The sequence below is a fragment of the Cygnus atratus genome, unplaced genomic scaffold (genome assembly GCF_013377495.2).
Source record: "Cygnus atratus isolate AKBS03 ecotype Queensland, Australia unplaced genomic scaffold, CAtr_DNAZoo_HiC_assembly HiC_scaffold_34, whole genome shotgun sequence".
In the NCBI taxonomy this organism is placed as follows: Eukaryota; Metazoa; Chordata; class Aves; order Anseriformes; family Anatidae; genus Cygnus; species Cygnus atratus.
In genome coordinates, this window is record NW_026109932.1 from 615094 (window position 1) to 686184 (window position 71091).

The 71091-nt window shown below is 51.9% G+C and overlaps 1 protein-coding gene and 1 pseudogene across 1 annotated transcript; one reads left to right on the top strand and one right to left on the bottom strand.

Moving 5' to 3' along the window:
• The first annotated feature begins 16047 nt into the window (after positions 1–16047).
• LOC126913709 (olfactory receptor 14C36-like) lies at positions 16048–36200 on the top strand (annotated as a pseudogene).
• A 434-nt stretch (positions 36201–36634) lies between these two features.
• On the bottom strand, positions 36635–58709 carry LOC118261210 (scavenger receptor cysteine-rich type 1 protein M130-like). Its single transcript, XM_050716759.1, is given in 13 exon segments — positions 36635–36702; positions 38309–38461; positions 39178–39297; positions 39948–40088; positions 40718–41074; positions 41692–42006; positions 42341–42655; positions 42738–42822; positions 42824–43065; positions 43174–43381; positions 43383–43489; positions 43842–44027; positions 58649–58709. Coding segments are annotated over 13 exon segments (2358 nt in total).
• Positions 58710–71091: the final 12382 nt, after the last annotated feature.

Sequence of the window (71091 nt, forward strand, 5' to 3'; positions counted from 1 at the left end):
CTCCTCTCCTCTCTCTTCTCTTCTCTTCTCTTCTCTTCTCTTCTCTTCTCTTCTCTTCTCTTCTCTTCTCTTCTCTTCTCTTCTCTTCTCTTCTCTTATCCTTTTCTCTTTTCTCTTTTCTCTTTTCTCTTTTCTCTTTTCTCTTTTCTCTTTTCTCTTTTCTCTTTTCTCTCTCACACTAAACACATGGGTATGTCTCATTTTTGTGTTGGAAGGCTACACTAATTTCTCATGAGTCTTGTCTTTTCATGACTAAGCAATCCCAGCTCTCTCAGCTGCCCTTCACAAGACATGTATTTGGTGTGAATGGAATGCTTTGGTAGGCAGGTAGTAGTCAGTGCTGGATGGTGACAAACATCAATTTGATCACCTTGGCTTAGCTCTCCTGGCTGGGTCCCATCACAATGTTCTACACACCTCCAACCTTCATGACGTGGGGGGCAGTATGAGAAACAGAAACCCTTAATGCTGTTCAGACACACTCCATGACTGTTTCTAAACCCTCTCAAAGCCAGTTACCCTCTGCACTAAAACACCTCTGCCCTGAAGAACCTCTGTGCAACAGCTGTCTTGAAGAGTGTTTATTTTATTTTCATCTTTCCTTTAACATGTGACCAAGTCTTGGAAGACAGAAGATGGTACAAAACTCTTTGGAAGACAAAATTGAGGCTGAGCTGAGAAATTGTCCTGGTTTCAGGTAGGATAATTTTCCTCCCAGTAGCTGGTAGGGTGCTATGTTTTGGATTAGGATGAGAATAGTGTTGATAACACACTGATGTTTTAATTGCTGCAGAGCAGTGCTTACACTAAGCCAAGGACTTTTCAGCTTCTCGCTCTGTCCTGCCAGCGGGCAGGCTGGGGGTGCAGCAGGAGCTGGGAGGGGACAGACCCAGGACAGCTGACCCAAACTGGCCAAAGGGGTATTCCATACCATCTGATGTCATGCTAAACAATATATAGGGGTGGCTAGCCGGGGTGGGGGGGCAGCTGCTCGGGGATAGGCTGGGCATCGGTCAGCGAGGTGGTGAACAGTTGCATTGTGCATCACTTGTTTTGTATATACTATTAGTATTATTATCATTATCATTATCGTTATCATTATCATTATCATTATTATCCTGCCTTAATAAACTGTCTTTAACTCACAGACTTCACTTTCCCGTTTGTCTCCCCCATCCCAGAGAGCGAGGGGGGAGGATGAGCAAATGGCTGTGTGGTATTCAGCTGCCGACCGTGTTAAACCACAACAGACGGACATTCTGCTAGTCACCAGGATTGGTTCAAGTTGACCAAGAGTGGCCTTGCAAGGACATCAGCCAGCTCCCTCTACTCTCATGGGTGAATCGGGTCCCATAAACTTGTGTCATTTGGTCAAATATGCCCTGACTTGATCCACTCCCACCAAGTGTACATCTTCCTTGCACCTGACTTTTCCCCGTCCTCTATGACCTGGGATTCCAAAAGGACAATCTTGACAGTAGGGACTGAGGTGAAGAAGGAATTCAGCACCTCAGCCTTTTCCCTGTTCTGTGTCAACAGTTCCAGGACCACATTCAGTAGTGGGTCCACATATTCCTGAGCCTTTCTTTAGCCACCTATATACTTCCTAGAAGCCCTTTTGTTGTGGTTTAAACCAGCCGGCAGCTAAGCACCACACAGCCGTTTGCTCCCCCTCCCTCCTCCCTCTCTGGGATGGGAGAGAGAAACTGGGAAAGTGAAGCCTGTGAGTTAAAGACAGTTTATTAAGACAGGATAATAATGATGATAATAATGATAATGATAATGATAATAATGATAATAATAATAATAATAATAATAATAGTACTACTAATAATGTGTATGGAACAAGTGATGCACAATGCAATTGCTCACCACTTGCTGACCGATGCCCAGCCTATCCCCAAGCAGCCGGCCCCCCCACCCCGGCTAGCCACCCCTATATATTTTTTATCACAATGTCAGAGGGTATGGAATACCCCTTTGGCCACTTTGGGTCAAGCTGTCCTGGGTCTGTCCCCTCCCAGCTCCTGCTGCACCCCCAGCCTGCCCGCTGGCAGGACAGAGCGAGAAGCTGAAAAGTCCTTGGCTTAGTGTAAGCACTGCTCTGCAACAATTAAAACATGTTATCAGCATTCTTCTCATCCTAATCCAAAACACAGTACCCTACAGCTACTAGGAGGAAAATTAACTCTATCCTAACTGAAACCAGGACACCTTCTTACCCTCTTAGACATCCTTGGCCAAATTCCTTTAGAGCTGGGCTTTAGATTTCCAACATTCAACCCTACAGACTCAGACAAGACCTCTGTATTCTTCTCAGGTTATTAGAGGCCTTCTGAGGTCTCTATGCTTCTTTCTGTGTTGGAGTTTGGCCCGAAGCTCCTGGTTCATCCATGCAGGCCTCTTGCGATTTTTACTTTATTTCGTCTTTCTTGGGATGGACTGCTCTTGATGTTGGATGAGGTGATCCTCGAATATTAACCACCTTTCTGGGACTGCTTTTCTCCCCAGAGCCTTATCCCACAGTGTTCTTCCAAGCAGATGTTGAAGAAGCCAAAGATGGCTCTCCTGAAGACCAGAGTTGTGAGCTTGCTATTTGTCAGCTATGCTGCCCTCCTGCAGGATCAACTCCACCATGGTCACTGCAGGGAACATTGTTGACTCATCCAGAGCTTACCATGAACCACGGCCGCCAGATCCCCTTCTGCAGGGTTATGCTCCATCCACTTGTCCCTCAATCTGCATGTACGTCCAGGAATATGCAGTCTGATGTGCAGAATCTGGCATTAGTTCTTGTTACATTTTAAATGGTAGGCAACTGACCAGCGTTCAAATCTATCAAGATGTCTCTGTAAGGCCCCTTTACCCTCAAGGGAATTGATGGAGCCTCCTAACTTAGTAGATGTAGAGCAGTCTGTTCATGTGCCTATGCTCTCAAATTCCTGTTTTTTCTCTCTTCCATCCTTTACTTATCCCTTGGTGTATCTGTCAAGGAACAGACCAACCATTTTCAGAGTGTGCCTCTCAGCAGTACCTTGAGATTCTTGGAGAGCAGCTTCACCACCAGCAACAGCCCTCAGGGGCTGCAGAGATAGACTGAAAGCAAACCCATTACTTGCCAGAGCTGCTTGTTCCAGCTCTGTTTCTCATTTTCGCTGCAGACAGCAGGCAGAGCTTGGCATGGTCCCACAGCTGAGGTGTGACAGTCCAAAGATGTACCGACACCCTCAGCCAGGAGCATAGAGCAGAACAAGCTGCAGCCTGTGATTTCTGACATCCATGGAGTCACTGCCAAGGCATGGTGGGACAGGACATGCAGCTTGGGATGCTTCAACGGGTGGGTACAGACTTCAGGACAGACAGGCTGGAATGATCCAGAGTTGGATTTCCTCACTGAAGCTGCTTGGATGTATGGAGCTCCTCTATGTGACCTCTGAAATATTCCGTGAGCCCTTGTGGGTGCCAATCAGAGGAGGGGCCACTAAGGGTGCTATCATGGTGGGAGAGAAAGAACCTGCAGCCATGTCAAGGAAGTGGACATAGTCGTTGTTAAGCACCCCAAAGAAATCTCTTGATGTAAGAGTCTGGGTCTCCCTTAGGGTCTTCTAATGTCCCTGCCATTTTCCAGAAGGGGAACAGAGCTATGTGCAAACAGTCCAGGTGGTTTCTGGAGTGTCTTGGGATAGCTTCTTGGTCCAGCTGCCAGATGGGCCAACAGAGGTAATACAAACCTGGATCTGATAGCTGCATGCCAGAAAGAGCTGGTCAGGGATGTGATGATCCATGTCAACCCTAGCTGTCACGACCCTGAAATTGTGGGGTCCCAGATCCCAAGGGGTGTGAGGAAGGAAACAAAAGACTTTTAGTGGGGATCCCAGGTGAGCAGCCCACAAGTGCAGAACAGTGGTTGGACACCTCACGAGTTCTGTTCAGGGCTGAGGAGGCAACTGAGGCCCTGGGGCTGGTGTCCTCTGGTGGTCCTCAGTGGAAGAGATGGCAGCCCTAGATAGCTGAGAGGACAAGGACCTCAGGTCTGTTGGTGAAGGTCCCAGCCACACCAGAGCCCTCAGCTATTCCCACCACAAGCTGTCCAATGCTTTTGCATGTCTGTGCTTGTTTCTCTGCAGATAACTCTATGTCACTTCAGAATAAGTGATAATACACCTTTTAGAAAGTACAGTCCCTAAATTACCCCTTCTCCATTAATTTTCTTCCAGTTCTGGGGAGGAGAGAGAGATGTTATAGGGGAGGTTTATATGGTTTAGCTAACTGCCAAGGGACAGCTCCCAGGTTAGTGACAAGGCACAAAGGAAGGCAATATTTTTAGGCAGTATACACTGACAAAATGCCAATGCCTATATTCCTAATCTCTAAAATCCTAAGTGACTGCTAACTTGGACAACCTCTGGCACCTCAAATGTCAAATGGTGCTTGCATTTGAACAACTCACTGCTCTTCTCTATCTCCTGTAATTACTGTGGGAGCTTAGCCTAGAGTATTTTGTACATATCTGAACAGAGGTGAGAGAAAACCCAAATTGTGTGGGTTTGTGGCTGATATGGAAGGTGCTGGGCCCCATTACAGCCCTAGGACATCAAACTCAGAATGAGATGCATCAATTGACTCGCTGCGATCACTTCCCTCAGCTTGGGAAAATGTGATCCCTGCCAGTCATAGTCTGGGTGTCCTGCCTTAAAAGTGGAAGAGGACAAGGTAATTCTTTGATGAAACTCCTCCCAATAGGAGAAATGACACTCCTGGAAGTAAGTGTCTCTCCCCAGCTGAGAGAGGGAACATCAGGGATTGCTTCAGTGAGTTTCTAAGTTGATTCCCCTGGAGGCCCAGGGACTTGTCAAGAGCTCCCTGTGCTGCTGAACTGGGCCGGGCTCCTGGGCCCAATGGGAGCTCCAGGCAAGCGGGCAGCACTGCAGAGAGACAGCTCTGCGCAGGAGCAGCTCCTCTGCACAGCGCAGCAGGGCTGGGGGCACTGCCTGCAGGGGACATGGGGAGAGGACAGAGATGTTAAAGGCTTTTTGAAATGAGAAGACAACTTAGCACTCCTTGTTTGAGAAATTTTCTGTGTACTTTATGCAAGTCCATGTAAGGGCAGAAACTTTATACAAGTCTCCATGTAAGTGTAAGGCAGATGCAGTACCTGCAGGGATCTTCTGAAGCTGGCATATCTGCCAGTTTACAGGATATGTCAGGAGTGCTCCTACTACTTTTCCAGTCTGGAGGAGAAGAACCTGCCCCAGGTCAGTGTTTTTCTGCTTCACCATCAGAGGCCAGGACATGAGGGTTCTTTTCCATAGGGCTGGCTGCAGGCTGTGCAGCCGGTGTGCATGCAGGGGTGCCCAGGGCTGTGGTGCAGAGCAGGGTCCCTGCTGTGCCCCAGGGCCTGTGTGCTGAGGCAGGGCCTCTGCCGCCTGCCAGGCTCAGCACTCAGCCTGCCTGGGGAGCTGCCCGGGGCTGCGGGGCGAAGCTTTGGGTGGAAGGAGTCCCCCTGGCAGGGCAGGGCAGGGTCCTGCTACTGCCCAAAGGCTGCCACATGGCTCAGGGCTTCTCAGAGCCTAAACTCGTAGCCTAAACAAGTTCTCAGAGGAAGTTGCTTGATAGGGGAAGAAATGGAAAGGTTTACCTGGAAAGGACAGAGCCTGAGAATTGAGATTTCTCCTCTTCCTTGCAAGGTTAGTGTTATAAATTAGTTTGGTAGAAATCATTCCCGACACATCGTGGGTAAGGTAGACCGAATTTTAATTTATTTGAGCAATTCAGCAAGCAGCGATAAATAAAACAGCGCTGGGCGGCCGGGGAGTCTCCTGCTCCGCCAACGGCGCGCACCCCTACGCCCACCAGAGTCTTGATTTATAGTCTTGTGGTTCCAGGTTTTTAGTGGCACATCCTGGTGTCTTCTTACACTGCAAGGCCTGTTGCTAGGGGGTCTTCGTCAGTCCTCTGGTGGTCGTGAGGATGAAGATCGTCGTCTTCCTCTGCGTTGGGGTCGTGACTTTGCTGCTGATATGTGTGTTCCCACGCGGGGGGGGAATGCCATTGTGCCCTTTTTTGGAGCTGGTTTCTACTGCAATTGTTAACTTAACAGGAAATTCCTATACTTGGTTTTTTTCCTTCAACAGGATATTGGGGGTATAAGCAGTTAATCGTTGAAAACCTTCCCATCAGCAATATTTAATGAACAAACAAGGCTTTACCCATTACAATCCCCCCTTTTTCTCTGTATCATTTTGTTCATTAAATCTATTTAGTTCTAATTGACTCAGGATTAATGTTTCCTCTAGTAGGGGTCTATCATTTATCGATTCGTACTTTGTCCTCATAAGCATCAGATGAGCAGCCTCCAATCTACCTTTAACAATAGCTATGACTTTGTTAAGGATACAAGGACCAAACGTTAGTCCTAGGGTTAATAAAATCAGCGGGCCAGCTATTGTTGACAACAGAGTGGTGAGCCACGGCGAGTGATTATACCAGGACTCGTACCAGCTTTGTTGGGCCTCCCACTCTCTTTTTTCTCTTTTCCAATCCTACTCGAAGTTTGGTCATGGTATCTCTCACAATTCCAGTATGGTCAGCATATACACAACATTCCTCCTTGAGTGCGGCGCACAACCCTCCTTGTTGTAAATACAATAAATCTAGTCCTCTGCGATTCTGTAATACTACTTCGGATAACGATCTTACAGATTTTTCTAAAGCACTGATAGATTTTTCAATTCTGGCTAAATCTTCATCCACAGCCGCTCTCAGAGAGGTGATCTCTTTTCCTTGTTTGATTAATGAGGCAACCCCTGTGCCTACCCCTGCACCCCCCCAGATTATTAGGGTAGCCACGGTCAATGTGGAAATTGGTTCCCGTTTTGTCAAATGGTGTTCTTGATTGATCTGATTGTCATACATAAAACTCTCTGGGTGGTAGAGTATCTTTGGAATAATTATTACTTGAACACAGAATTCTACAGACTCATCGAACAAGTCCAGGGATAGACAAGGGGTAACTCCCATCTTTGAGCATACCCACCTAGCATTCTCTGCAGGTAATAACCATTTCGCCGTTTTTTTTTTTTTATACTTCCGACATTAGTTTGATTTGCACACAAGTGCATTTTATCGGGCGGGACTTGTCCCACGCATCTCCCCTTCCCAGTTACTTGGGTCATCGTTATGCCCTGACTCTCTTTCCCCCACGTACATTGCAAGGGATTGGATCCATTTACCCGCCGGGCCTTCTCATTGACCCCTGCAGCTTCATAAAAGGGCGGCCTTACCCCATAACAGAGCCAGCACCGCTCAGTCAGATTAGGGCTGGTGGCGTTTAACAGCTGGTAGCTTACCTGCATTAATTTCCACAGGGAATTTTTCCCATTGTCGTTCTCGAGACTCTGGACAATAGGGTCATTATTAACAGTGACATTCCTGGTATTATTCTTGATACCCTCTCTATCCAAACTTGGGTTCAATACCGGGTTGGGTCCCATCGATTCAGGTTCCGGTGGTACAACCTCCTTTTTTATAAATATTAAACCTCCTCTATCGGCTCCAGGTTCCCAATATCTCACACCCCACGTTTTCCCTGTAAACCAGGCTGGGTCAGTTGGATTCGTTATATTAACATACAGCTGTTCACAATCTCCATAGGGCATCCGGATCCCTCCGCTCCAGTCTCGGCTCGGAGGCCTACATCCATAGGGTCCATATCCTACAGTTAGGAACTTATCCCTCCCCGCTCCAGGACTCCAATCTGAAGCAATTGTTTCACAACCCCAATAAGCACAATAGTAGGAGTTGGGATAATTGCAGTATCCCCTTCCTGGGTTCGAGCTAGGGCAGAAGTAGAAACCTATTTGGTTCAGACACGGACTTATGGGTGCCAGTTGACAAAGGGATGTGAGAAAACTGGGTGCACCCGCTGTAGTTACTTGTTTAATGATAGTTTGGTCCTCCCACCTAATTAAACTCCACCTAAAGGGCTGGTGCAAATATCCCCCGTCAGCTCCGGCTGGACAGGGGATATTTAGTAAGAGAGGTAGCACCAACATGCACCAGAAGGGCAACGTCCATTTATAATTCTGGGGAGGTTGTTTCGAGTCACGGTGGGTACCAGGGCAGTTCATTCGGCCAGATCCCATTATCCAAAATAGAGGTGGGTACCACATAATCCGCCCCACCGTTGTACCCCTCTGCCTCGCCCGCCTACTTGGTTGCCTCAAGCAGCGGGGTTTACTTTCTTCACGGCAGCAAGGGTAATCTTCAGGGGCCTAGGTACCGACTTTCCTGTTCCAGCCACTCCCAGTCTCAGTTACTCACTCCTCCTTAGGCGCATTACCCTACTGATGTATGGGGTTTGGCACATTAAGGAATTTCCCCTCCCCTACTTCCCAGTTCCCGTTTACAATGAACCTGTTTATTCCTTAGAGAGGGTTATGAGTCATACGATTGCGAATTCGCCCATCAGTCCCTTTTCGCAGGGTCAGCTTCAAACCTCCAGGTCGGCTGGTTACTCTCCACCGCTCCTGCGGTATTGGTCCTTTAACTCGGCTGGCGTGAGTCCATCCTTTCTCGGCTGTCCTGGATAGCTGTGTCTGTGGTAAGTAGAACAAGGTAGGGTCCTTCCCAACGAGGAGTTAAAGAGGCCTCTTTCCAGGATTTTATCAGAACCTGATCTCCTGGTTTGATCCTGTGTATGGCCATCTCTAGAGGGGGGCGTTGTACCACTAATCCCTTTTCACGCAGCTGCCTCCTCCTAATCATAAGTGATACTACATATGATTGTATTTGCGACTCTTCCAGCTGAGGGTGATCACTTGGGAGCTCTAAATCATATGGCATCCCGTATAACATCTCAAAAGGGGAGATTCCTACATCTGCTCGGGGCTGGGTTCTTAGGTTTAGTAAAGCCAATGGAAGGCATTTTACCCATGAGGTTTTTGTTTCTATCATCAACTTGGTTAATTGTTTTTTTATTTCCCCATTCATCCTTTCTACCTTTCCTGAACTTTGTGGATGCCACGGGGTGTGATATTCCCATTTGGTCCCCAGAGAGGAGAGAGTGTTTCTGGCTAATTTTGAGACAAAATGCGGCCCCCTGTCGGAGTCTATTGCCTCGATCGATCCATATCGAGGGATTATGTTCTCCAACAGTATCTTTGCCACCGTCTGAGCCGTAGCTCGGGCTACTGGAAAGGCTTCCACAAAATGAGTTAGGTGGTCAACCATTACCAGTAAGTATTTATATCGTCCCACCTTTGGCAGCTCTGTGAAATCTATTTGAATTCTAGCAAATGGTCTATGGGCTAATTCTCTTCCCCCTAAAGGCCTCCCTCTTAGTTGTTGCTTATTTACTCTTTGGCAGATCATACATTCATTAACTATTCTCTTAGCGATATTGTATATACCAATACACATATACTTCGTAGCAAATTGGTCCACCAGCGCTTGAGTTCCCCAGTGAGTTTTTTTCGTGGAAGTTCTGCATAACCCTCAGAGCCAAAGATTTCGGGAGAACCTCTCGGCCATCAGGGAGTTCCCATTTACCTTCAGTTATTTCCTTCACACCCATTTGAGTTAATTTGTCTTTCTCTTGCACAGTGAAGCTGAGGATGAAATGTTGCTCCCCATGGAGATGGCAGTAGCTATATCGGGGGTTGTTACATCTACAGTACACTGCCTCTGTTCCATAATCCTTCCAACAATCATAACAGCAGGGGAACTCGGTTAAATCCTTCCCACAAGATGGGCAATCTTTCCGATTCTCCTTGGTATATATCATCATCAGCGCTGCCCTTTTGGCTTCCTGATCAGCTAGGTTGTTTCCCCTAACTAGTGGGTTCAATCCCTTTTGGTGTCCTCTCAAATGTACTACTGCTATTCCTATTGGCCCTCTCAAAGCCTGCAAAATTTCAGTGATCAATTCCTGATGAATCAATCCCTTACCCTGAGAGTTTATTAGGCCCCTTTCTTCCCAAATTTTTCCAAAAGTATGCACTACCCTAAAAGCATACTTGGAATCAGTATATATGGTTCCAATTTTACCTTTTAACATTTGTAGGGCCCTTAATACTGCATATAGTTCGCATGCTTGGGCCGACCAACTGGGACTCAGAGGTCCTGACTCTATTACAAAGAAGTTTTCTCCATTGATAATTGCATATCCTGACCTCCTTTTTCCCTCGACCACCCTTGACGAACCATCCACAAACAGCTTCTCCCCTTCGGCCAGTTCCTCCTCCTCTAGGTCTGGCCTAATTTTTATCTGTTCTTCTATATTACGCAAGCAGTCGTGGGATATGTCTCCTTTTGGTTCCCCATATAAGAACTGCGCCGGGTTTTGTAGAGCTGTCGTTTCAAGCTCCAATTTAGGTGAGGAGATTAAGATGCCTTCATATTTCAGGAGCCGTGCATCAGTTATCCATTTGTCAGCCTTTTGCTGCAGGATCCCCCTTATATTGTGGGGTGACAATACTCTTAATTCGCCCCCAAAGGTGATTTTATGTGCTTCTTCCACCAAGAGCGCAGCCGCAACCACTGCCTGGAGACAGGTGGGCCATCCCCTACTCACGGGGTCTAAAAGTTTAGAAAGATATCCCACGGGTTTCTTTTTTCCCACCCAGTCTTGAGTTAAGACCCCGAACGCTGTCCCCTCCTCTGTGTTAATAAGTAGATAAAAGGGTCTCTTCACATCGGGTAAATTTAACACGGGAGCGTTCACTAAATCCATTTTTAAGTCTATCAGGCTTTGCTCATCGCTTTGGCTCCATTTCATTAATCCTTCCCCAACCAGTTTCTGATACAAAAACTTCACCTTACTACTATAATTTTCAATCCATTGCCGACAATATCCTAACAATCCCAGCAGCTGCCTAACTTGTCTTTTGCTTTTTGGCGCTTGTAGTGACAAAATCCCATTTACTCGTTCGGGGTCTAGTTTCTTAGTGCCTTTACTTAGCCAATGTCCTAAATATTTCACCTCTTCCTCCGTAAATTGTAATTTTGACTTTGATACTTTTAGTCCCTTTAAGCTCAAGAAATTTAGTAGCTTGATACTTTCTGTCCTGACTGCCTCCTGACTCTCTCCTGCTAACAGCAAATCATCCACATATTGGACTAAGGTTACTTCAGGATTCGGTTCATAGTTCTCTAATACTTGTTCTAATGCCTGACCAAATAGGTTCGGTGATTCCGTGAATCCTTGGGGAAGCACAGTCCATCTTAATTGTTGTTTCCGATGGGTTGCAGGGTCTTCCCACTCGAAAGCAAAATAATCCCTGCATTCCCTTTTTAAAGGACATGCCCAAAATGCATCGTTTAGGTCTATGACACTATACCATCTCTGCACTGGGGACAGCTGGCTTAGCAAGGTATGTGGGTTAGCTACTACAGGAAATCTGGTTATTGTTCTTTTATTGACTTCTCTCAAATCTTGGACTAGCCGATAAGAGCCATCCGGTTTCCTGATAGGTAATATAGGAGTGTTATGAGGTGACATGCAAGGCTCCAGTAATCCCTGTTGTAGTAACCTCTTGATTACTGGGTGCAGCCCCTCCCTGCCTTCTTGAGACACTGGGTATTGTTTTACCCTGATGGGAATCTCAGGATTCCTGATAGTGACTTCAAAGGGACTAATATTTAAGCGGCCTACTGATTCGGGAGAATACCACACCTCGGGATTTATTTTTGCCTCATCCTCTACCGTGAGGGTGTATAATTTAACTTCAATCCCTTTATTCTTCACCTCCAAATTAATTTTTAGCTTAATCATTAGGTCTCTTCCCAACAGGTTATATTCAGCTGCTGGTACTAATAAAAAGGATCCTGTGCAACTTTGGGCTGGGGTCTCTATTTCCACCCCTTTTATTACTGAGACCCTAAAGGGATCTCCTTTGGCTCCTATCACCTGTAATTTCTCCGAGGAAGGTTGACATCCCCGGGGTACCATTTGGACAGTCGATCTTTCTGCCCCTGAGTCCACAAGGACCTCCACTTCTTGATGCTGGGGACCTAACTTCGATTTTATCAAGGGCTCCGTTATACCAGAAGTCCCCAGCAGATGGAGCCCCTGACTCCCCTAATCTTCTTTAGACATTCGCTCATCTTGTAAGCGTTTTCTGCAGTCCTTTTTCATGTGTCCCTTCGTTTGGCAATAAAAACATTCTATCTGTCTTAGATCCCTCTGATCACTCTGGCTCCTCGGAGGTCTTTTTCGTGGTAGCGGAACACCCATTGGGCGAAGGGGGAGCCCTTTTTGTCCTTCCCGGACCGCTGCCACTAGAATCCTGGCCTGCCTTTTCTGAGTCTCTTCTTCTCTTTGCACATATACCTTCTGAGCTTCTCTCAGCAGTTCATCCATCCCTCTATCCTGCCAATCCTCTAACTTTTCTAATTTCTGCCTGATATCCCCCCATGATTTTGCCACAAATTGCGTTTTTAACAAGGCCTGTCCCACCGGTGTACCGGGGTCCAGTCCCGAATAAAGCTGGAGGTTCTTCCTTAATCTCTCCAGCCATTCTGTGGGAGTTTCATCCTTCTTCTGATGTTCACTAAAGGCCTTATTTATATTTTGTCCTCTAGGGACTGACTCCCTTATACCTTGTACAATAATAGTCCTTAAATCCTGCATATGACCCCTATCTTGTTCATTTTGGTTATTCCAGTTAGGCCTCTGTAGGGGCCATTTAAGATCTCCCGCAGGACCCTGCTGGTGTTGCTGGTCCCAAATTCGCATTCCAGCCCTCTGAATCATGTTCCTCTCTTCTGCAGTGAATAATATACCTAAAATGGCCTGGAGTTCTTCCCAGGTGTAAACATTAGGCCCCAAGAACTGGTCTACTCGCTCAGAGACTCCAAGAGGATCTTCTAAGAGATTTCCCATTTCCTTCTTGAATTCTCTGACGTCTCCCGTATTTAGGGGGATGGAGACATATCCCATGCTGGGTTGGGGCCCTCCCATTGCAACCTCTCTTAGGGGATATAGTCTACCCCCATCTTCTCGATTTCTAGTTTGGCTCCGAGTTACCCGTCTAGTCCTCCGAGGGGTGTCTGTGGTCAAATCGGGATCAGTATGGTAATTTGGAGCCGTGGGGGGGGTTGGAGGTGGAGAAGGAGATAGATAAGGGGGGGGGGGTGAAAGTGGGACTTCCTCCTCATTTCGTTCATTCCTTTTCCTCCACCCTTTTTCTCTTAATGGGTATAAGTTGGCTCGGGTCTCAGATCCTATCCATAAGGATGCATACTCACTCTCCTCTAGGCTGAAAGGCTCCTTCGAATTCACATAAATGTTTAGAGTCTGACAGATCCAATCCTCAAGGGATCCAAATACTGGCTAATATAAGGGGTCTCTCCTAATTTGCTTCCCACCCCAGACTTCCATACAATAATGTATCATCTTAACTTTATCCTTACCCCGCCTAGAGGGGTAACTGTTCCAATTTTTAATCATTAACCCTAACGGGCTTTCCGGTGGTATCGGGGGCAACCTAGCCTTGGGTTCCGACCCACCCATGGGACCAGAAGACTTGCTCTTCTTCTGTCCCATCTTCCAGAGTGCCTTCACACACACACACAGTCTTCACCTCCCGTTCGTGGCCCAGTCCTTCACGGGAGGTGGGAACCGCACTACCAGGGAGTCCGCACTCGCTTCGTCCTCGATTGGACGTCTCACACAGGCACACTCTGGGCTTCCCAACCCCAACCTAATGGATAACCGGCCTATACTTACTCACTCCTGAGTCTTCGTTCGGAGCTTCGTGCACAAAGATTAAGGGTTACCGGTTGTTTATTTACTTATCGCTGGAACTTTAGGTTCGTCGGTAGGGGTGCGTTGGCTTGGGGACCTCCAGACAGGGACCGCAAAATCAGCAGGGCGCGCCTCCCCTGGGAGGGATCCAGCCAAGCTACCACTATCCGAGTCACGGCACCAATTTGTTATAAATTAGTTTGGTAAAAATCATTCCCGACACATCGTGGGTAAGGTAGACCGAATTTTAATTTATTTGAGCAATTCAGCAAGCAGCGATAAATAAAACAGCGCTGGGCAGCCGGGGAGTCTCCTGCTCCGCCAACGGCGCGCACCCCTAAGCCCACCAGAGTCTTGATTTATAGTCTTGTGGTTCCGGGTTTTTAGTGGCACATCCTGGTGTCTTCTTACACTGCAAGGCCTGTTGCTAGGGGGTCTTCGTCAGTCCTCTGGTGGTCGTGAGGATGAAGATCGTCGTCTTCCTCTGCGTTGGGGTCGTGACTTTGCTGCTGATATGTGTGTTCCCACGCGGGGGGGGAATGCCATTGTGCCCTTTTTTGGAGCTGGTTTCTACTGCAATTGTTAACTTAACAGGAAATTCCTATACTTGTTTTTTTTCCTTCAACAGGATATTGGGGGTATAAGCAGTTAATCGTTGAAAACCTTCCCATCAGCAATATTTAATGAACAAACAAGGCTTTACCCATTACAGTTAGGAGTGAGATGGGAACTCACTGCGACTCTAAATCTGTTTCACTGAGAGGTGAATAAGTCTGGGTGCATCAGATCAGTTCTCCTTGATTTACAGATAAGCCACTTTACCTTTCCAGCCTCATTAGGTTTTGTCCAATATTCTGGTGAGCACTTTGTAACACGGAGGTGTCCCTGAGTTGTGGCACGGGACAAGAGGTGTCTGCAGGGCAGCACTGAGCACATGGTGGGTGGGAAGAGGTCTGTGAGCAATGGCAGGGAGGACATGTTTTGGACAGGGAAGCATCTCCCAGCAGGGACAGTACCAGGCAGCAGAGACCTGGGCAGGGAGGGAGAGGGAGCTGCTGCCTGAAACACCAAGGGAGGGGGGATTCAGGCACTCCCTGCCAGGCCTGCAGTGCAGGCACCTTCTCTGCAGCAACCCCCTGCTCTCCTCTGCCACCCAGAAAATCTTCTGCCCTCAAGGCCAGGGGGTTTCAGAACTAGTGGCATACCAACTGCAGGGAGGAGAAATGCCCCAGTGCCATCTGTCTGTCCCTGTCCTGCCTCCCTTGGCTGGAGCACTGGGGCATTTCACCATGTTTCCCCATCTGTCCTTGCCATCTTTGTCCTCATTAAACCCTGTGCAGTCTGGGCCCTGCAGTGTGTGGGGCTGGCAATGAGCTGGCCCTCCCTGCAGGACACCCCATCTTCAGGACATCTCTCTCTTTCCCTGGGTTGTCCTGCTGGGCTGCAGGCTGCCGTCCACAAGGGCACAGCTCTCCCAAGGCAGCTTTGCTATCTAGGAGCCCGATGCAGAAGACAGCTCACTGCTAAGGTGATGAAAATGCTGCTGGATGGTGTCTGTGGGCATCTGCAATGAGCCCTCTATGTCTTTGGCTGGGAGAGGAGAGCTGAGGTCCTCCTCAGGTACACCGATATGGGGCGGGGAGTTGTCGATTCGCACTTTCAGACTGGATTCCTCTTCTCTCAGCAGTGTCCAGGTTCTTCTCAGGAGAACATCTGGGTGTAATTATCCTCCCATCCTCAAAGAGCTGCCAGCACAGGGCACCTGAGCCTGGGGCCTGAGCCTGGCTGTCCACCCTCGGCACTAAGAGACAGTCCCTTTGCCTCTCAGGACCCACACGATTTCACTTTGATCACAGCAGACAGATTTATTTATTTATTTATTATTTATTTATTTATTTTTCCATAAAAGGACTCCTCATGTGTGGTGGGGGCCACTAGAATAAGTTCAACAAAACAAAATTCTCACAGCTCTGCTCTGCAGCCAGGTTAACCAGGAGCAACAATGTTGAAACAATCTTCATTATAACAAGTGGATTAACCGAGGATCCCCCTGTGTTGCTGTTTATCAGTTGCTGTAGGGCAGGACTTGCTCTTCTGGAATCAAGAGCAGAATCCTTGCTGTACTGTCAGTCTCAGCTTTATACAAACCAGAGCTCAAGGAAAAGGGAGCTGCACAAAGGTTTTCCTGAAAGGACACAGGTGTTGTGGTGGGTTTCTGTGAGAAATGGAGTAGGTTCGCTCAGAGAAATCTACCCTGTATTTCTCCACTTTGGACAGGCCTTTGTTCCCAGAAGAAGCAAATGTCCAACAGCACCTTCCCCACTGAGTTCCTCCTCCTGTCATTCGCAGACACTCGCGAGCTGCAGCTCCTGCACTTCGGGCTCTTCCTGGGCATCTACCTGGCTGCCCTCCTGGGCAACGGCCTCATCCTCACAGCCGTAGCCTGCGACCACCGCCTCCACACCCCCATGTACTTCTTCCTCCTCAACCTCGCCCTCCTCGACCTGGGCTCCATCTCAACCATTGTCCCCAAAGCCATGGCCATTGCTTTGTGGGACACAAGGACCATCTCCTACTCAGGATGTGCTGCCCAGGTCTTTTTTCTCTTCTTGCTTGGAGCAGAATATTCCCTTCTCACTGTCATGGCTTATGACCGCTATGTTGCTGTCTGCAAGCCCCTGCACTACGGGACCTTTCTGAGCAGTAGAGCTTGTATGAAAATAGCAGCAGCTGCCTGGGGCGGTAGTTTTTTTCTATTCCATGCTGCACACTGCCAATACATTTTCCATACCACTGTGCCAAGGCAATGCCCTGGACCAGTTCTTCTGTGAAATCCCCCAGATTCTCAGGCTCTCCTGCTCAGATGCCTACCTCAGGGAACTTTGGGTAATTGCAGTTAGTCTTTGTTTAGCTTTTGGGTGTTTTGTTTTCATTGTACTGTCCTATGTGCAGACCTTCAGGGCTGTGCTGAAGATGACCTCTGAGCAGGGCCGGCACAAAGCCTTTTCCACGTGCCTCCCTCACCTGGCCGTGGTCTCCCTGTTCATCATCACTGGTACAGTTGCCTACCTGAGGCCCCCCTCCATCTCCTCCTCATCCCTGGATCTGGTGGTGGCAGTTCTGTATTCAGTGGTGCCTCCAGCACTGAACCCCCTCATCTACAGCATGAGGAACCAGGAGCTGAAGGATTCCCTGAAGAAACTGATTCTGTTGGCAGTACTTCAGCAGGACTAAGCCACCCATATTTATTCACTTTGTTGTTGTTGTTGTTGGTTGGTTGGTTGTTTTCTCAGGCAACTCTTGTGCTTTGGACGTTTTTCTCTGACTACCCTGTTTGAACATGAATGTCTGGATTTGTCTCACTCCTCCAGAGGTACAAATCCAGTCCCTCTGTCCCAGAAGCCATCTTTAAATGTACTTATGTCAGAGCTGTACTCCTTTTTCACCTCTCTGTAGTAAAAGGGGATGTCTTCAGTGCTGTGTCTGAAGTTTGAGATCTTTTTCCTTCTTCTGGAGTCATGAATACTCTCAAGAAATTGCATCCTAAAAGGGCCTGCTGTTAAGCTTGTGTTCTCCATATGCAGATGAGATCATCGGGTGATTTGCTAGGGAATGTGGGCTGGACTCAGCCCTCACTTGTGGGTGCCCAGAGCCACTGGAGATGGGAATGGTCAGGGCATATCTGCTTGGGACTGTCCAGCATGTGACAGGGCTCGTGTCAGATGCTGATGTCCCACTGCCCCCTGCCCAGGAGAGCACAGGGATTATTCACAGACAGCCTGTTTCTAGGGGTGGGCAGCAAATGCAGCTTCAGAATGCCACATGGAGTCACCCAAAGGGCTAAGTGGAAAACTACCTGGGCTAATTAGGGCTCTGTAGTCCCATAAGAGGCAGCAAAGACACAGAGGCTGCAGGGAAGGGAGCCTGAGGAATGACTCATGTCCCCTTCAATGAAGAACCATAGCCGGGATCTAAGGACACACCTGAACACGGCCTGAGCCACTTGAAATTCCCTGTGATTGCCCTGAACTCCTACAACAGCCACAGGTCCCTGTGGAGGGGGGTACATATGTACAATGCCCCCATCTGTCTGGGTTTGCTTCCCACCCCAACCCCCAGCCACCACAACCCACTCACTCCGCACAACACCACCAGCAGCAGGGCCCTGTGGGGAGTTCAGGGAGGGGGCCACGAACAGCCAGCCAGGCCAGCACAGATTCACTTACATGGGGAACAGCTCTCTGGGGAGCACAGATGCCCCTGGAGAAGAGCAGGGCACTCTGGGTGTGGTGCAGGAATAGATGAGAAAGAAAGGCCTGCTTCTGGCTGCACCAGCTCAGGGCAGGCTGCTCTGTGTGAGGAGCCCAGGGCCTGGACCCTTGTGTTGTCCTGCAGAGTTCCTGGCACAAAGGGGCTGCAGGCGGTCAGGAATTGGGATATGCTGGGCAGGAGAACAGGGGCATGGGAGAAATTCTCAACTTGCATGGAGGATGACACGAACAAGAGAAACCTCTTCTTAAGAAGAAAGCAAGTCTGCCCTCACAACCTCCTTCACACAACCGTGCTGTTCCTCTGAGTGCTGGGTGGTGGTAAGTTTTCCAATGGGATCAAAGAAGATAAAACAAAGTGACAGCAAACAGGTTCAGCAGGTCCTCAGCACCCCAGCACAGATCCACAGTCCCATAACCTCCAGCAGCTGGCAGAGGGAAACAAAACCCATCTGAACTTTCCTTGCTTCTTAGACAATTTCCAGCAGCTCCAGCAAGAAGTCAGTGCTGATGAGAGGTCTGCGACTCAAAAGTGCTTTAGCCTGGCCCAGGAGAGCAGCTTCTGTGCAGCAGGAGGAGGTGACATGCTTTGACCCACTGAAAATGCTGCCACGAGGTGGTACCCAGGAGGAAATGGGCCAAGAAGGGCAGGAGCAGGAGGGAATGTGATCACACAGGCACATCCCCATCCTGCTGGTTGCTGTGCTGGGCATAGACTCAGCAAGAGAAGCAGGCTACTGGGCTCTGCCCCGACAGCTGCCCTCCCTCCCCACCATGGGGTGGGCATGGAGGTCACCTGGGAGCAGCCTCAGGGCCTAGGATCTGATCCAACACGGGGAGAACACGGCCTATGATGTGCTCACACTCCATGTTGCACCCTGCCCCCAGCGTGTTTGCACTCCCCAGTGCGAACACCCTCAGTGTGCACACTGACCCCATGAGGTGCACACACCGTAGGTATGAGTCCAGGCTCAACAAGAGGCTCTGCTCCATGGGCTCCAGGACTCAAACTAGCATGGTGTCCCACAGAAAAATTCTCAGTAAAGCTGTTGGTCATTACAGAATCACCCAATAGTGAGGACTGGAAGAGTCCAGTCCAAGCCCTTCCCCTTCAAGCATCGTTAGCTGGAGCAGGATTTCCAGGACTGCATCTACACCTTTTGAGTATCTCCAAGGAAAGAGACTCCGAAACCTCTGTGGGCAGCCAGTTTCAGTGGTCATCCACCCATAGTACCACAGAATCACAGAATGGCTGAGGTTGGAAGGGACCTCTGGAGATTATCTAGTCCAGCCCCCCTGCTGAGCACGATCACCTAGAGCACATTGTGCAGGATGGCATCCAGGTGGGTTTTGAATGTCTCCAGAGAAGGAGACTCCACAACCTCTCTGGGCAACCTGTCCCAGGGTTCTGTCACCCTCACAGTAAAGTGCCCCCCTCATAGTGAGTCAGAACCTCCTGTGCTTCAGTTTGTGCCCATCGCCTCCCATCCTCTCACTAGGCAAAACTGAAAAGAGACCAGATCCATCCTCTCAACACCCTCCCCTTAGATATTTATATACATTAATGAGGTCTCCCCTCAGTCTTCTCTTTTCCAGGATAAACAGGCCCAGTTCTCTTAGCCTGTCCTCATACAAAAGGTGCTCCAGTCCCCTCATCATCTTTGTAGCCCTCCTCTGACCTTGCTCCAGTAGTTCCATGTCCCTATTCTACTGGGGAGCCCAGAACTGGACACAATACACCACGTGTGGCCTCACCAGGGCCACACCTCCCTCGACCTGCTTGCAACACTCTTCCGAGTGCAGGCCAAGATACCGTTGGCCTTCTTGGCCACAAGAGCACACTGTTGACTCATGGTCAGCCTGCTGTCCACCAGGGCTCCCAGGTCCCTCTACAGAGCTGCACTCCAGCAGGTCAGCCCCCAGCCTGTACTGGTGCTTGGGGTTATTCCTCCCTAGGTGCAGGACCCTGCACTTGCCTGTGTTGAACCTCATGAGGTTCCTCTCAGCCCAACCCTCCAGCCTGTCCAGGTCCCTCTGAATGGCAGCACAGCCCTGTGGGGTATCAGCCACTCCTCCGAGCTTTGTGTCATCAACAAACTTGCTGAAAGGAAAGGAAAGAAGGAGAGAAGGTGAATCAAATGCCCTATTTTGAATAGCCAAGTGTGCACTAATCCCAGCTTATATGGGCTACAGCAATGTCTTCAGGAAGACTCTGCAACACCCAGACACACTCATTTTCCTTTTCCTCCACAGTATATTATTTGTGACTTCCTGATGCCAGCAGGAATGACCATGATCTCCTCTAACATCCCGCACCTTTCATTCAATTGTTCAGACTTCCCTTTCTAGCCAAAGGAGCGAAACCCGTTGTCTCAACTGAGATCCTTGGCCTAATCTGCTTCTGCACCACCTCCTGCTCCAGAAAGGTACCGTAGGTCTCAGGTCAGATTCCCCAGCCACACTGGAGGGCTTCAGCTGTCCCAGGAGGGCAGTGCCTCTCTCTGGGTGCACAACTGAATCAACTCATGCATGAAGATGCTAGGCAAATCTTTAAATGAATGGAAAAACACATCCCTGTGACTGAAGTGTAAGAAGTCTTCATTTTCAGAATTTTGAAGGTTGTCTACAAACTCTCAGGATTTCTTTTCATAGGTCTTGGAAACATGCCAGCAATGTGATGAACCTTACCTTCTATGCAAATATAAATTTATACACACATTTCCAAAAAAGGATGTCCTGATGGCACTTTCAGTGCAGAGCCCTGCTGGAGCAAGGCAGTGGGTGTCCCTGTCTCAGTCGAAGAATATGTAAGGCAAAGAGAGAAGAAGACTTGACGTGCAGCCAGAGGAGCACAACTGGAGCTGGGACATAGAAAGCCTCAGCTCTTCTGAGACAGTGGGGCCTATCTTGTTGGAGGCTGAAGGGAGCAGAGAAATCCACATGTCCTTCCAGACACGATTCTTCTTTCCAGCATGGGAGGTGCACAGGGGCTTCTTGTGGTAGCCAAGGGCAGCAAGTGTTCATGACTCCTCCCAGCACTGTTGGACTTCCACTGCAGGAGAAGCATTTCTTCTGCCTCTGCCCTAGCTGGAACGGCAGGAGAGGACAGCCCAGTGGACACAGCTGTTTGTGCTGGTGCTGCTAAGGACAAGAGATACGCATCCCAGTCTATCTTAGGAGCCCCACACTGAAATGTATGTGCAGGCGGTCCATGTCCAAGCATGATACGTGAACTCCTCATCCTGGTGGTGATGTTCAAGGAAGACGAGCACTCTTTTTTCACCACCCTGCAAGGCAGTGCACAGCAGCAGTCCCAGTCCATGTCTTTTCTACCTCCTGCAGCCACTGCCAATGGAGGACAGTAACCCTGAAGGCCTATGTCATACTCTTCTGATCCATGCAGAGGTTTCAGATACCCAGAAGTATCAGAAACAGACCCAGAAACCAATATCCAGGTTAACCCATCTATTTTTATTCATAGACTCTCATCCACATGGTATTTCTCCTCCAGATGCACTTCAGCCTTCCCACACCGTTTTGCCAAGGACCACCCATTGGGCTGCATCAGCTTAGTACTTTGGAAACTTGTTTGTACATGTTGCACCTGGGCCATGTCCATGGTGAGGATGGAGAGAAGTTCCTTTCTTCTTCTTGCCTGCCACATGGTTGTCCCATCCGAAGGAAATCTCAGCTGGTGAGCTACAGGCCTCAGAAACATTTTGTCTCTCCACAAACCTCCAGAGAATTATCCTCATCAACCAAAGAGTTCATGCAGCAAAGATCTGCATAGGTTGTGTTTGCTGGAACTTGGGAAGCAGACAGTCCCAAAATTGTGTTCTCTGGTGGGCTGAAGCAGCCCTGTGTTTTAATTTTCTGTGTTGAGCAATGATGCTGCCAGCTGGTACTGAGCAAACCAGGTTCTTTGTAAGGAAGTCTCTGAGACATGGGGTACAGAAAAGATTAAAAGCTTTATTCAATCACCTCTGGAATTTTTGTTTCAGTTAATTGCTTTGATTAAGGTACTCATTCATGATGCCAATTTATTCTTTGAATGTGAGAATATTATTTGATAGGTTACACCAAAGGTGTATGATAGTCTTCAATATACTACCAATATATAGAAATATATGAAAAATGAAATGTTATATTCTTTAGAGGCTTTGACACGATAGCATGCATTATATATAGAAGTACAAACTTATATGTTTCATAAATGTAAAGTTTTTTTCTTGTTTTTTTTTTTTTTTTTGATACTCCTCAACACACTAGTTTTGTCTACCTGGACGTCTGTAAGGCCTTTGATATGGTCCCCTGCAACATTCCTGCCACTGAACTGGAGGAATATGGGTTTGATGGATTGACTGTTAGATGGACAAAAGAATTGTCCAGATGGCCATGTCCAACGAACTGTAGCCAGTGGCTTACGGTCCAAGTGGAAATCAGTAAGGAGTGGGATCCCTCAGGGGTCTGTGCTGGGACCTACGCTATTAATATCTGCATTAATAAAATGGAGAGTAAGTGTAAGTACACCCTAAGCTAGTTTGCTGAAGACATCAAGCTGAGTGGTGCAGTTGGTATGCCAGTGGGAGGGGATGCCATCCAGAGGCACCTGGATAGACTTGTGAGGTGGGCCCATGTCAACCTCCTGAAGTTCAACAAGGAGAAGTGCAAGGTGCTGAACCTGGGTCAGGGAAATAGTAACTATCCTTATGGATTGGGGGATGAATGGATTGAGAGCAGCATTGCTGAGAAGGACATGGGAGTAGTGGTTTTTGAAGACTTGGATATGAGCTGGCAGGGTGCGCTTGCATCCCAGAAAGTCAAATGCATCCTGGGCTGCATGAAAAGAAGAGGGAACAGCAGGTCAAGGCAGGTGATCCCCCATCTACAGGAGAGATCCCCTCTCTCTTGTGAGACCGTACATGCAGTACTGCATCCAGTTCTGGGGCCCCCAGCACAAGAAAGGCATAGACCTGTTAGAGTGGCTACAGTGGAGGGCAATGATCAGAGGGAAGAAATAGCTCTCCTAAAAAGAAAGTCTGGAAGTGTTCCAGTGGTTCAGCCTGGAGAAGAGAAGGCTCCAGAGAGACTTTATTGATTCCTTTCAGTATTTCAAGGGAGCTTATGAGAAAGACAAACTCTTTTTTTTTTTTTTTTTTTTTTCCTTTTTTTATCAGGGCCTGTAGTAACAGGACAAGGGGTCATGATTTTGAACTGAAAGGGTGTAGATATAGGTTACATATGAGGAAGGAAGCTCTTAAGATGAGAGTAGTGCGGCACTGGAACAGGTTTTCCAGAGAAGTTGTGGATGCCCCATCACTAGAAGTGTTGAAATTCTGGATGTAAGGAACTTTCAGCACGTTCATTTAGTGAGTGATGCTGCTGGCCATGGCAGAGGGATTAGACTAGATTATCCAAGAGAACTTTTCCAGCATAAATCATTCCTAGATTATATCATTCTTTGATTCTAAGATTCTATGACTCTATCATGCTATGATCTAGTTGTTGCTTTAAGCCTCAGGGAGTTCATAGCTTTTACTTCCGTTATATATTCTAATGCTGTCTTTAGGCAACTCCTGAACTATGCTTTTACATAATCTGCCATGTCTACTGACTGAAAAAAATGTTGATCAGACCATCCCTTGTGGGAGGTGAGCCTCATTAGATGTAATCTAGAGCTAGCATACAATTGAGCAATGCATTTTATACATTATTAAGCTTTTTATACTTTGTTTTAGTTTGCTGGCAAGTAAGAATCATCCTTCTCTACCTGTGTGCAGCCTGGTCTCTAAGGAAAGCAGGAGGGAGTTGGGACAAAGGAGCTACAGGGTGCAACTGCAGACTTCAGTGGAGAAGTCTGATGTCAGGAGAAGTGATGCAAGTCCTAGGGGACCAATGAGAGAAATGGTGTGAGGTGGGGAGGTGAGGAGCAAGGTTGTCCTACAGGGTCAAACTTCTCCTACTTGTCCAGACCTCCTTAAGAGACTCTTAGGGCTTTCTGTGTCTTAATAGGCCCCAAGGTGTAGTTGCAGACAAGTTTATCATCTTCAGCTCCTGAGAGGAGACTGATGAGATCTCTCAGAAAGCCAAAGTTAGAAGCCAAAAACCCCACAGTCCTTCAGAGCACTGAATGGTCGTGCTGAGGGACATTTCTGACAAAGCCCCATGGACTCCTTAGAGCAGGTAACTGGAGGCCGTGATTACAGGTAGGCCAAGGCCCTGTGCAGGTGGCTCTGAGGTTGAAAAAAATCCTGTGTTTGTTTCATCAAGCAGAAAGGCCAAGCCCTTCTGCCAGCCCTGGGAAGAGAGCTCTTGTCCCTCACGTGGGGGCTCCAGGTACTTTCTTGGGCAGTGGGATGTGAGGTATGCAGTGCGAAGTGAAACACATTGGTGTGATACCTCCTGGCCTCTGCCAGGAGGTGCAAAGAGGAGATGAGGCCCCTGCTGTATCATCCTATTACAAAACAACATCTCCTCCTAGACACTGGTGGCAGAGACCTGCCATAGCCAAAGGGGACAAGACCTTGGCTTTCTTGGCTATGTTTCACCTTGCCAGTGCCCTTGTCCATCTCCACTACTGTCTGTCCTATGCTGTCCCACACCTGTCTCTGTTTCCTTGCAGGCTACAAACATCCATCTTGCTTTTCCACCTGGCACTCACACAGGAATTTCTGTGCCTTCGTTGATGTCTCTACCCTCTCCAGCTGTGCTTTGAAACACAAACCCATGGACTGATAACAGATTCCCTCCAGGTGACCTCTCACACTATAGCACATCCCTTCCAATCACTTATCTTCCCTCTCTTGCCAACCCTCCACCACCCAAGCTTCCTTTTGAGGCAGGTTTCCTCTCACATGCTGTTTCCCATGAGCAAGGAAAGTTCCAACATTTCAGAAACCATCCTTCACACAGGCATCCACACCCATCAGCCTTCCTGGGGCCTGTCAGCTGACCGGATAAAAGGAACTTCACCACGATCTTCCAGGCCATGTGTCCTTCCTGCTGGCCTTTCAGCTCCTCAGAAAGAAACAACCAAGCCACATGCCTGCTGTTCCCCAGTCATGTACTCAGGCATAAGAGACTTGACAACCCACAGCCAAGTCTGCTCCTGCATGGGCCTTTCAGGTGTTTGGGCAGAGGATATCACACAAGCACCATGCCAGACAGGTGCCTTCTGCTGGCCTGTGAGAGATGCTGGGAGATGTGAGCCTAAAGCCCATCTGGCAGCCAGGAGGCAAGGGTTGGCCTGGCAGCTACCTCAGAAAGATGGGACCTCCCAGTGCCTTGCCCAGCCATGCTCCTGCTGCTGGCCTATCAGCTCCAGAGGCAGAAGTGACCTCACAGTCCCCGCCAAAGCCAATTGCTTCCTACTGGATTGGGAGTTTCTAAGGCACAATTGACACCCTATAAGAACATCCAAACCTAGCACCCTCCTTAGGGCCCAACACCTAACAAGATAAAAGCAAGGTCGTTGCCATCCTCCAAGGCCATTTATCTCCTGATGGCCTTTCAGCTTCTCTGATGGACAGGAGACTCCTATGTACTAGCTCTGTTATTTACTAGAGAAGGAATGACCTTGAAATAAAGATTTACGCTAGTTGCATGTGAGTGGCTCCTCAGTTCCTTATGACAGCTGAAATGACACCCTCATAGACCAGCTATGGGCCTGAAGGCGGCCTATCAGGCCCTCAGGCAGAAGTGCCCCGACACCCACCTGCACAGCCTTGGGGCTCCTGTTGCCTCCTGAGGTCCTGAGGCACAGCTGACCTCAGCAGAGCATCCCCACCCATCTCCTCCTTGAGTCCTGTGACCTGACCAGATCCATGTCACCTCACCTGCCTCCTCCAAGACCAAGTGATTGCTACAGGACCTCTCAGGCCCTTCCCAGCCTCATGAGGCCAAACCACTTCAGTTTTGTGATGATAGAGCTGGAATGAGGGATTTGAGGATTAGGAGTTCAGGTTAGGGTTTAGGGATTAGTTCTTTCAGTCCAGGTTCAGGGATTGGGCAGAGGCTAATTGGGAGGCTTTGGTGTTCTGCTTTGAGTGCACAGTCAGTGTGTAAGGTATGGGCTAGATTTTTTGGTTAGGGTTTTATTATGTGCTTTTATTATGGAACGGGGGTTTGGTGTTAAAAGCTGGTAATTTAATGCTAGGGAATAAGGCCTAGGAAAGGCCTAGAAATCGCCTTGCCGAGGCGATCGGCTCCAGGGCAGATGCGTTCTGCAGCGGAGCGGGGGATCGGGACAGGCAGGGCTTTTTTTTCCGGCATCGAGGCCACTCGGGGGAGCCGCCAGGACCCGGCAGCCCTCGCGAGGGAGGCTGACAAGGTGTAGGCAGAGCCAGCAGTGCCCCCTCCCCTGCCGTTCAAAAGCAGCCCCTAGGGAGCACGGGCGACCAGGAGCACAGCGAACAGGGCGGGCAAACAGGGTGTGGCGCGTCAGAAGGGCGGGGCGCGGCAGTTTGCGCAGGCAGGGCGAGCAGGGACGGAAGAGAGGGCAGAACGTTCCCCCCCCCACCCATATGAACAACTCCTCTAACGGCTGTTGACTGCTAACTAGGCTGCAATGGTCTACACCAGGCAGAGTGCTCTCTCTAGAAAGTCTGTAACCACCCAGACTGACTGCCTGCTCAAAAATGCAGCAGTTCAGGTCTCTGGATGCAGGGAGTGTCTGAGCCTGTTGCTGCCATCTGAGGGAGGCAGAGGCTCCGTGTGTATGAGGTGCGAGCAGGTGGATGACCTGGTCCGCCTGGTGTCAGAGCTCAGGGAGGAGGTGGAGAGGTTGAGGGCTATCAGGGAGTGTGAGTGGGAGATAGACTGGTGGAGCAACTCCCTGCAGGGCTTGAAGGAGAGCTACTGGGGTGAGACAACCCAAATGGGGGTGGACCCCCTTCCCTGTCGGGCAGAGGGAGGGGACCTAGGAGTTAAGGAGGAATGGAGACAGGTCTCTGCTCGACCTCGCAAGGCGACGCCCCTCCCTACCGCCCCCACCTTCCCAGGTGTGCGTACACAGCAGGTTTCAGGCCCTAGAGCTTGAGAGACTGGTGGGTAAAGATGAGGTAGAAAGTCTACCCAGGAGGATACCTAGGGCGAGGAGGTCGACTCCACGCCTCAAGACTACCTCCACCAAGAAGGATAGAAGGGTAATCGTTGTAGGCGACTCCCTTCTCAGGGGGACAGAGGGCCCTATTTGTCGACCTGACCCTACCCATAGAGAAGTCTGCTGCCTCCATGGGGCCAGGGTCAGGGATGTTGCCAGAAAGCTTCCCAACCTGGTTCGCCCCTCTGACTACTATCCACTTTTGATAGTCCCGGCTGGCAGTGATAATATTGAAGAGAGAAGTCTGAAGGCTATCAAATGGGACTTTAGGGGACTGGGACGGTTAGTGGATGGAGCGGGAGTACAGGTGGTGTTTTCGTCCATCCCTGTAGTAGCAGGGAGATTAGCAGGTACCGAGAGGACACGGAAAGCCCACCTGATTAACACATGGCTCAGAGGCTGGTGCCAACACAGAAATTTTGTTTTTTTTGACCATGGGGCGTTTTACTCGGCACCCGGCCTGATGGCCGCAGACGGGTCCCTATCTCTAAGGGGAAAACGGATCCTAGCCCAGGAGCTGGCAGGGCTCATTGAGAGGGCTTTAAACTAGGTAAGAAGGGGGATGGGGCTGGAATAAGGCTTGTTGGAGCTGTGCCAGGGGGAACAATGGCAAGGCCGCAGGAGAAGGCAATGGCCCAACTGAAGTGCATCTACACTAATGCACACAACATGGGTAACAAACAAGAGGAACTGGAAGCCATCGTGCAGCAGTCAGGCTATGACTTGGTTGCCATCATGGAAACATAGTGGGACCACTCTCATGACTGGAGTGCTGCAATGTCTGGCTATAGGCTCTTCAGAAGGGACAGGCAGCACAGAAGGGGTGGTGGTGTGGCTCTCTATATTAGAGAGTGTTTTGATGTTGTGGAATTTGAGTCTGGGACTGATAAGGTTGAGTCTCTTTGGGTTAGGATCAGAGGGAAGGCCAACAAGGCAAGCATCCTGGTGGGGGGGTCTGTTATAGACCACCGAACCAGGATGAGGAGATAGATGAGGAGTTCTACAGGCAGCTGGCAGAAGTTGCAAAATCGTCAGCGCTTGTTCTCGTGGGGGACTTCAACTTCCCAGACATATCCTGGAAGCACAACACAGCCCAGAGAAAGCAGTCTAGGAGGTTTCTGGAGGGCATGGAAGATAGCTTCCTGACGCAGCTGATTAGAGAGCCTACCAGGGGAGTTGCCTCGCTAGACCTTCTGTTCACAAACAGTGATGCACTGGTGGGAGACGTGGTGGTCGGGAGCTGTCTTGGGCAGAGTGACCGTGAAATAGTAGAATTCCCTATTCTTGGCGAAGCCAGGAAGGGGACCAGTAAAACCGCTGTCTTGGACTTCCAGAGGGCTGACTTTGAGCTGTTCAGGACACTGGTTGGCAGAGTCCCTTGGGAGGCAGTTCTGAAGGGCAGAGGAGTCCAGGAAGACTGGGCACTCTTCAAGAAGGAAATCTTAATGGCTCAGGAGTGGTCTGTACCCACGTGCCCAAAGACGAGCCAGCACGGAAGAAGACCGGCCTGGCTGAACAGAGAGTTGTGGTTCGAGCTTAGGAGAAAAAGGCGGGTTTATAATCTTTGGAAAAGAGGGCGGGCTACTCATGAGGACTATAAGGATGTTGCGAGGCTGTGCAGGGATAAAATTAGAAAGGCCAAAGCTCGTCTGGAGCTCAATCTGGCTACTGCCGTTAAAGATAACAAAAAAATGTTTTTACAAATATATCAGCGCGAAACGGAGGACTAAGGAGAATCTCCATCCTTTACTGGATGCGGGGGAAAACTTAGTTACAAAAGATGAGGAAAAGGCTGAGGTGCTTAATGCCTTCTTTGCCTCAGTCTTTAGCGGCAAGACCAGTTGTTCTCTGGATACCCAGTACCCCGCGCTGGTGGAAGGGGATGGGGAGCAGGATGTGGCCCTCACTATCCACGAGGAAATGATTGGCAACCTGCTACAGCACTTGGATGTACGCAAGTCGATGGGGCCAGATGGGATCCACCTGAGGGTACTGAGCGAACTGGCGGAGGAGCTGGCCAAGCCGCTTTCCATCATTTATCAGCAGTCCTCTCTATCAGAGGAAGTCCTAGTCGACTGGTGGCTAGCAAATGTGACGCCCATCTACAAGAAGGGTTGGAGGGTAGACCCGGGGAACTATAGGCCTGTTAGTTTGACCTCAGTGCCAGGGAAGCTCATGGAGCAGATTATCTTGAATGTCAGTCACGCGGCACTTGAAGGGCAAGCAGGCGATCAGGCCCAGTCAGCATGGGTTTATGAGAGGTAGGTCCTGCTTGACGAACCTGATCTCCTTCTATGACAAAGTGACATGCTTAGTGGATGAGGGAAAGGCTTTGGATGTGATCTACCTTGACTTCAGTAAGGCTTTTGACACTGTTTCCCACAACATTCTCCTTGAGAAACTGGCTGCTCGTGGCTTGGACTGGCATATGCTTCATTGGGTTAAAAACTGGCTGGATGGCTGGGCCCAAAGAGTTGTGGTGAATGGAGTCAAATCCAGTTGGAGGCCAGTTACTAGTGGAGTCCCCCAGGGCTCAGTGCCTGGGCCGGTCCTCTTTAATATCTTTATCGATGACCTGGATGAGGGGATTGAGTGCACCCTCAGTAAGTTTGCAGATGACATCAAGTTAGGTGCGTGTGTCGATCTGCTCGAGGGAAGGAAGGCTCTGCAGGAGGATCTGGATAGCTGGACCGATGGGCTGAGGTCAACTGCATGAAGTTCAACAAGGCCAAGTGCCGGGTCCTGCACCTGGGGCGCAACAACCCCAAGCAGCGCTACAGGCTGGGAGATGAGTGGTTGGAAAGCTGCCTGGCAGAGAAGGACCTGGGAATGCTGGTTGATAGGCAGCTGAATATGAGCCAGCAGTGTGCTCAGGTGGCCAAGAAGGCCAACAGCATCCTGGCTTGTATAAGAAGCAGCATGGCCAGCAGGTCTAGGGAGGTGATTGTCCCCCTGTACTCGGCTCTGGTGAGGCCGCACCTCGAGTACTGTGTTCAGTTTTGGGCCCCTCGCTACAAGAAGGACATCGAGGTGCTCGAGAGAGTCCAGAGAAGGGCGACGAGGCTGGTGAGGGGTCTGGAGAACAAGTCTTACGAGGAGCGGCTGAGGGAGCTGGGTTGTTCAGCCTGGGGAAGAGGAGGCTCAGGGGAAACCTCATCGCTCTCTATAGGTACCTTAAAGGAGGCTGTAGAGAGGTGGGGGTTGGTCTATTCTCCCACGTGCCTGGTGGCAGGATGAGGGGGAATGGGCTAAAGTTGCACCAGGGGAGGTTTATGTTGGATATTAGGAAGAACTTCTTTACTGAAAGGGTTGTTAGGCATTGGAATGGACTGCCCAGGGAAGTGGTAGAGTCACCATCCCTGGAGGTCTTTAAAAGACGTTTAGATGCAGTCCTTAGTGATATGGTTTAGTGGAGGACTTGTTAGTGCTAGGACATAGGTTGGACTAGATGATCTTGGAGGTCTTTTCCAACCTAGACAATTCTGTGATTCTGTGATTCTGTAATGGCTACAGTTATATTATATTGGACATGCAATAATAAAATCTCTGTTTATGGCCCAGAGGAATTTGGCACTTCAAATGGCACTCAGATGTCACTCTGGCATCTCCAATGTCACCTGGTGTCCGCATCTGAACAGCTCCCTCCTGGCCTCTGTCTCCATTCAGTGTGCTGGGAGCTGAGACAAGGAGCTTACATGGGGCTGCCTGGTTTGTGCCCACCTGAACCAAGGCAAGAGGAATTCTAACTCCTGTGGGCTTCTGTGAGGCATGGGAGAGGCAGCTAAGCCCCCTTCTAGCCTCTGGACTGCAAATAAAGTATGAGATGTCTGGTTTGACTCAGCTGAGACCCTTCCCTCTGCAGGGGGAGGGAGATCCTTGGGTGGGTGTTCTGCCTGAAACCAGGACATGGAAAGGAGATTCTTAGACATCATACCTCTTCTGAAATGAGGAAGGACAGTGGTCCCTCTCCAGTGGAGGGAAGCAATATAAATGATTACATCAGTTTGATTCAAAGCCGATTTCCCTGGAAGGCCCAGGGACTCGTCAAGAGCTCCCTGTGCTGCTGAGCTGGGCCGGTCTCCTGGGCCCAGCGGAGCTCCTGGCAAGCGGGCAGCGCTGCAGAGAGACAGCTCTGCCCACGAGCAGCTCCTCTGCACAGCGCAGCAGGGCTGGGGGCACTGCCTGCAGGGGACAAGGGCAGCTGGGACAAAGGAGGGAGATGTTAAAGGCAGTGTGGAGGGGGGCTGCTGAGAGCTCACTGCGGGAGAAATCTTCCCAGCCCTGAACAGGGTAAGTCTCTGGCTGCAGGGCAATGCAGCTGTTGTTCCTGGTGCCATCTCCAGATTTGCTGGCATATCCTGCAGCCTGTGGTAGCTTTCAGGAGGACTCTGCTTTCTCTACTCTAGAGAAGGATGACAAGTTCCAGAGCAGGGATTACCTGCCAAAGCTGTCAGAGGGACAGGACATGAGGGTTCCTTCTAGAGGGGCCAGATGCAGGCTCTGCAGCCAGGGTGCAGGCAGGGGTGCGCAGGGCTGTGGTGTAGAGCAGGGTCCCTGCTGTGCCGCAGGGGCCGTGTGCCGGGGCAGGGCCTCTGCCGCCTGCCAGGCTCAGCACTCAGCCTGCCCGGGGAGCTTCCCAGGGCACTGCAGGTAGAAGCTCTGGGTGGAAGGAGCCCCCTGCCAGGGCAAGGCAGGGTCCTGTTGGTGCCCAGAGGCTGCTGCCTGGGGCAGGCTGCTCACAGCTCCACAGTACCCCCAGGGAATTTTGTAGGGAGATTCTTGACAGGGAAGACCAAGGCAGGAGCTAGCTGAAGGGAAGGCACTCTCTGGACTCTCAGCTTTCATTCCTGTCATGAGGGACAATCATGGGAATGATAATGATAATGGAGTTGTCAGGTTATTAGAAGGAACTGAAGCTCAAAGAGCATGCCTCTGGACTGTGGGCATCTGAGATCAGGACGCGGTGCACTTTACCACATACTGTAGTGCAGTACTGAATCCTGCTGAGCCCATAGAAGACCTGCCTGATCCCTTAGGCACCCCTAGACAGAAAGAAACAGAGCTCACAGGGAATACACAGTGTCTTGTGGAGAAGGTTTTTGTGAAACACATATGAGGTTTTGCTCAGAGAAGTCTTTCTAATTTGACACTGTCTTTTCCTCCATGTACAGCCTGAGGCAGCAAATGTTCAACAGCAGCTTCCCCAATGAGTTCCTCCTCCTGCCATTCGCAGACACACGCGAGATGCAGCTCCTGCACTTTGGGCTCTTCCTGGGCATCTACCTGGCTGCCCTCCTGGGCAACGGCCTCATCCTCACAGCCGTAGCCTGCGACCACCGCCTCCACACCACCATGTACTTCTTCCTCCTCAACCTTGCCCTCCTCGACCTGGGCACTATTACCACCACTCTCCACAAAGCCATGGCCAACTCCCTGTGGGACACCAGGGCCATTTCCTACTCAGGATGTGCTGCTCAGGTTTTTTTCTTTTTCTTTTTCCTTACAGCAGAATTTTACCTTCTCACCATCATGGCTTATGACCGCTACATTGCCATCTGCAAACCTCTGCACTACGGGACAATAATGGACAGCAGAACTTGTGTCAACATGGCAGCAGCTGCCTGGGGCAGTACTTTTCTCTATGCTGTGCTGCACACTGCCAATACCTTTTCCGTCCCCCTCTGCCAAGGCAATGCCCTGGACCAGTTCTTCTGTGAAATTCCCCAGATCCTCAAGCTCTCCTGCTCTGATGCCTACCTCCAGGAAATTGGGCTTCTTATTATTAGTGTCGCTGTAGCATCTGAGTGTTTTGTTTTCCTTGTGGTGTCCTACGTGCAGATCTTCAGGGCCGTGCTGAAGATCCCCTCACAGCAGAGACAGCAAAAAGCTTTTTCCACACACCTCCCTCACCTAGCCGTGGTGTCCCTGTTTATCAGTACTGGCACATTTTCCTACCTGAAGCCCCCCTCCATGTCCTCCTCCTCTCTGAATCTTTTGCTGGCAGTTCTGTACTCAGTGGTGCCTCCAGCAGTGAACCCCCTCATCTACAGCATGAGGAACCAGGAGCTCAAGGATGCAGTTAGAAAAGTGATGACTGGATGTTTTTCTGAAACAATAAATGGCCTGTTTTCTTCTGCATATCACTCATAATGTAACTCATTACAGGCCTAGATGTTGGTGTTCTGTTTGTATGTGCATTACATTTTTTTCCCCTGCTTTACTTACGATAGTGTTGTCCACAAAGAGATAATATTAAGCATTCATTATGCATTTCAGTATCTACCTGTCCCGTGTGACTCTAAGACCTGGTGTAAACTAGAAGCCAGGCTATCTGTGTCTTCAAATAAAGAGAAAGCACTGACTTGCTTGCCTGAAATCCTTCCTCAGAGACCTGTGGTGGAGCTGCAGGGGGACTTGGCTGTGTGCAGAGGTTGAAGGGGAGAAGAGTCCTGGCACAGCAGCACTGCCAGGGAGCCCCAGGGCTTGGTCTGTCCCGATCTGCTTTCCTTCACCACCCATGCTCTCCTTCAGAGCCCTTGTGTTGCTGTGAGGACTGCATCGCTCTTGTCGCTTGCTCACTGTGCTGCTGTGGGGCAGTCCTGTGTCCACAGGCAGGGACAGGCCAGGGGCACTCCTCTAACACAGCTGGCTCCATACCAGCATCTGCAGCATAAAAGGGGATGTGCTGAGGGCAGTGCCTGAAGGCTCAGCTCTTCTCCCAGACCTGCTGTCATGGATATTGCAAAGGAATGGTCTCGAAGGAGGCTTCTTGATTTCCTTGTCTCTCTTCCATGAGTCTGTGACTCTGAAGAAGGCCAGCTATCTGTGCGCACCCTCCATGGCCAAAAAACCACTTGTGTGGGAGACAGTCAGTGGCAGTGCCCCCCACCAGCTGGCTCTGCCTTCCCAGCCTGACCAGCACGGCCCTGCAGAGTGCCCCCATGGCCCCGCACACCACGGCCCCCTCGCTCTGCAGAGCAGCACCGCTAGCTCAGGGGCTGTGGGCAGCATGGGCAGGGGCTGCAGGAATGGCTGCTCAGGCCAGCCCAGATGTGCTGGCCTGCGGCAAGCCTGTGTGGGACATGGGGTGTCCCGGGAGCAGAGGAGGGCACTGTGTGTGCGCAGTGAGTGCTGTCTGAGGAGCCCCAGGGCCAGCAGTGTTTTGGTGTGCTGTGCTGGGAAGCGGGGCTGGCCTGAGAGCTGTAGGGTTTTTGGGGTGAGAGGGTGGATGCTGTGGATCTCCTGAAGATGACAGCAGCAGTGACACAGACAGAGTATGTGTTTTCCTTGCTCATATGAGATGCTTACGGAGTGGACGTGGTTAGATGAACCCGAGTGAGCCGAATTCCATAAGCCATTCCCTAGGGCTGCCATCAATTCTTTCAGGACAGATGGTTTCTTAAGGTCATTTACTTTTGAGGGTACAGTCCCCTGTGGAACCACTTGAATTGTTTTTTCAGCCTTTACAATAATTTTCTGCAAAGTTCTCAACATTTCTCTAAAATGCGCATTCAGTGCTTGATTCACTTTTTCACACAGAGGTGGCCATTCCCTTCAGGATGCCCTGGAGTTGCTAAAGGCTACATGAAGAAACGTGAGTCTGGACATGTAGGAGACCTTCTGCAGCATGAGCTGGTTGGCAGGCAGAGTACCTGAGGGATTGTGCAGGGCATCCCCTGCACCCCGTGCTCCTGGGGGGGCTGGGAAGAGGCCTCCTGAGCACAACAGCTCCTTGTGGTCCTGCGGATGCTGGCTGTGAGGTCACTTCTGTCCCAGCCCCTGGCTGGCCAAGAGCAGGGAGGCAGAGCCTCTGAGGTCATAAAGGCCATCAGAAAGCTGCCCCCAACAGGGTGACACATCTAGGGAGGCCAGGGTGAAGCTGTGTGAATAATGGTGGGAGATTTGGGAGAGAGAAGAGGGTCTTGGCTAACAGTAAGGAAAGATTTGGAAGAGGTAAGAGGGGTTCAGGTAAGTCTGCTGCTTCTGCAACCCGCACTGGGAAAATCTTCATGTTATGTCCTGGTAATATTTCTAACTAGTAACCTGAAAATCTCGTGCTACCCTTAATGCTCTCTCTCACCCTGAAAGGCATCCATTGCTCTAATCCCCAACCTCATTTCCTACCTTGAAGTCAAACCCCAAACACATTACTTGTTACCATTAGTCACAGAGTCATAGAATCATAAAAACACAGGGTTGGAAAGAACCTACAAGATCATCTAGTCCAACCATCCTCCTATCACCAATACTACCCCCTAAGCTACTAAAACATACCTCGTAGCACCTCGTCCAGGTGCTTCTTGGACACTGCAAGGGACGGTGTTTCCACCACCTCCCTGGGCAGGCCGTTCCAGTGGCCTGACCACTCTTTGAGAGAAAAAGTTTCTTCTGATATCTAATCCAAATCTCCCCAGGCGCAACTTGTGGTCATTTCCTCGAGTCCTATCATTAGTTATGTGAGAGAAGAGGCCGACCCCCTCCTCATGAAAACCTCCCTTCAGGAAGTTGTAGAGTGCAATGAGGTCTCCCCTGACCCTCCTCCTCTCCAGACTAAACAATCCCAGCTCCCTCAGCTGCTGCTCCTTGGAATTGTGCTCCAGACCCCTCACCAGTTTTGTTGACCTTCTCTGGACGTGCTCCAGTGCCTCAATGTCCTTCTCGTAGTGAGGGGCCCAAAACTGAACACAGTACACTAGGTGTGGCCTCACCACAGCTGAGTACAGGGGGATGATCACCTCCCTGCTCCTGCTGGCTACACTATTTCTAATACAGGCCTTCTTGGCCACCTGAGCACACTGCCGGCTCATGTTCAGCTGAGCATTGATCAACACTCCCAGGTACCTTTTCTTTTCACAGTCTTCAGCTACTCTGTCCCAAGCCTATAGAGATGCATGGGGTTGTTGTGGCCAAAGTACCGGACCCGGCGCTTGGCCTTGTTAAACCTCACCCCTTTAGCCTCATGCCAGCAGTTCAGCCTATCCCGATTGCTCTGAAGGGCCACCTTACCCTCAGGCAGATCAACACTACCTCCCAACTTGGTGTCGTCTGCGAACTTACAGAGGGTACACTCAACCCCCTCATCTAGGTCATCGATAAAGATATTAAACAAGATAGGCCCCAGTACCTACCACTTGTACAGGACACCACTTGTAATGGGATGCCAGCTGGACTTAACTCCATTAACCACAACCCGCTGGGCACAACCCTCCAGCCAGTTCTTTACCCAGAGAAGAATATACCTGTCCAGGCCTCAGGCAGCCAGTTTCCCCAGGAAAATACTGTGGGAGACCATGTCAAAGGCTTTGCTGAAGTCTAAGTAGACTACATCAACAGCCCTTCCCTCATCTACCAGTCTGGTCATACGATCATATAACAGACCCCCACCACGATGTCATCCCTACAGGCCTTTCCCCTCATTCTTGTCCATTGACACGCAACTTTACCATTCCCAACCCCAAGCTCTTCAACATCAAAACACTCTTGAATATAAAGAGCCACACCACCACCCTTCCTTCCTTGTCAATCCCTTCTGAAGAGCTTGTAGCCGTCTATCACAGTACTCCAGTCGTGGGAGTGATCCCACCATCCTTCATTACAGCAACTAGGTCAGGGTTAGCCTGTCTCACAGTCGCTTCCAGCTCCTCCTGTTTGTTGCCCATGCTGCATTCATTGGTGTAGATGCACTTCAGCTGAGACATCTGCCTCACCCCCAGCTTCAGCATTGTTCCCCCAGGCACTTCTCTGGTGATCCCTGTTTTATCCCCTTCCCCCGTCATAGCTAAAGTTCTCTGGATGAGTCCTGCTAGCTCCTGTGCTAGGATTCATTTCCCCCTTGAAACTCTTTCAATCTCTATGGTTCTACTTAGAGAAGCTCATATGCAGCTGAGTTTTGCATTTGAGACCAAAACAGTGTTGTTAACAGACCAGTGTTTCACTTACTGTTGAACCATACCAATGGGTTCTCCATCTCATGCTGCCCCCCACGACATGTAGGTTGGGGGTATGCAGGACAATGCAATGGGACACAGCCAGGACAGCGGACCCAAAGGGATTAAATAGATGCTCCAATAGGTGTTCCAGCCCACCACCCCACTACGAAAAGCACCTCTCAGCCTGGAGCAGAGGAGCCTGCTGGGGAAGAGCTGGAGGGCTGTGGGGACCCACCAGCAGGAGCTGGGAGGGCAGTTTGGGTGCCAAGTCCTGCCCAAGGGTCCAACCTTTCTCCCCGTTCAGCTCCTGTAAGAGAGGTATCTCTGCCCATGGGTGCTGGGCAGGCATCCTTGGGCTCCATGGGGGCCCAAGGCAGCAGAGGGTGGGCATTGCCAGTGAGTGCCTCATGGGGCTTCACAGAGAGCCACTTTGTCTGGAAACTGCCTGCGGCTGGCAGGACGGAGATGTCTCTGTCAGTAGGAATAGTGTCCAGGGACCAGGGGCTCTGGCAGCCCCACAGCCAGACACTGATCCTGCTGGCCCTAAGACGTGACCCTCCCCAACCGCTGTGTTTCTGAGTTCTGCTCCCCTTCATCACCCTCAGGGAGACGCCCTGACACCTGGGCAGGGAAGCACTGGATCTGGGGCAAAGCCCCAGAGGGTTTTAATATAAACATTTGCCAACACACAGCATAATAACAGGGGAATACCAAGAGGGGAAATACCCATGTGTGTCTGCTGCCTGCTGGAAAAGGGAGACCGTTCCCTGGTGCTCACGGCTCTCCCAGTGGCACTGAGCTCTCCTCCCTCCTGGCTGCACCCAGCTGCTCGGCAGGGCTGGGCTCTGCTCGCCTGGGGCTCTGGGACCCTTGTGCATGGGGCTCTGCTGTCACATCCTGGGTGTCCTTGTGGGAGCGTGCCAGAGGCACCTCTTCAGCATCGTCATAGCCCATGCTTCCTGGGAAGGGGGACGAGGTCTCTCCCTCAGCTCCAGGGGCACCAGCACTCCTCCGGGAGTGCAGGCTTCCCCCTGTAAGCATCAAGGCAGGCTGTTGTGGTTGGTCCTGTAGGGAGCCCTTTGGGGCTGTACAACGCCTTCCTCCTCCTTGCCAGCCCTGAGACATTCGGCCCATTCTCCCAGCCCCCAGGAAATCTCCCAGGACAGGTTCCCCGTGCCGGGAGATCAGGCTCTCGATACAACATGGACTTGCCTGGCCCTGGGGTTGGCACCAAGGAAGCGGCAGCGCTGCATTGCCCTCTCACCTGTGGCTGCATCCCTGGGCCCATCTCCTTCCTCTGGAATCCCGGGCAAATCCCAGTCCCCCTGCCCAGGGACAGGATCCTCCCCAGGGTCAGAAACCTCCCCGGCATCATCATAGCCATCCACTGGGTCACCTCCGGGCAGGACAGGGACATCTGAAAGGAGAGGGCAGGTGGTGGCAGTGAGAAGAGACGTTCTGCAGAGCAGAGGATGGGAGAGTGTGCAGGGACACAGGGCTGACACGCTGCTGGAGTCAGGGCCACAGCAGAGCCTTCATCCTTCCAGCTCTGATGATGACACTCAGCAGCACTGCTGTCTGTCTATCTGCAGGGAGGAGAGATGGAAGCCCTTCCCTCCCCTCCCCCTCCAATCCCTGGGGCTGGCCCCAGACCATCCTCCTCCTCGCTGTGCCTGGGGTAGGGCTGCAGCTGGGTCAGGGCCCCCTCTGAAAAGGAGCCTACAGAGAGCTGCAGCGGGTGCTGTGGGATGAGCCCTGCTGCCCCATCTTGCGGTCAGCACTGCTGGGGAGGGGCACCCACAAAGCTGGGGCTGCGTGGGGAGGAGATCCCCAGCTCCTCTGGGACCAGACCCTTCTCAGAGAGCATCCCAGAACTGCCCTGGGACAGCCCCTTCGCTCAGCCCTTGGCTGTCCCCAGGGTGCAGGGCCAGGCAGAGAGGGGCTGTCCCCTCTGGGATGGGCAGAGCTGGTGGGGAGGAAGCTCCTCTGTGGGGACCAGCACCTGAATGCTCTCCCACAGAAATGAAAGCCCCAGCATTTCAGGGACCATGGGCAGGAGCTGCAGGGCACAGTCCTGGTCTGGGGCAGGGAGAAAGGGCCCTGCAGATGTGCCCCTGTAGGGGCTGCACCCACCTGAGAGACTGAACCTCGCCTGCTTCTCCCATGCCAGGCTGTAAGCGATCTCCTCGTACACGGCCTCAGGGAAGGGCTCCCCTAGCTCTCCCGGAGCCTGGGGACAGAGGCAGGGCTGGTCTGGGGATGGGCAGAGAGGGACAGGACCCCACTGGGCTCCCCCAGACCCATTCCCTGGGTCGGCACGGGGCTGTCCCCACAGCACAGCCCCACTGTGTTGTGTTGGCACTGCGGCCACAACGCCAGGGAGGGCAGCATCCCCATGGAGATGGTCTGAGGCAGTGCCAGCCTCGCACCATCCCTTTGGAGACAGCCCTTGTGCCCCTTTGTTCCCTGGGTCACATCCCAGTGCAGACCCTGCACCAACTCCTGCATTTCCCCTCCCCATGGAGCTGCTCCATCTCTGCCCCACGCGTCAATAGCACAGCCCGTGCCCTGTTGGGGGGTGGCTGATGGACCACATTGATGGGCCCTGCTGCCCCACGCTCCTCCTGCCAGTGCTGCCCAGAGCACTGCCAGCAGTGCATCCTCCCTGTCTCCCTCAGCCCAGCTCTCCCATTTCTCTCCTTCACCCAGGACTCATGTCCTTGAGGTCTGGGCTCTCTCCACCCCTTGCTGCTGGTGCCCCATGGTCTATCTGTCAGTCAGTGGGGCAGCACATGGGGCAGGGGGCAGCACACAGCTCTTCCTGTGCCCCTCACCAACACCCCCAGCACACCCAGCCCTGCCAGGAGGCATCTCCCCCCCAAGACCGCTGGGGAAGGACCCACCTCTGCGCTGAGCCCTGGCGCTTCGCACCTGCCCAGCCAGGAGGGCCAGGAGCAGGCAGAGGAGGGCCCCCAGGATGATGCAGATGATGACAGGCACTGAGAGTCTCTCACTGCTGGTGGTCAGAGGGCCCCGGGGGGGATCTGCATGGGCAGGAACATGGCAGGGGCAGCATCAGGCATGGGAGAGGTTGGGGGTGGGACATGCCACTACTGACCACACAAGGCAGCAGGGCTGCAGGTGCTGGGGGGGTCAGGGCTGGGTGAAGGGGCAGCTCCCACCCTGCTGGGTATGTCACAGACTTCCCCCAGCTCCCTCGATTTCCTGGGAGTCTCACAGCCCAGCAAGGGAGCCCCTTCCCCTGGCTGTGGGTCACAGCCTGGCCATGGGCAGACCCAGCCCCGGGGGAAGAATAACTTACCTGCTTGTGAGGGGGGTGTTGCTGTCCTGGGTGCAGCTGCAGGGCAGGAGAAGGAGAGCCAGGCTGAGAGGCTGGGGCTGCAGTACCAGGCAGCCTCCCTGGCAGATGGCCCCAACATGTGCCACGTGAATTGTCCCTCCTGCGGGGCTGGGCAGGGTGGCAGGGACAGGGCCCAGCACCACTGCTCTGGGCTGTTCACAGGACAGTGCAGGCAGTCCAGGGGATGTGCGGGGATGTCCAGCCCCACAGAGGCTGCTCCCCACCCACCAACAGCCTCCCACTCTGCAGGGACACTCTTGATTGTGAACACTCTGGGGCCATGCCGGGATCCAGCAGGGCAGACGCCCAAGCCAGCTCTTTGCCAAGCCCCCAGCGATGTCTCCCAGCCCCACTGCTCACCTGAGCAATGCACAGCCGCATCTTTCTTGTGCTGGCAGGCACCGCTGTCCCCTGGCTGGGCCCAGCAGTCCTGCAGAGACAGCTCCGTCCCCCTGCACTCCATCAGCCAGATGGGGCCCGTCCCCTCTCCAAAGGCAGCCTGGCCCAGGGCATAGACCGCGGGGCCACAGCCCAGCTGCCTGCACGCCACCTCAGCATCCCACATGTCCCAGGCATTGTCACACAGCGTCCCCCAGGCGCCGCGGTGCCAGACCTCCACTCTGCCCAAGCAGCCGTCCTCACCTCCCACGGTGCGGATCTTCTCCCTGTCTGGGAAGGCAGAGACCTCCCATTGCACCAGGAAAACTAGGACAGCCCTGCCAGGTGAGGGTGGCATGTGCAGGCGCAGCTCCCTACCTGTGCACCTCGTGGAGTTGGGGCATGCAGCCACCTGTGGCCTTTCTGTCCATGTCCCAAAGGAAAGAGAAGCTGGGCTGAAGGGACTGCTTTGGGGGTCGTGCAGGAGACAGCAGGGCTGACCTCTGCTCACACGTCCCCGTGCTGCCTGGATCAGGGCAGCAGCAGAACCCCGTTCATTCAGGGGATACGCACGGCACTGTGGGGGGGACCTGAGTGCGCATCCCCACAGGGTCCCTGGTTCACGGAGCAGCAGGAGGCTTTCCCTGGATGGAGGACTCCTTCAAGCCCTGCATGGTCTCCTCTGAGACCTTGCCTGGAGATGCCTCTGCATCCCCCAGGGGCTGCTGGCAGCCTGGCTGTTGACTGCTGCTGGTGGACGTGGGTGGCTCCGAAAGCTGAAATCACCTTTGTGCCACCAGCAGCAACAGGGTCTAATGCAGGAAGTCAAAGCCCCTCTGGGTTCCTTCTCTGCATTTCACCATACCCAGTGGGGAGGAGGACCTGGTGCCTTGATGAATCAGATTTACCATTGCAGGTGATGTGGGCCTCGTCTCGGAGGTCATCACACGACTGCGGATGCCAGGGATCAGAGGGACACTGCCAGAAGGAGCTGTTGCTCTTCCCACACTCCACATGATCCAGCCACGCGGTGCCAGGCAGCTTGGCATAGCTTGAGGTTGTTTCCTGGTTCCCTTCATTCCCACAGCCCAGCTCCTTGCACACCAGTGACACCGACTCGGTAGTCATCGAGTTGGAGCAAACGCTGCCCCACGTCCCGTTGTAGAAAACCTGCAGGCGCCCGGAGCAGCCGTCGCTGTTCTCCAGCCTCAGGGCCATGAACTCTGGAAGGAGGGAAGGCCCCAGGGGGAACAGGCTGGTCTGGGGCTGGGGGAGCAGAGGCTCCTCTGCACCCCAGGCGCTCAGGTATTTGGAGGCACAGCCAGCGAATCCCTCCTGCATCTGGGGGCAGAGAGGTCTCTGACATACACCGCTGCCCTCCCCGCTCACTGTCAGGGTGAATGGACTCCCCAGGGACCCTGGGGTCTGTGTGAGGTTTCCCCAGGATGGGCTTGGGCAGGGGATCCAATGCAGCCAGGGATGGCATCGGCCCTGCCCAGCTCTGTCCTCATCCCATCCTCCCAGGCCCCAGCTCCCAGCCCCACTCCCAGCACAGACCTGAGCAGATGACTCCTGCGTCCTCTTTGTGCCCGCAGTCGTGCTGCCCCCAGGCCTCGGCAGGGCAGTCCCAGAGAGCAGCTTCGGCCCCGGAGCAGTTGACGCTGTCCAGCCAGATCTGCCCGGAGCCCTCCCCGAACCGAGCGGAGCCAGCTGCCTCCACGGCCCCTCCGCAGCCCAGCTGGCGGCAAACGACGGCGGCGTCGGCCAGGTCCCAGGCGTCGTCGCAGACGGTGCCCCAGCGCCCCTGGTAGTAGATCTCCACTCTCCCGGCACAGCGCCCGGCCCCATCTGCCAGCCGGACCCGCCAGCTCCCTGCAGCAGGGAGAAGCCCTGGCCATCAGGGGCTGGCTGTCTGCCCAGCCCCACACCTTGGGGACGTGCAGCATCCACTCACCCCGGCACACGGCCCCCACATCCTCCATGATCCCTGTTGCCATTGCGCTCTCAGGCAGGGAGGTGTTGCAGAGGCTCAGGTTAGTCCTCTTGCCCTGTGCACCGCACCCCGTGCAGCCCCACGGGGCCCAGCCCTCGCTCGGCTCTCACAGGGGTGTAGGCTGCCTCTGCCTCTCCGCACTGCAGTTGCCGGCACACCACGCTGGCCTCCTGCATGTCCCACTGCTCATCCAGGACTCTGCCCCACATCCCGTGCTGGAAGACCTCCACGCGCCCGTCGCACCGGCTCCCTCCGCCCACCAGCCGCAGGGACATGGGGCGAGCCAGCCCTGGTGAGAGCAGAAATTCAGCCAGGCGCTGCCATGGGGTCCCCAGCTTTGGGTGGCCTTGTCACGCACCAGGGGCAAATGGACTTTGCAGCACTGCCCAGCACTCACCTGAGCAAATGACAGCAGCAGCGTTCTCGTGGGAGCACGACGAGGCCCCCAGGGCAGTCACCGGGCACTGCCCCAGGTGGGCTTCAGTCCCGTCACAGTGGAACGAGTCTCTCCAGATGGGGCCGGTTCCTCTCCCAAAATGCCCTCCTCCAGGAATGGACTCAGCAAAGCCACAGCCGAGGTGCCGACAGAGAACGTGGGCGTCCTGAGAGGTCCCAGCGGGAGGCACAGAGGGTCCCCCACGTCCCCAGCACCTCGACCTCCACCCTGCCTGCACACACTGTGCTGCCATTCACCAGCCTGAACCCTGTGTACTCTGGGGACAAAGGAGGGTGAGAGAGGTTGCATTTGTGCTCTTGCTCCCACAGGAGCTGCAGGAGAGGCCAACGGGACAACGTGCCTTTCTCCTCCTGCAGCACTCTTTTAGGGCTGCAGACCACCAGCTCACCCCACCTGTCCCCCACCCAGCACAGACCAGTGCCCACCCTGCTCTTCTGCCCCCACCACAGACCCCGTGGGCACCATCCCACCCCGAGTCCTTACGTGTGCAGGTGACATGAGTGCCATTGCCGTGCGTGCAGGGCTGTTCCTTGGGGGCCCCCCAGGGGCAGAAGGAGGATGGATGGATTCATTCCCCACACACTGCAGCTCTCTGTCCCAGACAGAACCGGCCCCTTCTCCCACGTGAGCTGCCCCATGCACGGACAGGGCTGTGCCGCACTGCAGCTCCCTGCAGACCACCTCGGCAGCTTTGGCACCAAAGTGGGAGTCACAGACAGCTTTCCACTGGTCCCTGTCGTAGACCTCCACACTTCCTGAGCAGGGGCTGTCCCCTCCGACCAGCCGGACAAATCCTGCAGCAACCAAGGAGACCTGTGAGTTCCCAGAGCCCTCTGGCACTTCCATGCCCACCTCCCACCTCGTCCCTAAGGTGGCCACATGCAGAGCCCCACGGCCAGCCCAGCAGCTCTCAGTGGGTGCTGATGGCACAAAGAGGTCAGGGCCCTGCTGCTGCTCCTCAGAAACCAGCCCAGCACCCATGGGCTGCCCTCTCTCCCAAGCCTCCAGCCACAAGGCACTGCTCAGACAAACTGCTGCTGCCCGGAGCCCCTGGGCTGCCTGGCCCCAGACCCAGCACTGCAGCACCCGCAGCACGTGGGCCCAGGGAAATGGGCCCAGGCACTGGGGGCTGCTGCAGCCTTCTCTACCCCGCCGGGCTCAGGCCAGGCTGAGGAACCCCTTGGAGCTGCCAGAAAAGCCTCCTGTTCCCAGGGGCTGCTGGGGCTCTTGGGGAGCTGCTGTTAGATGGGGCACATCTGTGGAGCAGGTAAAGGGGGGTCCTCAGGCAGGGACAGAGTATGGTGCCGGGCATGCACGTCCCCAGCCACCAGCTGGGCAGAGGGCAGGAGAGCAGGCAGAGAGCAGCCCTGGGCTGACATGAGCTCCCGGTGCAAAGGCAGGCACTGAGGAGAGCCAGGAGGTGCTGGCACAGCCCCTGGGGCACAGGGCAGGCAGGAGACACTGGGCAGTGGGTCAGCATGGCCTGGAGGGGCCGTGTCCCTTGGAGCTGCCTCTCATGGTGTGACCCTGGGACACGAACAAGGTGCCACTTGCCACCCCGGTCCTCCGCCCAAGCCCAGTGCTCCTGCCCTCTGAGCAGCCCCTCTGCTTTGGCCGAGCTTCTCTTGTCTGCTGGGGGTACAACCCAAAAGGCCTGGGCCATTGCACGCCCTTCCCTGAGGCTGCTGGTGGCTGGGGGAGTTGCTCTAGATTCCCCTGGCATAGGGACCAGCCTGCCAGACAGGGCCTGGGCGAATGGGAGGAGAAAGATGGGAACCAGCCAGCACAATGGGGAAGGGTGGGGGCTTTCCTCTCCCAGCCCCTGGGCACCTCCCCAGGGTTGGCTGCTCCAGCTCAGGGACAAGGCGGGGTTTGGGTATCTGGGCTGGGCTCCACTGGGCTTTTCCCAGGGACGTGGGACAACAGCAGTGACAGACCCAGCTCATCAGTGCCGTGACCCATGAGCTGTTACCCTTTTCCCCTGTCCCATCCCCAAAATGTGGGGAATGGGCTGAGCCTTTACCTGAACATATCACTCCAGCATCCAAATTGTGAGAACAGTAGGATTCACCACGACCTTCGTTACTGCAGTCAGACAGGGCAGACTCGGTGCCATGACATTCAACATATACCATCCAAATGGGGCCAGATCCTGCCCCAAAGTATCCATACTGAGGAGCTTCAAGAGGAACCCCACAGCCCAGCTTGCCTACAAACCACTGCAGCATCGTTCTTGTCCCACCAACGACCACACACGGTCCCCCATTGGTCCTGGTGTTTCACCTCCACTCTCCCAGCACAGCGCCTGCCACCATTCGCCAGCCTCACCTCCGCAGCCCCTTCAAACACCAACACAGGAAGGGTCAGGAGTGCTTCGAGCCCCACACTGAGGGTCTGAGATTGTCCCGGGATCAGGCACAGTCACAGACCCCAGGGTGGGAGCCCTGTCCTGCATGGCCTGTCACTGGGGTGGTGCGGGGGTCTTTCCTCTCCCCATGGGATGAACTGGGCTGGGGGTGCCCAGCTTCAGCCCTCTTGCACCATTCACTGCCACACAGCCCTCAGCACCTCCTCCCACACCAGTGGTTCCCTGCCCCTGCCCATGCCCACCTGTTTACCACCCCCAGCCCGTGCACAGGGCTCCCACTCCTCCCCAGCCCAGGAGCCCCTGAACAGCCCCATGTTCCTTGACCCATACTTCTCCCTGTCCATCACCTGCACCAGGAACGTCCAAAACACACCAAAGCCTTTGGGGCTTCCTATCTGTCCAGGGGGCACTGAGTCAAACACAACATTCCCCCCCTACCTGCATCCCCTCCTCATCCCTGCTGTCAGCCCAGCCTCTGCATTTGGCCAGGGCCCCCAGGAAGGACACCTCTCTGACACCTCTGGATGCAGACGCCCCAGTCCCCTTCTCTCTATGGGGCACAACCTGCCCTCCTGGGGTCAGGGTTTCCTCCGATTCCAGGGGAAGGGAGCGGCACACAACACCTCTGGGGCACCCCAGACAATAGATGTGCCCTGGAGATCGCTAAGGGCCACTGTTACCACCTGGGCCTCCTCCAGCTCCAGAGGTAAAGTCCTGGGGAAAAAGGGGTCTCAAAAGGGTACACGAGGACACGGTGTCTGGAAATGCAGACAGGCATGGGCTGCCCAAAACACGGGAGCTGTGGAAATGGATTACCCCCTCCCACCCAGACAGGCACAGATTAAAGCACAGGGCTGAGGGACTGAGAACCTTCTGCCTCTCATTTCAGTGGTGCCTGGAAAGCAACCCCACTCCCAGAGGGATCCTGATGACCCCACTGCTGCTGAGGGGGTCCCAATGACTCCGCTGCTGCCCTGCTGGCCCCAGGCTGTGGAACAAAGCACTTACCTCTGCAAAGCTGCATCCAGAGGAGCAGCCACAGCACCCAAGTGGACAGGAGTCCCTCTGTCCCCATCCTGAGGCTCCTGCCCTGACAGCACGGCCCTGCTGCTGGAGCTCCTTCGGACCCACAAGGCAGTGGAGGTGATGAGGGAGCAATATATCTGTGCAGATGCTGTCCCAGCTGCAGGAGGAGCCAATCGAAGCAGCAGGCACCTTTTTAGACGTTATCGGCACTTATCTCCCCTCCGACGCAGCCCAGCTCTCCAATGAACTTCTCCAGCGCTCTTCATGACCATATATGAGGGACGGCTCCGCTGCGGGTCTCACGTCACTGCGGTGGGAGATCATCGTGGGGTAGGGCTGGGTGTGGGGGCAGATGGGTCTGACAGCCCTTGCAGCCCGCTGTGGGGACCGCGAGCACGGAGCATCTCCTAAGCTGTAGCGTCCAAGAGCCCAAGGTGCGATTGTCCGGCCGTCCCTGCGCCATGGGATCCACGGGGCTGGGCCTGCAGCGGGGCTGTGTCAGGCTGGGAAGGGACCAGCCCCTGCCCCTGCTACAGCCCCCGCTGTGCTGGCAGCAGCAGCTGGGAAAGGCCCTTGGGCAGGGCCCGAGCCCCATGCCGGGAGCGCTGGCTGGCCCGTCCCTCCCCGGGGAGCCTCCTGTGGGGTCCTGGCAGCAGCCAGAGCTGGTGCAGGGCCTGCCCTGGCAGCAGAGCTGCAGCCCAGAGCCTCAGGCGTCTCCCTGGCTCTCAGCGTGTCACCCAGGGGCCGTTATTCCCCGCGGCGGGTCGGGAGCTGGAGCCTGCCTGCCACTGCAGGTGCACAAACCGCAGCCCACGTGACATGGCGCCCGGGCAGGAAGGCGGTGGTTTCCTCCTGGCCCCGTGCCCAGGCACAGGCCCTGCGGTGTCTCCCAGCCTCCTCACAGCACCAAGCCTGGCAGGGTTCAAGAAGTGTTTGGACAATGCTCTCAGACATATCGTTTATTTTATATATATATATATAATTTTTAAATATATATACATTTTATAAATATATATAAAAATATTATATATATATTATATTATTACATTATATATTATTATATTATATTATATTATATTACATTATATTACACTACATTACATTATATTATTATTGTATGTTATAGATTTTATCTTTATAATATATATTTAAATTACATTTTATATATACTATATTATATACAGTACATTATTATACTTTATATATTAGATTAGATTATATATATTATTTTATATATATTATTATATATTGCATATTATTTTAAATATATATTATAATACAATATTATAATATATTATATTTTTATATATTATAGTTTATATTATATTATATTATGTTGTATTATGTTATATTATATTATTATATACATAATTTCTATTTTTATAAATATATGTATTTTATATTTTTATTTTTTTATATTTTTAATGCATATTTATACTCTTTATAGTTTTTTAGATACGAATAGTTTATTTTTTAGTCTGGAGGTTGGAGTTGGACTCACTGATCATCAATTCTTTCCAACTCATGATATTTCATTATTCTGTCAAACCCAGCTCCAGGTGATGCCATAGCATCCTCACCTGCCATGGGCCTGCTCCTGGCCTGTATTCAGACAGCAATGACCTCACAAACACCTACACAAGTTCTTGGCCTGCTCCAGGCCTGCCAGCTCCTCAGGCACCAGTGACCTCACAGGTACCTGTACAATCCATGGGCCTTGCCCTGACCTATCAGCTAATTGATCACCAATGAGCTCCCCACAGACCCACACAAGCCATGTGCTTATTCCTGGCCTACTGGCTTCTCAGGCACCAGGGTCCTCACAGCATCTAGCACAGGCCATGTTTGCTCTCAGCCAGTTAGTCACACAGGCACCACTGGCATCCAAATGGCATTCACAGGCCAGGGGCCTGCTCCTGGCCTATCAGCTCCTCAGCTGACCATGACCTCATAAGCACGTGTTGCCTAATGGAAGGTGTCCCTGCCTGTAGCAAGGGGGTTGGGACTAGATGGTCACTAGGGTTCTTACAACCCAAACCATTCTATGATTCTGTGATTCTCTGATATTCGTGCAGCCACTGAACTAAGCACCACATAGACATGGATTTCGGGAGCAATCAAGCATGGGGTACCATCACTGACGTGACATCATAACCTCCCAAACACCCACTTAAGCCATGTGCTTATTCCTGGCCTACTAGCTTCTCAGGCACCAGGGGCCTCACAGTGTCTAGCACAGGCCTGTCAGCTACTCAGGCACCACTGGCATCACAGGAACATTCACCTGCCATGGGCCTGCTCCTGGCCTATCAGATCTTCAGCTGACAGTGACCTCGTAAGCACATATGATCTGTTGGAAGATGTCCCTGCCCATGATGGGGTGGGGTGGGGGGCTGTGCTGGAACTACATGATCCTTAAGGTCCCTTCCAACAGAAAACATTCTATGATTCTGTGCTGCCTAGAAGGGAACAGTCAGTTTCCTGGTCCTGCTGGCCACCCTAGTTCTCATGCAGGCCAGGATGCCATTGGCCTTCTTGGCCACCTGGGTACACCACTGGCTCATGTTCAGCCAGTTGTTGACCAGCACCCCCAGGTGCTTTTCTGCTGGGCAGCTTTCCAGCCACTTTTCCCCAAGCCTACACCAGTGCTTGGGGTTGTTATGACCCAAGGGCAGGACCCAACACTTACCATTCTTGAATGTCATGTGATTGAACTCAGTCCATCAATCTAGCCTTTCCAGGTCCCTCTGCAAACTTTTCCTACCCTCAGGAAGATCAGCTGTCCCAGCTAACTTGTTATCATCTGCAAATGTGCTGAGGGTGCACTTATTCCTCTCATTCATACCATCGATCAAAATAGTAAACAAAACTGGACCCAGTACTGAGGCCTGGGGAATGCCACTGGTGACCATGCACCAGCTGGACTGAACTCCCTTCACTCAGGCTCTTTGAGCATGGTCATCCAGACAGTTCTTCAAGCAGCAAGCTGTACACTTGTCCAAGCCAGGAGCGGCCAGATGGGTTGTCATTCTGCAGGGCTGCTGCTGCTGAGTCCACACGGAGAAGATGTAGCTCCTTCTTTTATGTTTTTTCTAATGCCCTGTGCTCAGTCCTTTCAAACCAACTAAGCATGAATCTGGTGCTTGTGATGAGCTGGTGCTCAGCTCGTGTTCCAGTTACTTGCTAGCATGTATCATTGTCGCTGAGTTTGCACAGCACTGTCATTCTTGCATTCCCTTTTGTCTCTGTTTGCTTGAGTTTGCGGTGTCGATGGTAGTTCAGGAGTACTGGAGGGGTGGCTGTGAGGAAGCATGAGGCTGCATCTCTCATGGTGGGACTTTGGTCTGCCTACACAGTGCAGTGACTCAAGCTGTGACACAGCCAGGAGTTCTACCCTTTGAGGGAATCCCAAATGTAGTTCCTTCCTGAAGGGCTATGCCGTCCTGAGTCCTGTTCTTGCCTATGCAGCACCTGTCAAATGGTCAATTGAAGTCTGTCCTCATAAGAAAGACCCCATCCCTAGGGGCTACCTAGGAGTTTGCACCAAACCCAACCCCCTCCCCCCCCCCCCCCCCCATACACACACACTCCAGAGTGACAGGGACTGCACTACCACATGCCAGCTCTGCACACCCACGCCTTTCCCGACCAGACACATTGGGTGACACACACCCTGGCCATACCAGGACCAAGGGGAAACCTTGGAGGTACTGCATCTTGGCTCAGGGCATGTGCTAACCTTGCTCTGGGCTGGAAAGCTCCCCAAAGTGCTCAGCGCAATATTTCCAGCCTGTGGAGTCCCAGTACAGCTACTCAAGTGAATGGGTTCCCAGTGCAGCTACTGGAGGGAGTGGGGATCTTCAACCGCATGCCTTGGAGGAAGAATGTCACATGTTCCAAAAACCAGCTACTGCAGGGCACTGGTGTGACAGTGGGCACGTGTGTGTTCATGTATATGAACAGAAAGGACCAAGTGCCAGGTGCTGCAAGTGGGGTGTGTGCCTGTGCCTTCCCCAGACCAGATGCACATGGGGTCTGCAGGTATATTCACCAGCAAAGAAACTACCTCCCAGAGAAGAATGTGGTTGGACCTCACACCAACCACTGTTGTGCAGTAGACCTGCAGCAGCTTTGTTCAGGACCTCGATGGTGTCCCCTGCTGTCCTGAGAGGTATGTGAGCACTCAGACGATGTCCTGCAGAAGAGGAGCCTCAGCAACCCTCAGGACCATCTGGATAGCCAGAGAATGAGGGTGGGAGTAATGGGCAGGCCTGAAGCATGTCTTTGTATCGTGAAGATGTTTTGTCTTTTTAATTCTTTTTAATTATTATTATTATTAATATTTATTTTTTTTCTTTTGTTTTGTTTCAAAGAGAAGCAAGGCATGATGTGGAGACAGTCCTGTGGAGATCTTTGCCATGAAGAATGGTCTGATCCTCCCATACCAGGCAGAGCATCTGTTCCCAAGAGTATGGGAAGTCAGGAGCAGGCACAAGGCAGACGTGTTTATGGGAGATCCTCCTGCCAGCAGTGAAGTTGAGAGATGCTTTGGCAGGAATTCCTGTGCTCTGAGAGGAAGAAGTCAATTCCTGTTGGCAGAAGGTTAGTGCCACTGTTCAGGGGTACCTCCCCTCTCCTCTACAGCCACTGCTACAGATGCTGTTGGAAACCTGTGAGTGGCCTCAGTGGGGCCAAAAGAGCAGCTGGGAGGGGCAGCAAGGCACAGAGAGCAGAAGGTGCCAAGGGCAGGAAAGGTGCTGAACCTGCCCTTCCATTGGCAGCAGATGGAGCAGGACACAGCAATGGCTGGTGGCTAAAAGAGGGAAGTCCCCAGAGCATGGTGGTGGCATCTGGAGCCCAAGCTGGCTTCCCAGCAGATGTTATATTCCTCCCATCTGAATGAGATGGAGGTGCTGATGCAGGGGGAAGCACCATGCTTTCCCAAAATCTGCTTCAGCACTGGAAAGAGGATTGTCCAATGCTGCCACTTTCCATTTCCTCTGGGAATGGGCCCAGCTCAATGAGAGGCTTGATGCAGGAGGAGGGCCTGCTGGGCCACGTTGCCTGTAGTTACCTTCTGGAGCAAATATTTGAGACGGAGCCACAAGCACAGTGGAGCCATGGGTACATGAGCTCTTTCACAGAGGGTTGGTGCACAGGAGATGGTGGGGATTCAAATCCCAATGGAGGTGCATAAGATAAATCCCAGTATTGAAGCCTTTAAGTTCCCGGGAGCAGATTCAGCTTGTTCTGGGAGCTCCTTGGTTGGATCTCATGGGAAACAGCCCAGGAGGTCGAAGAGGCCTTAGCCAGCTGCTTCATCTTCAAGGAGAACCTCCTCCAAGCACAAGAACCATCCAGGCTATTACGGATATAATCAAGCACACATGGCTCAAGGCCAGCCCACGTCCTTTTTCCACCCTTGGCACTGCAGTCTCCTGTGCCTGAGCCTGCCCACTTGTCTTCCTCACAGTCCCATTTGCACTGGAAGCCCACACAAAATCCCAACATTCCTACCCTCAGGCTGGCACCCACCCTCATCCCGTAGCCTGGCCATCCATAGAGGCACCAGACACGCAGTGTACAGGCCAGGGCATGGGTTTGCACCCCCTAATCCTGCAGGTGCTCCTTGACCGTTCGCAGAGCTGTTCTGTCTTCTTCCAGCCTTCCCTGGTCCTTGTCCCTCTGATCTCCCCATGCTCAGGGGAGAGCATCCCCAGGCTGGGCACAGCTTTTCCCAGGGAAGTCCTGGAGGAGCTGCTCCCACTGAGCCTCTACCACTGCCCTGGCTACCTGAGCTTGGTGGACCTGAGTGGAAGGTCTTGGATGGCTGAAGGGGGCCGGGCTGCTCAGGGGGAGCACAGACACCTTGTCTGTTCATGCAGGGATGCAGCTTGGAGAGCCAGAACTCAGCTGGAAATGGAACCAGTGAGGGATGCAGAGGGTAGCAAGAAGGCCTTCAGTAAGTGTGCTAGCAGCAAGAGGAAGGCAAAGAAAAATGTGGGCAAACTGATCAGGAGGAACAGGACCTAGTGACCAAGGACCTGTGGAGACACTCTCAGTGAGCTCATTGGACATATGCAGCTATGGGATGTGATGAGCTGCAGCCCGGGGTGCTGAGGGTGTTGGCCGACATCATTGTGTCTGCTTCTGTCACCTGGGATAGGCTGTGGTGGTCAGGGAGGTTTTTGATGCTTGGGACAAGGGATGTCCTGGCCATCTTCAGAAAGACCAAGAAGGAAGGCCAGGGGAACTACAGGCAGGTCAGCCTCCCCTCAGTCCCTGGGAAAGTGATGGAGCAAATCCTCCTGGAAGCAATTTCCAAGCACCTGAAGGATGAAGAGAGGACTGGAAACATCTGGTGTGAACTCAACAAGAGCAAATTGTGCAGCTTGAATGCCTTTTAGGATGACAGACCCTTTGAATGAGGAGTAGCAGGAGGCTGCAGTAGTCTTCAGCAGTTTGATGAAATGGGCCAACCAGAACTCCACAAAGTTCAAGCAAGACAAATGTGATGGCCATTTTGCCACTGCACTGGAACAACTCCATGCAACAGCCCAGGCTGCGATGACCAGTTGGCAAGCAGCACTGCAGAAAAGGCCCTTTGGGTCTGGGCAGACAAGTGGGACAGAAGGGAACAGTGTACCTTTAGAGTGAGGATGTCCATGTGCATCCTTGGCTGCATTAGCAAAACCACAGCCATCAGGGAAAGGGAAATCACCCTTCCTCTCTATTTGGAACTCTCTGAGAAGGGGCTTCAATTAGAGACAACCTTTGGCAAGAGCTATGGCCCATGCAGTCTAAGTGAGTGTCGATACAAAACTGGTATGTTCTTCAGTCATAATGGTAGTGGAGCTGGGTAACAAACTTGTTCCTGCACGTGCACCCATTGTACGGAAGTCATAACTTTTTGTTTGTTTGTTTTGAAAAAACCACCCTGTACTCGGTGCTGGTGAGGCCAGGGGAGGTTTAGGTTGGATATTAGGAAGAACTTCTTTACTGAAAGGGTTGTTAGGCATTGGAATGGGCTGCTCAGGGAAGTGGTGGAGTCAAAATCCCTGGAGGTATTTAAAAGTCATTCAGATGTAGAGCTTACTGATATGGATTAGTGGAGAACTTGCTAGTGTTAGGTCATAGGCTGGACTAGGTGATTTTGGAGGTCTTTTCCAACCTAGATGATTCTGTGATTCTGTGAAAATATTGTTTCTATCTTAGGGCATTTGGGAAACACTCACAGTTAGCACCCCGCTGAAATTACTTTGGAATCCAGTCTTCTTTCTATTAGGAAGATGCATCTGGTGAGGACATGCCACAGGGATTACACTTGCCCCAGCACAGCGTGAGCCCTTCTGTGGGGTGCATTCCCAGGCCGGTGCTCCAGGCCAGTGCTCAGGTCCAGCTGTGGGCTGAGGACCATAAAAGCTCATCTCCAAGGACAGCCTGGCCAGGGTGTCCTGGGTCCGTGCAGGCAGGATGCAGTGACCAGCTCCAAGCAGAGACATGCCCTGTGAATCCCTGCACGGGCTCAGAGAAGGGCACACAGAGACACCTCTTCACCCAGGAGAGAGGGGTGGTGGCAGTGCTCCTGGGCTGCCACTGGGCAGAGCTGGGATCTGTACAGTGAGAAGAGAAGGGGTAGGGAAATGTCCCCCGCAGCACAGTCCCCATGGCAGCCCATGGGCTAGGAGAAGGTCACACAGGACTGGCTATTGTGATGGATGTGCTCAAGTCCCTGACCAAACTGGAGGTAATTTAATTCAGGCTCCAAAGGAAGTAAAGGCCTCGACCCTGACCAGGCCATGAACGTCTTTAATTCTAGCCTGTTCTTTGACTACCCCCACAGGAACAGGTTGCACCATGTACTTTGATGTTCATGAGTTTGGAAACCAGACCATCAATCATGCAATTCCCGTATGAATAGCAGCAGGTTCTTTCAAGACTAATTTCTCAAGGAACAAAAGAATTTGTAGGTACAAGGAGTCTGATGCTTATTTTTCTCATCTTTCATAACCTGATCACAAGACAACCAGTTTAAATTTCTTGACCCCTTCCTGCTAAGCAGCTGTCTGCACAGCAGTGATCTCCCCTTGAGCTGGGACATGTCTCATGACTACTCCTTGAGTTTGAGACACCCCTTACTAAGCGCCGATCTTTGGTAAGGATCTCAGGAGGACTCTAGAGATGTTGGGGGCTGTGCAGGGAGAAAATTGGAAGGGCCAAATCCCAACTGGAGCTCAACCTGACTACTGCTGTTAAAGACTCTCTCTCTCTCTCTCTCTATATATATATACATATTTATAAAGGCATAAACTAGAACAGGAGGACTAAGGAGAATGTCCACTCTTTATTTGATGTAGAAGGAACCGTAGTGACATGAGATGAGCAAAAGGCTGAGATACATAATGTCTTTTTTTTTTTGCCCCAGTCTTTAGCAGCAAGAACAGTTGTTCTCCGGGGACTCAGACACCTGAGTGGGTAGATAGGGATGGGGAGCAGAATGAAGCCCTCCTAATCCAGTGAGGAAATGATTAGCTTCCTGCTAAACCAGTTAGAATTATGCAAGTCTACAGGGCTGGATGGGATCCACCTGAGGGTACAGAGGGAGCTGGCCAAAATGTTTGCCAAGCCGCTTGCGATCCTTTATCAGCAGTCCTGCCTATTTGGGGAAGTCCCAGTCGACGGGTGGCTAGCAAATGTGACACCCATCTACAAGAAGGGTTAGAAGGAGGGTCCGGGAAACTACAGGCCTGTCAGTCTAACCTTGGTGTCAGGGAAGCTCATTGAGCAGATGATCCTGAGTGCCATGTGGCACCTACAGGGTAACCAGGTGATCAGGCCCAGTCAGCATGGGTTTATGAAAGGCAGGTCCTGCTTGACAAAGCTGATCTGCCTCTGCAGCAAGGTGACACGCTCAGTGGATGAGGGAAAGACTGTGGATGTGTTCTACCCAGACTTCAGTAAGGCTTTTGACACTGTTTTCCACAACATTTACCTGAAGAAACTGGCTGCTCATGGCTTGGATGGGTGTATGATTCTTTGGGTTAAAAGTTCAATGGGTGGCCAGGCCCAAAGACTTATGGCAAATGGAATTAAATCCAGTTGGAGGCCAGTCACTAGTGGTGTCTCCCAGGGCTAAGTAGTGAGGCAACTTCTCTTCAAAATCTTTCTCAATGATCTGGATTTGAGATTGAAGAGATTGAAGAATTCAATTCAATTCAATTCAATTCAAGAGATTGAATACACCCTCAGTAAGTTTGCAGATGACACCAAGTTAGGTGTGAGTGTTGATCTGCCTGAGAGTAGGGGTAGGAGAATCTGGACCAATGGTCTGAGGCCAACTGTATGAGGTTCATCAAGGCTAAGTGCTGGGCCCTGCACTCAGGGCATAACAACCCTATGCAATGCTACAGGCTGGGGGAAGAGTGGCTGGAAAGTTGCCTGGCAGAAAGGAACTGGCGGTATTGGTCAATAGCCGGATGAATATGAGCCAGCAGTGTGCTCAGGTGGCCAAGAAGACCAACAGCATCCTGGCTTTTATCAGAAATAGGGTGGCCAGCAGGGCTAGGGAAGTGGTTGCCCCTCTGTACTCAGCTCTGGTGAGGCTGCACCTCGAGTACCGTGTTCAGTTTTGGGCCCCTCACTACAAGAGGCCCTACTATCAAGGCCCTCTTGTAATTTAAAAATGCCACGCCTTGTCCTGTCACTATACACCCAAGTAAAGCGTCTCTCCACTGCTTTCTGGTAGGCCCCCTTTATATATCAGAAGGGCACACTAAGGTCTCCTCAGAGACTTCTCTTCTCTAGGCTGGAGAACCCCACCTCTCCCAAGCTTTCTTGATAGGATAGTCTTTCCAGTCCTGTGATGATTTTTATGACCTTCTATCATAGGTCTACTTCTTTCTTACACTGGGCCCTAGACCTGGATGCAGTACTCCTGGTGGGCTCTCACACAGGTGGAGCAGAGGAGGAGAAGCACCTACCTAGACATGCTAGCTACACTACTATGATGCAGCCCAGGATATGATTGTCTTTCTGGGATGGAAGTGCACGTTGCCAGCTTACATCCAACTTTTCATCTACCAATATCCCCGAGTCCTCCACAGGTCTGCTCTCAATCCAGTCATCAGCTGGTCTGTATTGATATTGGGGAATGCCCTGACCAAGGAACAGGACCTTGCACTTGGACTTATAGAACTACAGTTTGTAGTTCCCAGGGGTTGTCCTTTTTAGCTATTTAAAAAAATGGGTGTTATATTTCCCCTTTTTCAGCCTTTTGAGACTTTGCATGATGACAACAACTTTTCAGATATGATGGTTAGTGGCTTAGGAACTTCATCTGCCAGTTCCCTCAGGACCCTGGAATGCACCTGATTGGGTCCTATGGAGTTGTGCACCTTCAGGTTCCTCAAGTAGTTTCAAACCTGTTCTCTGTCTACTATGAGTGGACTTTACTCCCCCAGTCCCTGCCTTGACATTCTGTGACTGGAATGAGACGGTGAAACTGAATCCAAAAAGTTGTTGAGTACCTCAGCCTTTTCCATGTCAGTTGTAGCCAGGTCCCCTATGCCACTCTTTATGGAGGGTACAATTTCTTTGCTGCCGTATATATCTGCAGGAACTCTTTGTTACTCTTTGCATGCCTAGCCAAGTTTCTCTCTATCTGTGCCTTGGCTTTCCTGATCGATACACCCCTGGGCCATACCCCTATAATCTTCCAAGCTTGTATGTCCCTGCCTCCACTGCCTTTCCTTTTCCTTTCTGTGCTTTAGTTTTATTAAGCGGTCCTGACTCAGCCATGCTGGTCTCCTGCCTCCCATGTCTGATTTCTTCACTGCCCCCAGGAAACATGGGCAGTGTCCTCAGGATACCCCTTCTGTTCCAGAGTTGCTAGTAGGGAGGCCAGATCTTGTACAGGAAGGAATAACCAATTGGTACAAATATCTACAGGAAAAGACACACTCTGGGAACCGATGCAGAGAAGGGGAAGCAGGTTCTTGTGGATGGTACAAGGTTCCTTGTGGTAAATTTCTCACTGCTCACTCCTCTCCTGGAACTCATGGTTCCTCAGACATTAGATGTGGGAGTTCAATGTCAGAGACATCATCAAGTACAGTACGGCCAGCACTCGATCTGATGATGAGAAGCAGCTGGAGTGTACCTTTCAGGGAGGAAAGAATGAGCTGCTGGCAAACAGGCAGTCTACGGACAAGTGAGGGAGACATAGAGAAAAAGCTTGGTGTTGACCGCAGGCTTCTGCACTGAAGACATCCTTTTATAATGAATAGAAGAAACAGAGGAGGCCACCTGCCATTTGACAACAGGCACATTTACATAAGGCCTCTGAGTCAGTCTGACTGGGTTCCTGTCCCTGCAGAAATGAAATGAATTCAAGCACTTGTGTACAACCATGGTTATAAATAACAGAATGCCCCAAAGCACAACATTTGTCTGAGATCAATCAGAGATCATCCTGTGGAGAGAGACAGGCACTTTATTTCTTCTTAACTACCACCAGTAGGATCAGTTTCTTCAGTGCCCCTTTGATCTCCTGGTTCCTCATGCTATAGATGAGGGGGTTCACTGCTGGAGACACCACTGAGTACAAAACTGTCACCACCAGATCCAAGGATGGGAAAGAGATGGAGGGGGGCTTCAGGTAGGCAAACATGACAGTGCTGAGAAACAGGGAGACCACAGCCAGGTGAGGGAGGCACGTGGAAAAGGCTTTGTGCCGGCCCTGCTCTGAGGGTATCCTTAGCACAGCCCTGAAGATCTGCACATAGGACAGTACAAGGAAAACAAAGCACACAAAGAGTAAACATGCTGTAACCACAATAAGCCCAGCCTCTCTGAGGTAGGCATCTGTGCAGAAAAGCTTGAGGATCTGGGGAATTTCACAGAAGAACTGGTCCACAGCATTGCCATGACAGAGTGCGAGTGAAAATATATTGGCAGTGTGCACCATGGCATTGAGAAAGCCACTGCCCCAGGCAGCTGCTGCCATTTTGACACAAGTTCTACCACCTATGAGTGTCCCGTAGTGCAGTGGTTTGTAGATGGCAACATAGCGGTTATAGGCCATGACGGTGAGAAGAAAATACTCTCCTGAAATCAAAAAAACTAGCAGAAAGACCTGGGCAGCACATCCCGAATAGGAGATGGTCCTGGTTTCCCACAAGGAGTTGGCAATAGCTTTGGGGAGAGTGGTGGAAATGGAGCCCAAGTCAAAGAGGGAGAGGTTGAGGAGGAAGAAGTACATGGGGGTGTGGAGGCGGTGGTCGCAGGCTATGGCCGTGATGATGAAGTCCGTTGCCCAGGAGGGCAGCCAGGTAGATGCCCAGGAAGAGCCCGAAGTGCAGGAGCTGCAGCTCGCGTGTGTCTGCAAATGCCAGGAGGAGGAACTCTGTGGGGAAGCTGCTGTTGGACATTTTCTACCTGTGGGCCCTGATGACTGTCCCAAGAGGAAAAGACAAGGAAGAGTTAGGACAGATTTCTCTGCACAAAACCAAAGCCATTTCTCATAGACACTCCCCAACAGCATGTCCACCCTCTGTATTTCTTGTCAAGACCTTGCCGCAGTTCCCTGCCTGGAGTTATGCTTTCTGCTGCCTGAGTATGCCAAGAGAAGCAGGGCCCCCCCTCCCCATCATCTCCCCTGGGGAGTTTGCTTTGAAATCCTGATCGTTTCCAGGGCACTCATGCTCAACACCTGTGAGTCCTGAGATGCAAAGGATTTGCAGTGGCTCAGTGCAGGGTGAGGCAAGTTGGTTTGTCCATTGGTGTTCTTCCCAGCTGTCCCGTGCTTGCTCCTTCTTGATATGGAGGGGGATTACAGTCCTGTGTCCCCCTGAGAAGAAACCAAACACCTCTGAGAGCACAGGCAGATCCACTGCAGATAACTGAGTGCCTCACCCTGCCTCCAGGTACCTGAGCAAGGTCTCAGCACCCCACTGCTAGCCAAGGAGTTCCTTTCACCACCTCAACAGCCTTTTCCTGCCCATAGCATTTCAAGCACTTCTCCATCAGGTAAAGCAGAGCTGCTACGGGAGGGATTGCAAGTCTGGAGGGCAGCTCACAGCTTGGAAGGACATCTCAAGGACTTAGTCAGGTGTCCTAATGAGGATATATCTGGTGAAGGGACAGTAAGGTCTTTTCTCACCCCCACTATCTGCATTGCCAGAGTCCCACAGGTTAGAGGAATGCTGGGACACCACAGCCCCATGGACACATCCGTGGGATGGGAGCCGCAAGGTTAGTGCCTGACTCTGCAGCTGAAACTGCCTATCTCCTGAGGGTCCAACAACAATACCAAGAGCAGCACAGGCAGGTGGAGAAATGAGAAGAAACACAGTGATGGTGTAGGGGAGAGGGGCAAGAAGAGGGAAAGCTGGGCACTCGGTCGAGGCTTCCCCATTCCTAGCTGGACTGGAGAGGTGAGGTGAGGGGGGTTGCTCAGGGGAAGGGATCTGCACTGCATGACACAGCAGGAGGTGCCCGTATTGCCCTGACACAGGATTTTGCTTAAATATTTCCTTTTGGTGCCTGCCTTTGTTTTCGCTGCTTGGAGCTGTCCCTGCTGGGAACTGTTTCTCTGTCCCCAAGTCTGTGCCCTGCCATGGCTCACAGACCCCATGCCCTGTGCTGTGTGCTCACCTCTGCCCTGCAGACACCTCCAGGGGCAGGGAGCAGCCCAGGGGCATCGCCACCTGTTGTGGTTTAGCCCTCCAGGCAGCTCAGCACCATGCAGCCGTTCGGTATCACTTCCCCATAGTGGGATGGGAGAAAGAATCTGAAAAAAACAAACAAAGAAACAAACAAACAAAAAAAGAAAAAACATAAGGGTCAAGATCGGGACATTTTAAGAGGAAAGTAAAGGGGGGAAAAATCACAAAGAAAAGGACACACAGAGAAGTGATAGACAGAGGAATTGCACACGACCAGCTGATGCCCAGCCAGTCCCTGAGCAACGGTAACACCCAAAAGAACCCCTCTGGTTTTAGTGCCGATCTTGATGTGATATGGTATGGAATATCCCTTTGTCCAGTTTGGGTCACCTATCCTGGTTCTGTCCCCTCACATCTTCTTGGGCACCCCCAGCCACCTCGCTGGCAGGGCAGCATCAGAAGATGAAAAGTCCTTGATTCAGTGTAAGCAGTGCTCAGTAGTGTGTTACCAGCATTCTTCTCATCCTAAATCCAAAGCACAGCACTATAACAGCTACTGGGAAGGAAATTGATTCTATCCAAGCCAAGATCAGGACACTATGTTTGCAGGCACCTCACACAATCCCTGATGAAACCAGAAGGGTGACGTTATTCCTATCTGAAGGCTGATGGTTGCTGAGGTTCCTCGTAAACCTCACGGTGACACTTTAGGAATCTGAGACCTTCCTCTAAACCTGGCATCTGTATTTGCATTCCTATCAGCATGAACAAGCGAAATGCTGAAAAGAAAGCTACAGAAAGGCACAGACTTAAGCATCTTCTTTGATCATACTCATGAAGAGTCTTCTCCAGAGATGTCTAGGCTGTACTGTGGAGCTGTGAGCAGTCTGCCCCAGGCAGCAGCCTACCACAAGCAGCAGGACCCTGTCCTGCCCTGCCCGGGGAGGTGAGGTGGGGGGGGGGGGGAGGGGGGGAGGGGAAGAGGATGGGGGGCAGGCTGAGTGCTGAGCCTGGCAGGCGGCAGAGGCCCTGCCCCGGCACACAGCCCCTGGGGCATAGCAGGGACCCTGCTCTGCACCACAGCCTTGGCCATCCTTGCCTGCACCCCGGCTGCACACCCTGCAGCTGACCCCATGAGAAGGAACCCTCATGTTCTGTCCCTCTGAAAGCTTTGGCAGGTAATACCTGCTCTGGAGCTTATCATTCTTCTGTTATCCAAAAAAACTCCTCCTGAGTCCTGAGTCCTCCTGAAAGATCCCATAGGCTGTGGGATTTGCCTGCAAATCTGGAGATGGCACCAGGAACAACAGCTGCGTTGCCCTGCAGCCAGAGACTTACCCTGTTCAGGGCTGGGAAGATTTCTCCCGCAGTGAGCTCTCAGCAGCCCCCCTCCACACTGCCTTTAACTATCTCCCTCCCTTCTCTCAGCCGCCCTTGTCCCCTGCAGGCAGTGCCCCCAGCCCTGCTGCGCTGTGCAGAGGAGCTGCTCGTGGGCAGAGCTGTCTCTCTGCAGCGCTGCCCGCTTGCCAGGAGCTCCTCTTGGGCCCAGGAACCCGGCCCAGCTCAGCAGCACAGCTCCAGCCCAAGGTTTCACTGTGTTTTTAATTCTTGTCTCCCTTGAGGTGTCCCTGGGGCTCCAGGGCTGACAGCTCCTGCAAGGCAACAGTCGCTTTGGCAGAACATACTTTGACGTCAACTGAAATAATGAAGTCAACTGAAATAATCACCAAATGTCCCTCTTGAAACAAAGGAGAGAGATGGAGTACAGAATTATGGTTAATCCTATGAGAGTTTGATTGTCACTGAGAGGTGCAAACGTTCCCTCTGGAAAACTCTGTTCATGGCCAATAACAAATAGGACACACAGGCAGGGATGAGGAGGGGTTAGCTACCCTTGTGTGGGGCACTGATCCATCTGAGGCATCTCATCCCAATCTGGAAACCCTTGGTCCATGTGATGATGCTTGTGTGATGATGCTCCTCTCACACACCCCACAAACCCATGGGAGCTTGTTCAGTTGGTTCAGTTCAGTGTGGCCTCTATGTGAGTGAGCAGCTGGAGTGCATGGAGCTCTGCCTGGGGATGAACGAGGATCTGACAGTGAGCTGATGTGTCAGGAGTAAAGGGAGGGTAGAGACAGGGGACATTATCGTGGGAGTCTGCTGCAGGCCACCTGATCAGGAAGACCAGCAGGTGAGGCCCTCTATAAAGAGATAGAAGCAGCCTCACATTCAAAAGCCCTCGTCGTCAGGGGGGACTTCAACCACCCTGGTATCTGTTGGAAGGACAGCACAGCAGGGCATAGGCAATCCAGGAAGGTCCTGTTATGCATTAATGATAACTTCCTTCTCCCATTGATAGCAGAGAGAAGTGCTATGCTGGACCTCGTTCTCAGCAACAGGGAGGGGCTGGTGGGGAATGTGAAGCTCGAGGGCAGGCTGGGCTGCAGTGACCGTGAAATGGTGCAGTTTAGGATCCTAAGTGCAGCAAGGAGGGAGCAGAGCGATCACACTACCCTGGACTTCAGGAGAGCAGACTTTGGCCTCTTGGGGCATCTCCTTTGTAGAGTCCCATTGGACAAAGTCCTTCAGGGAAGAGGGGCCAAGGAAGAGAAAGCTGCTTAGTCTTCAAGGATCACCTCTTTCAAGCTGTGGTAGTTTTACTTGGGTGGGCAGCTGAGCTCCACCACAACTGCTCTATCACTCCCCCTTCCTCAAAGGGAAAGGGGGAGAAAATACGATGCAAAGGGCTCAAGAGTTGATATAAGGACAGGGAGATCGCTCAAAAACTATTGTGATGGGCAAAACAGACTCAGAGTAAGGAGACAGATAGTAAAATTTATTGCCTATTACTGACAAGCTAGACAGGTGAGAAACAAAGTAAAGAAACCCCAAAACACCTTCTCCCATCCACCCTCTTCCACCTCCTCCCCCCGAGCAGCACAGGGGAACAGGGGAATGGGGTCTGTGGTCAGTCTATAGCGCTTCGTTTCTGACCTTCTCGGTCACTCTCTTCCCCTGCTCCAACGTGGGGTCCCTCCCATGGGATGCCATCCTTCCCGAACTGAGCCTGCGTGGGCTTCCCACAGGCAGCAGCTCTTCAAGAACTGCTCCAGGTATGGCTCCGTACCACGGGATCCATCCCTCAGGAGCAAATTGCTCCAACCTGGGTCCCCCACGGGCAGCAGCTCCTGCCAGGTCACCTGCTCCTGCATGGGCTCCTCTCCATGGGCTACAGGTCCGGCCCGGAATCTGCCCTGGTGGGGTCTTCCACAGGCTGCAGCCTCCTTCAGTGCAGGTCCACCTGCTCCACCGTGGTCTCCTCCATGAGCTGCAGCATGGAACCCTGCTCCACCATGGTACACCATGGGCTGCAGGGGGACAACCTGCTTCACCATAGTCCTCACCACAGGCCATAGGGGAACTTCTGCTTCAGTGCCTGGAGCACCTCCTCCCCATCCTTCTGCACTGACCTTGGTGTCTGCAAGGCTGTTTCTCCCTCATCTCTCAGCTGCTGTTCCCCAGCAGGTCCGTCCGTCCGTCCGTCTGTCCTTCCTTCTTTCCTTCCTTCCTCCCTCCCTCCCTCCCTCCCTCCCTCCCTCCCTCCTCCTTCCTTCCTTCCTTCCTTCCTTCCTTCCTTCCTTCCTTTCCTTCCTTCCTTCCTTCCCTTCCTTCCTTCCTTCCTTCCTTCCTTTACTTCCTTTATTCATTTCTTTCTTTATTCCTTTTCTTAAATCTGCTCTCACAGGGACACAAACAACATCGCTTATTTGCTCAGGTCTGGCCAGCAGCACGCCCCTTATCTAACATGAGGCAGCTTCTGGATTCTTCTCACAGGTGCCACTCCTATGGCCCCCTGCTACCCAAAGCTTGCCACGTAAACCCACTACACAGTGTGCATCTCAACAAAGAAGAAGTCAGAGAAAAAGGCCAGGAGGCAGGCATACACAAACAAGAAGCTCCTGCACAAAGTCATGTAGAAAAAGGAGGCCTACAGAGGATGGATGCAAGGACAGATAGCCTGGGAGGAATACAGAGAAACAGTCTGAACAGCCAGGGATCAGGTTAGCTAAAACCCTGTTAGAATTAAATTTGACCAGGAACAACAAGAGCAACTAGAAAGGCATCTTTAGTTACATTGGTTATAAAAGGAAGACTTAGTGAAATTGTGGGCCCTCTCCAGAAGAAAACAGGAGACCTTGTTACCTGGGATATGGAGAAGGCTGAGGTACTCAATGACTTTTTTGCCTCAGTTTTCACTGGCAAGAGCTCTAGCCACACTGCTCAAGTCCCAGAATACAAAGGCAGGGACTAGGAGAATGACGAAATGCCCGCTGTAGGAGCAGCAACAATAGCCCTTGATAATTCTGAATATCCTTTGAATATTCACATCAGCATGTTCCTCTTACTACATCTCCTGAATGTGTTTCTGGTTTTGTTTGATGTTAAACAACTATTGAAGAATACCACCCAGAGGTCTGCACCGAGGCACGACAGGTAGGAGTTGCAGGGCACATGAGACAATACGGGCAAGTACCTAGGACACTGGGCACCTCCAATGTTTTGGAACTGCACCCCAAAAAAAGTGCAACATCCTGCAAAACTATTAAAATATTTGGGAAAAGTAGGCTGTCATCCTGCTGATTCTAGAGAGACATGAGTCACTGCAATGGGTTGCAGCCTGACTCATGCCTACCGAGCCACACTCAACCGTAATCCAAAGGCTGGTATCAGTCACCCCTACATCAAAGATGAAACAATGGATGTGAAAGTGAGCTCAGTTAGTAAGGGAAGAAACTCCAGCTAAGAAGGGGAAGGAGGAAGAAGAAGACGAGGCAGATTATTCCAAAGTAGGGCCATCACAGGAACTGGAGGAGGAAGATATCAGAAAAGTGGCAGTAACCACACGATCCCTATCCTTGGCTGAGATGTGAGATATGTGAATGTCCAGGCTATGCCATCCCATCCTATTCACAGACTGTCATCTGCATGGTATCTCTCCTTGAGCTGGACCCCGCCCTTCCCACCTCATTCCTTTGCCAAGAAACACCCAGTGGGCTGCAACAGCTCACTGCTTTGGAAACTCCCTAGTACATATTCCTCCAGGGTCACTGTCCGTGGTGGGGATAGAGAAAAGCCCCTTTCCTCTTCTTCCTCCCATCTGGCTGTCTCATCTGGAGAAAATCTCAGCTGATGAGCTACAGGCCTCAGAAACATTTTGTTTCTCTGTGAAACTCCAGAGAAATAGCCTCATCAGTCAAAGAGTTCACCCAGCAAAGATCTATGTAGGTTGTGTTTGCTTAAAATTGAGAAGCAAACAGTCCTAAAATTGTTGATTCACATGTGTTGCATGTGAATCAGGGAAATCCCCAATCTCAGTGTAGATTGGGGGATGAATGGATTGAGAACATCTCTGCAGAGAAGCACTTGGGAATATTGGTGGATGCAAAATATGATCTGGCAGTATGGCAACAGCATACTGAGATGCATGAAAGAAGTGGACAGGAGGTCAAGTGTAGTGATTCTCCTGCTTAACTCTAGTTTCATGAGACCCCACCTGCAGTACTGCATCCAGTGTTGGGGTGCCCAGTGCAAGAAAGACATAGACCTGTTAGAGGGGATCCAAAAGAGGGCCGTGAAAATGAAAAGAGGACTGAAAGAGCTCTCCTAGAAATAAAAGCTGGGGTTGGTACTAACAGGACAATGGAAATGGTGATGATTTAAGTTGGGTATAAGGAATAAACATTTTTGGGTGAGAGTAGAGAGGCACTGCAACAAGTTTCTGAGAGAAGTTGTGGATGACCCATCACTGAAAGTGTACAAAGTCAGGTTGCAAGGGGCTTTCAGCAACCTGATGTAGTGAAAGAGATTTTTACCCATGGCAGGGGGATTGGATTAGATGATCACTGAATCCCTTTCAACGCTGAACATTCCATGCTTGTATGATTCTTTGATTTGATGATTCTGTGATCTAGTTGCTGCTTTAACCTTCGAGGAGATCAAAGATTCCCCTTTCTTTATGTGCCCTGTTTCTTTAGGCAACTTCTGAGCTGTGTTTTTACATAACCTACTGAAAAAAATCATGATTATCCCTCAAAGGAGGTTAGCATCATTGGATACAGCCTGGACTTAGCATACACTTGAGCAGTGCGTTTTATTGCTTATTAACCTTTATTATACTTTATTTTTGTTTACTTGCGCTTAAGAGTCATTATTCTGTATCTGTGTGCAGCCGTTTCTCTAAGGAGGGAGTTGGTGCAAGGGATCTACAAGGTGCAACTGCAGACTTGAGTGGAGAAGTCTGATGTCAGGAGAAGTGATGCGAGTCCTGGTGGGGCAATGACAGAAATAGTGGGGTTGGAAGATGAGGAGCAAAGATATCCATAAAGGGTCAAGCTTCTCCTACCTGTCCAGACCTCCTTAAGAAGCACTCAGGGCTTGCTGTGTCTTAATAAACCCCAAAGTATAGCTTCTGCAAAGTCCAACAACGTCAGCTCCTGAGAGGAGACTGATGAGTTAATTGGAGGTCATGATTACAGGTAGGCCAAGGCACTTTGTAGGTTGCTGTGAGGAAACCTGGCTTTGTTTCATCAACCAGAAAGGCCAAACCCTGATGCCAATTCTGGGCAGAGAGCTCCTGTCCCTCCCATGAGGCTCCAGGCTCTTCCTCAGGCAGTGGGGTGTGGGTTATGCAGAGCCAAGTGAAAGATAGTGGTGTGACACCTCCTGGCCTCTGTCAGGAGGTGCAAAGAGGTGATGAGGCCCCATTGTTAATAGGACAACGTGTCTCCTCCTAGGCCTTGGTGCCAGAGAGAACTGTCAAAGCCAAGGGGACAAGACCTTGGTTTTCCTGGCTAAGTCTAGCCTTGCCAGTGCCCTTGTCCATCTCCACCACTGGCTGCCCTATGATGTCCCATACCCATCCCTGTTTCCCTGCAGGCTGAAAACATGCATCTTGCTTTCCTACCTTGCTCTCAGCTTAGCATTTCTGTGCCTTCATTGATGTCTGTATCCTCTCCAGCTGTGCCCTGAAACATAGTGTCATAGAGTGATAACATATTACCTCCAGGGAAATTCTGACACTAAAGCATTACCCTTTCAGTGATACATCTTCCCTCTCATGCCCTGTCTCCACCATCCAAGCCTCAATTTCTAGGAAGTTTTCTCTCACACTCAGTTTCCCATGACCAAGGAAAGTTCCAACATCTCAGAAACCATCCTTCACACAGGCATCCACACCCATCAGCCTTCCTGTGGCCAGTCATCTCACCAGACAGAAGGAACCTCACCAGGGTCTTCCAAGCCATGTGGCCTTCCTGCTGGCCTTTCAGCTCCTCAGATAGACAACCAAGCCACGTGCCTGCTCCCAGTCCCTTGCCCAGCCATGCTCCTACTGATGGCCTAGCAGCTCCAGAGGCAGAAGTGACCTCATAGTCACCACCACTGCCAGACACTTCAGTTTGGTTATTAAAGTCCAGGAATGAGGGATTCAGGGCTTAGTTGTTCAGATTTGGATTTAGGGAATAGATAGTACCTTCCCAGGTTGGGGATTGGGCAGAGATTTAGGGAGAGGCTTTGGTTTTCTGCTTTGGGAACCCATTCAGTGTTTAGGGTATGGGCTGGATTTTTGGTTATGGTTTAATTTCTGCCTGGGTGAGGGCTAGGGTTAAGGCAATTTAATGCTAGGAATTAAGGGCTGTGGATTACAGTGAGCAATGGGGTAAAAAACACTAAGTGGTTATGTCTAAGTGGTTACGGGCTTTGTCTTCAGGGTAAGGTTTGAGGTTGGTGATTACTACAGAGGATTCATTTCAGGATGAGAGATAGCACTTAAGGGTAGGCCTAGGATTTATGGTTACTTGTTAGAAATATTGCCAGTATTCAACATGAATTTATTGCCACTAAATGTTGCAGCAGCAGCAGCCTTACCTGAACCCCTCCTAACTCTTCAAAATCTTTCCTTTCTGTTAGCCAAACCCCTCTTCTCTCCCCCAGAATTTCCAGCTTTATTCTCCCAGCTTTGCCTTGGCCTCCCCAAATGTGTCACCCTGTTGGGGGAAGCTTTCTGATGGCCTTTATGACCTCAGAGGCTCTGCATCCCTGCTGTTGGCCAGCCAGGGGCTGGGACAGAAGTGACCTCACAGCCAGCATCTGCAGGACCACAAGGAGCTGTTGTGCTCAGGAGGCCTCTTCCCAGCCCCCCCCAGGAGCACCGGGTGCAGGGGACGCCCTGCACAATCCCTCAGGTACTCTGCCTGCCAACCAGCTCATGCTTAAGAAGGTCTCCCACATGTCCAGACTCATGTTTCCTCATGCAGCCTTTAGAGAACAAGGGCCCAGCCCAGCCCCTGCTCTGACAGTCCTCCCTGCCTCTCAAAGGAGGCCAGCCCAGCCCAGACCCTCCCCGACTCTCCACACCTCCCTCTCCTCCACCCAGTCCAACCCAGCCCAGCCCAGCAGAGCAGCCCAGGCTGGGCTGGCCCCAAAACAGCAAATGGAGAAGTGGAGGTCAGAGGCAGTGTCCCTGCTGCTGCCATCTGCAGGAGATCCCATACCCTTCCAAGGTGCAATCCTTTTAAAATATAATAGAGAGAATTTACATGAAATCTAAAGAAGGAAATCTTCACTATGAGGTTGGTGAGGCACTGGAAAAGGTTCTTTGGAGAAGGAGAACCCTGCTTCCCTAGCAGTGTTCAAGGCCAGGGTGGATGGGACCTTGAGGAACCTGGTCCTGTGGAATGTGCCTCTGATCATGGCAGCGGGGCTGGAACAAGAAGGTCTTTAAGGTCCCCTCCAACCCAAGCCATTCCATAGTTCTATGATAGTGGAGGCACAAAATTGGTTGTGTAGCTTGTGTAGACAGAGGGATTTCTATTTCTGTGAAAAAGTTTCCTCCCCCTGAAAAACAACAAGTGCTTGGAAGAGATGGAATGCAGCCTGCATCGTTTGTGGGTGTCCGGTCTCACAATGGGACAAGAAAAGATGATTCCCATGCCAAACTCTTCTTTTGAATGAGGGGAAAAGACACCACTGGAAGTAAGTGTCCATCCCCAGCTCAGAGAAGAAAAATCAGTGACTGCTTCAGTCTGTTTCAAAGTTGATTCCCCCAGAGGCCCAGGGACTTCTTAAGGGCTCCCTGTGCTGCTGAGCTGGTCTGGGCCCCTGGGCCCAAGGGGAGCTCTTGGCAAGCGGGCAGCACTGCAGAGAGACAGCTCTGCCCACGAGCAGCTCCTCTGCACAGCGCAGCAGGGCTGGGGGCACTGCCTGCAGGGGACAAGAGCGGCTGAGAGAAGGGAGGGAGATGTTAAAGGCAGTGTGGAGGGGGGATGCTGAGAGCTCAGTGTTGGAGAAATCTTCCCAGCCCTGAACAGGGTAAGTCTCTGGCTGCAGGGCAACGCAGCTGTTGTTCCTGGTGCCATCTCCAGATTTGCAGGCAAATCCCACAGCCTATGGGATCTTTCAGGAGGACTCTCAGAGTTTCTTTGGATAAGAGGAGAATGACAAGGTTCAGAGCAGGGATTACCTGCCAAAGCTCTCAGGGACAGGACATGAGGGTTCCTTCTTGCAGGGCCGGCTGCAGGCTGGTGCAGCCGGGGTGCAGGCAGGGGTGGCTAGGGCTGTGGTGCAGAGCAGGGTCCCTGCTGTGCCCCAGGGGTTGTGTGCTGGGGCAGGGCCTCTGCCACCTGCCAGGCTCAGCACTCAGCCTGCTCGGGGAGACGCCCAGGGTACTGTGGGGAGAAGCTGCAGGTGGAAGGAGCGCCCCCCCCCCCTCCCTCCCCCCAGCAGGGCAGGGCAGGTTCCTGCTGGTGCCCAGAGGCTGCTGCCTGGTGTAGGCTGCTCACAGCTGCAGAGCACTCCCAGGGCATCTCAGAATGGACTCCACAAGAGAAATGTCAGAGCAAGGGATTCTTGAAGAGAAGCATTCTGTGCTTTGAGATTTCTCCTCTTGCTTTACTGGGTGGCAGATGACGAAGGGAATTTATTTTTCCATTATGATGAAGACACTTGAGTCCCCAGTTCTTGTTACCTTCTGTTAGGTTAGAGCTGGTCCTTAGACTCTGAACTTGGGGAGTTGTCCCTGAAAAGTGTCCTGGGATAGGAGGTGTCTGCAGGACAGACCTGAGCACACAGCTGGTGGGACAGGGTGTGTGAGCAATGGCAGGGAGGAGATGTGGGGACAGGGAAGCAGCTGCCAGCAGGGACAACTCCAGGCAGCAGAGACCTGAGCAGGGAGGGAGAGGGAGCTGCTGCCCAAAACACCAAGAGAGGGGGGATTCAGACACTCCCTGCCAGGCCTGCAGTGCAGGCACCTACTCTGCAGCAACCCCCTGCTCTCCTCTGCCACCCAGCACAACCTCTGCCCTCAGGGGCTTTAGGGCATGAGCCACCTCCTCCTCAGCTGGACCTCCAGAAGAGGAGAGGAGCCTGTGTTCTGCAGGTTGATGCACAACGTTGAGGCTAAGAGTGCCTTCCCTACAGTGTCACTTCCATAGGTGGCATTGAAGATTGGTACCTGAAGGTTTCCCTACATGCCCATCTACATTTTCCTTTGTCAACAGGTTGGTGCGTTGTGGTATTCTTTCTTATTTCTCCACCTGTGTATGGTTCTCCTACTCTCTTTGTCTGGGGTGCAGGTGGGTGTAAGCTTCTTTTCTGACATTGACTGCTGGGCCCTGCCCTAGGGTGTCTTCATGGGAACAAGGTGCCCAAGGTCTGTTTGAAACAGTCAGGCACACTGTCATTCAGTTGGGAGGGTTGGAGAATGAGTGGACTCATTCCTCATTCAGCTCAGGGAATGGT